We start from the raw sequence: 71,509 nt of genomic DNA on the forward strand, positions 1-71,509 counted from the left end.
TGAATGCATTCAAGAGAGAGCTAGATAGAGCTCTTAAGGATAGCGGAGTCAGGGGGTATGGGGAGAAGGCAGGAACGGGGTACTGATTGAGAATGATCAGCCATGATCACATTGAATGGCGGTGCTGGCTCGAAGGGCCGAATGGCATCCTCCTGCACCTATTGTCTATTGTCTAAAGCATGTGAAAAATAAGATGAAGAGAGAAAGAGCGCTGATTTAAATCAAAGTTGCTTCTGATCCATGAGAAGGAACTTTGAGATCTATTTATCTTTAGCTTGCCTCTCACACACAAACACACAAACACACATTCATATATATATATATATATGAATGTGTGTTTGTGTGAACGGCAAGCTCGAGATAAATATATATATATGTATATATATATATAAGTTAAATTTGTGCAGGGTGCGTGTTTCAGAAATACAAGGAAAACTGCACAAAAGGGGCTGGGGAGGAAGGATGGGAGGGAAATGGGCAGAAACAGTGAGAAAGAATAAAATCAGAGAAATTAAGCTGGGGGGGAAACATTTAAAAATAAATGTGTTGATAGATTAGATATGTTCTGCATTTTAATGGTATCATCACACATACTGTTCCCCCACAACACTGCGAGAGGCATAACGGATGGTGGGTTTTGCTTACTAAAATGGCGGACGTTCCCCTCCTTTGCATACTGCACTTCAGTATACGCGATTTTGACGGAGTTGTCCATCTTGCTCCTCTAGTATCTTTGGTTTGTACTTTCTCCCTGTGACCTGCATGGGCTTTCTCCGAAATCTTCGGTTTCCCCCCCACACAGCAAAGATATACAGGTTTGTAGGTTAATTGCTTTGGTTCAATGGTAAATTGTCCCTAGTGTGTGTGGGATAGTGTTAGTGTGCGTGGACTCTGATGGGCCGAAGGGCCTATTTCTGCGTGTATCTCTGAACTAAACTAAACTCCGCTGGTCAGTCAGCATCTGTGGAGGGGAATAGACAGGTGACGTTTCATAGAAACACAGAAACATAGAAAATAGGTGCAGGAGAAGGCCATTCAGCCCTTCGAACCAGCACCATCATTCAAAATGATCATGGCTGATCATCCAAAATCAGAATCCCATTCCTGCTTTCTCCCCATATCCCTTGATTCTGTTAGTCCTAAGAGCTACATCTAACTCTCTTGAAAACATCCAGTGAAATGGCCTCCACTGCCTTCTGTGGCAGAGAATTCCACAGATTCATAACTCTCTAGGTGGAAAAGTTTTTCCTCATCACAGTCCTAAATGGCCTACCCCTTATTCTTGACCCTCCCAACATCGGGAACATTTTTCCTGCTTCTACCCTGTCCAATCCTCTAGGAATTTTATATGGCGGATATATTGCAGTTTTGGTCTCCAAATTTGAGGAAGGATATTTTTGCTATTGAGGGCGTGCAGCATAGGTTTACTAGGTTAATTCCCGGAATGGCGGGACTATCATATGTTGAAAGACTGGAGTGACTAGGCTTGTATACACTGGAATTTAGAAGGATGAGAGGAGATCTTATCGAAACGTATAAGATTATTAAGGGGTTGGACACGTTAGAGGCAGGAAACATGTTCCCAATGTTGGGGGAGTCCAGAACAAGGGGCCATAGTTTAAGAATAAGGGGTAGGCCATTTAGAACTGAGATGAGGAAAAACTTTTTCAGTCAGAGAGTTGTGAATCTGTGGAATTCTCTGCTTCAGAAGGCAGTGGAGGCCAATTCTCTGAATGCATTCAAGAGAGAGTTGGATAGAGCTCTTAAGGATAGCGGAGTCAGGGGGTACTGATTGAGAATGATCAGCCATGTTCACATTGAATGGCGGTGCTGGCTCGAAGGGCCGAATGGCTCCTCCTGCACCTATTGTCTATTGTCTTCTATAAGATCCCCTCTCATTCTGCATTCCATTCCTGCGAATACTAGCCCAGTCGCCCCATTCTTTCATCATACGTCCGTCCCGCCATCCCGGGATGTTCAGATCTGTTCATGTTTGTTATGTAATTTTAATCTACAGATCGTTTGTACAAAGTGTTGAGAAATATCGAGTCATAGAGTGTGGAAACAGGCCCTTCAGCTCAAGTGGCAAACATGTCCCATCTATACTAGTTCCACCTGCCTGCATTTGGCTCATGCCTCTCTGAACCAGCCCTACCCATGAACCTGTCTAGCAAGATGGCGGCGCTGCCCTAGCAGCTGCGGCTTACCTGCAGTCCATTTGTCTTTGTGTTTTTGTTGTTTTTGTTGTCTTAATTGTAGTTGTGATGTGGTGTTTTTGTGGTTGTGTACTATGTGTGTATGTGGGGGGGAGGGGGGGAACTGTAACATTGTAAATATGTGTCCCTTCCGAACGGAGACCCGACCTTTGTGTTCTGGGCCGTGTCTCCGTTCCTGCTGCGGCCTACCATCGGCCCAACTCCTGGAGCTGGCGGCCTCCAGGGCTCTGGTTCGCTGAGCCCGCGGACCAGACTCACCATCAGCGGAGCTGGCCGTTCTCGGAGGCTGCGGGAGCGGCTGCGACTCGCCTTAGGCTCGGGCCGCGTGGATGCCGACATCGGGAGCTCCGGCAGCGGCAGCGTGTTCGCCCGCCCCGGATCGCGGGGCTTGGGTCGGCCCGCCGCGGATATTTCACCGTCCGGCGCGGCCTGAAATAGGCCACGGAATTTTCTCTGCTCGGCGGGGGCTTCAATGTCGGGAGCCACGACCGCCCCGACTTGCAGCGGGGCTTGGGTCGGCCCGTTGCGGACATTTCACCGTCCGGCGCAGCCTGGAACATGGCAACGACAACAGCCTGACTGCAGGAGAAGACGGCAGGGGAAGAGAAAAGACATTCTGGCCTCCCATCACAGTGAGGAGGGGACTGGAGGAGACTCACTGTGATGGATGTTTCTTTTTGGGGGGTTTTGTGTTGGTTGGGGTTGTGTAATTTGCTTATTTTATTGCTCTTATTGTTGGACTGTGGGTGTCGAAATTTCGTCCAAAAAACTTGTTTTTTGGATGACAAATAAAGATATCTTGAATCTTGAATCTTGTTTCTTAAACGTTGCGACAGTCCCTGCCTCAACTACTTCCTCCGGCAGCTCGTTCCATACACCCACCACCCTTTGTGTGAATACAGACACCCGACAGATAATGAGTGTTCCGCGAAATGAGTCACGGCGATGTAAAAGAGGCCACATCAGGAAAACCTGATGCAATAGATGAGGTTAGAGGAGTTGGTTTGGGAACAGCTCTGCCCAGGACAGGAAGGCTCTGCGGAGAGTAGTGCGTTCGGCTGAACGCACTATGGGAACTACACTCGCCCCCCTGCAGGACCTATACATCAGGAGGTACAGATCCAGAGCCAGCAACATTTTTTTTTCTATTCTGTTTTGTGGTTTAGCACAATCCGCAGGCGTTGCCACTTTCATTTCACTGCACATCTTGTATATGTATGTGACAAATAAACTTGACTTGACCTGTGCACGTGAATCTCTGCCTCAGCTACAGCCTAGAGTCAGAGTCATAGACTCATACAGCGTGCAATCAGGTCCTTTGTCCCAACTTTCCCACACTAGACAACATGTCCCAGCTACACCAGTCCCACCTGCCAGCATTTGGTCCATATCCCTCCAACCCTGTCCTATCCATGTATTCACAAAATGCTGGAGTAACTCAGCAGGTCAGGCAGCATCTCGGGAGAGAAGGAATGGGTGACGTTTCGGGTCGAGACCCTTCTTCAGACTGATGTCAGGGGGACGGGACAAAGGAAGGATATAGGTGGAGACAGGAAGATAGAGGGAGATCTGGGAAGGAGGATGGGAAGGGAGGGACAGAGGAACTATCTAAAGTTGGAGAAGTCGATGTTCATGCCACTGGGCTGCAAACTGCCCAGGCGAAATATGAGGTGCTGTTCCTCCAATTTCCGGTGGGCCTCACTATGGCACTGGAGGAGGCCCATGACAGAAAGGTCAGACTGGGAATGGGAGGGGGAGTTGAAGTGCTCGGCCACCGGGAGATCAGTTTGGTTAATGTGGACCGAGCGGAGGTATCCATGTACCTGTCTGACTGTTTCTTAAACGTTGGGATAGTCCCTGCCTCAACTACCTCCTCTGGCAGCTTGTTCTGTACACCCACCACCCTTTGTGTGAAAAGGTTACCCCTCAGATTCCTATTCAATCTTTTCCCCCTTCACCTTATACCCATGTCCCCTGGTCCTCTCGTTCCCGATTCCCCTGCCCTGGGTGAAAGACTCTGTGCGTTCACCTTGCCCCAGGTATCCAAACCTCGTTCACCCATACTTGGTCTGCCCTGCTGCAGTGACTGAAGGCTGGCCTCAGCTTCCACTGCAGGGTGTTGAGCAACCAGCTGGTGACGCAAGATTGCAGCAGAAGCTCAGGCAGTTCTTGCGCAAGGTCATCGTAGGATGACACTGCATTCCTGTAACTCAGCTGCTGCAAACAGAGGTGTGGACATCTCTGTCCACAGAGGCTGGACAGAGGCAGATTCACAGGGGCTTACCTATATCCACACAAGCGGGTGGGACAAGTGTAGATGGTTCAGGTTGGCCGGTGTGGGCAAGTTGGGCCGAAGGGCCTGTTTCCACGCTGGGAGACTCTACGACCTATCCAGCCATCTGCTTTTTGTATGTAGAAACAGAGAACGGCAGATGCTGGTTAACACACAATACGGGGCGGCACGGTGGCGCTGCGGTAGAGTTGCTGCCTCACAGCGTCAGACACTCGGGTTCGATCCTGACTACGAGTGCTGTCTGTATGGAGTTTGCACACTGACCACGTGGGTTTTCTCCGGGTGCTCCAAAGACGTGCAGGTGTGTAGGTCAATTGGCTTTGGCGAGTTGTAAAACTGTCCCTAGTGCACAGGATAGTGCTAGTGTACGGGGTGATCGCTGGTCGCCGCTGTCTCGGCTTCCGCTCTGTATCTCCAAAGTCTAACGTCACGAAAGTACACAATGTGCTGCAGTAACTCAGCAAGAGAGGCTGAGGAAGAGTCTGAAGAAGGGTCTCGACCCAAAACGTCACCCATTCCTTCTCTCCAGAGATGCTGCCTGACCCGCTGAGTTACTCCAGCATTTTTTGGTGACAGCGGGTGAGGCAGTATCTCTGGAGAACATGGATAGTAGAGTCTCGACCCAAAACGTCACCAATGATGCCTTCCCCTGCTCTGGGCAAAAGACTGTGCGTTCACCCGATCTATTCCTCTCATGACTTTGTACACTTCTGTAAGATCATCCCTCGTCTGCCAACACTCCAAGGAATAAACCCCTAGCCTGCTCAACCTCTCCCGATAGCTCAGGCCCTCGAGTCCTGGTAAATCTGCTCTGAACCCTTTCCAGCTTGACAACATCTTTCCCATAACACAGTGCCCAGAACTGAACACAAGACTCTAAATGTGGCCACACCAACATCTATTCCTCTCATGATTTTGTACACCTCCTCCCTGCTACCTCGGCTCAGCTCATCACATCACATCCCTACTGGTTCCATCGGCCCACATATCTATCTACCTAGGTTTTTATCTTTCTTATCCCCTCCCCATCTGGATCAATCTGCTCATTATCTCTTTATTATCAAGTTCCACCTATTATCTACCTGCCCCCTCCATTCCTACCCTTTCACTTCCCCTTCACAACCTGGCCCCATCTGCCTAAAGTATTCTGTTTTTTATGTTCATCACCTACAATCCTCTGTTTCAACACACTTCAATAACAGTTCAATAATTACTTTATTGTCAAGTCAAGTCAATTTTATTTGTGTAGCATATTTAAAAACAACCCACGTTGACCAAAGTGCTGTACATCAGTTCAGGTATTAAGAAAGAACATACAATGGCACACAAACATAATAGCACATACATAAACAGTTCACAGCACCCCCTCAGAGGGCCTCAAACGCTAGGGAGTAGAAATAGGTTTTGAGCCTGGACTTAAAGGAGTTGATGGAGGGGGCAGTTCTGATGGGGAGAGGGATGCTGTTCCACAGTCTAGGAGCTGCAACCGCAAAAGCGCGGTCACCCCTGAGCTTAAGCCTAGACCGCGGGATAGTCAGTAGCCCCAAGTCAGCCGACCTGAGGGACCTGGAGATAGAGTGGTGGGTTAGAAGATTTTTGATTTAGGGGGGGGGAGGGGGGCAAGCCCGTTTAGGGCTTTGTGTGTGAATAGGAGGAGCTTGAAATTGATTCTGTGAGTTTAGTTTAGTTTAGAGATCCAGCACGGAAACAGGCCCTTCGACCCACCGAGTCCGTGCAGACCAGCGATCCCCGCACATTAGCAATATCCTACACACGAGGGACAATTTGCCATCTTTACTGAAGCCAATTAACCTACAATCCTGTAGATCTTTGGAGTGTGGGAGGAAACCGGAGCATCTGGGGAAAACCCACGCAGGTCACAGGGAGAATGTACAAATTCCGTACAGACAGCCCCTGAAGTCAGGATCGAACCCGGGTCCCCTTATTCTTAAACTGTGGCCCCTTGTTCTGGACATTGGGAACATGTTTCCTGCCTCTAACGTGTCCAACCCCTTAATAATCTTATACGTTTCGATAAGATTTCCTCTCATCCTTCTAAATTCCAGTGTATACAAGCCTAGTCGCTCCAGTCTTTCAACATATGACAGTCCCGCCATTCCGGGAATTAACCTAGTAAACCTACGCTGTCCTAACTGTTTCTCAAACATTGGGATAGTCCCAGTCTCAACTACCTCCTCTGGCAGCTTGTTCTATACACCCACCACCCTTTGTGTGAAAATGACTCTATGAAGGACTCGGGTATGGGGAGAAGGCAGGAACGGGATCCTGATTGAGAACGATCAGCTATGGTCACATTGAATGGCGGTGCTGGCTCAAAGGGCGAATGGCCTACTCCTGCACCTATTGTCTATTGTCTCAAGTGCAGGAGAATGAGGATCTCTGCAACTGGATCCTCAACTTCCTGACCAACAGACCCCAATCAGTGAGGATAGGGGGACAAATAATCCTCTATGATAATCCTCAGCACTGGTGCTCTGCAAGGATGCGTTCTCAGCCCCCTTCTGTACTCCTTGTACACCCACAACTGTGTAGCCAAATACCGATCCAACTCATGTACAAATTTGCAGACGACACCACCGTAGTGGGCCAGATATCAAATAATGACAAGACAGAGTATTGGAAGGAGATTGAGAACCTCGTAACCTGGAGCCAAGATACCAATCTCTCCCTCAATGTCAAAGGAGATTGTGATTGACTTCAGGAATAATCCAGGACCAGTCTCACCCCGGACACTCCTTGCCTCTCCTATTAAGCAAGAGGTACAGGTTTAAAACACATACCTGCAGATTCAGGGACAGCTTCTTCCCTGCTGTTATCAGACAACTGGACCGTCTTTCACCACTATAGTGCGGTCCTGCCCTCTCATCTAACCCATTGGAGACCTTTAGTTGGTCTTTATCAGACTTTATCTTGCACTTAATGTGATATCCTTTATCTGTACACTGTGTAGTCTTTTCGTTGACTGGATAGCGCGTAACAAAAAGCTTTCCGCTGTAGTGCAGGAGGCTGAGGGATTATCTTATAGAGGTGCATAAATTCATGAGGGGAATAGATAGGGTGAAGGCATAGTGTCCATCTTACCAGTGGAGGGCAATGAAGAATCATTAGAGGGCATTAGTTTGAGGAGAGAGTCATAGAGTCAGACAGTGTGGAAACAGGCCCTTCAGCCCAACTTGCCCATGCCAACCAACATGTACCAGCTACAAGAGTCCCACCTGCCTATATTTGGCCAATATTCCTCTAAACCTATCCTATCCATAGACTTGTCTAAATGTTTCTTAAACGTTGTGATAGTACCTGCCTCAACTACCTCCTCTGGCAGCATGTTCCACCCTCTGTGTGAAACAGTTACCCCTCAGCTTCCTATTAAATCTTTCCCACCTCACCTTAAACCCACGTCCTCTGGTCCCCGATTCCCCTACTCTGGGTAAAAGATTCTGTGTATCTACCCGATCTATTCGGGTAAGGGGAAAGATTTAATTCGAGAGATGGGAAAGATTTAATTGGAAACTGAGGGGCAATTTTTTTCACACAGAGGGTGGCGGGAATGAGATGCTGGAGGAAGTGGTTGAAGCAGCAATAACAATATTTAACAAACATTTGAACAAGTGCACAGATAGGAAAGGTTTAGGGAGGAGGCAGGAGAATGGGGTTAGGAGAGATATTTCAGCCATGATTGAATGGCGGAGTAGACTTGATGGACCGAATGGCCTAATTCTACTCCTATCCCTTATGACCTTATAAGGGATAGGAGTTTATTGTGAAATTTTAGCGGAACATGGATCACACACAGGCAAATGGGACTAGCTTAGATGGCGACAGTGGTGCAACGGTAGAGTTGCTGTCTTACAGCTCCAGAGACCCGGGTTTGACCCTGACCAAGGGTGCTGTCTGTACGGAGTTTGCACGTTCGACCTGTGACTGCATGGGTTTTCTCCGGGTGCTCCGGTTTCCTCCCACGCTCCAAAAACGTACAGATTTGCAGGTTAACTGGCCTCTGTAAAGTTGCAAATTGTCCGCAGTGTGTGTAGGATGGTGCTGGTGTGCAAGGTGATCGCTGGTTGGCGTGGACTCGGTGGGCCGAACGGTCTGCTTTCCCTCCTGTATCTCTAACATTTCACAATAAACACCACTTCAAAATGTACTGTATTGTGTAACGTAAATGAGGAATCTTTGTTTCGCTAATTGAATGTTGACATGAGCTATTATTTCTTAATTGCATCAATGTCAAAAAAAATAATTAGGCTCAGTATACCAGATGGGGAGAGGAGGTTTTACAGCTTTCTGAACTACACTCCTCATTGAACATAAAACATAGAACAGTACAGGTGTCCTAACCTCATCTCCTCTGGTGTTTCTTTGTGAACAGTCATTCACCCAGTAAGGTCACATCAGGTACTCAATGATATTTGGATGTGGAGAGGTGTTTCCACTAGTGGGAGAGTCTAGGACCAGAGGTCACAGCCTCACCATTATAACTATATAAGAAGCAGTTGGACAGGTACATGGTCAGGACGGGTTTTGCAGGGATATGGACCAAGTGCAGGCAGGTGGGACGAATGTGGCTGGGACATGTTGGTTGGTGTGGGCAAGTTGGGCTGAAGGGCCGTTTCCACGCTGCATCACTCTATGACTCTATGACGCTGGGCCTGTACTCGCTAGAGTTTAGAAGGATGAGGATGAACCTCATTGCAAATCACCAAACAGTGAAAGGCCTGGATAGAGTGGATGCAGAGAGGATGTTTCCACTAGTGGGAGAATCTACGATCAGAGGCCACAGCCTCAGAATAAAAGAACGTACCTTTAGAAAGGAGATGAGGAGGAATTTCCTTAGTCAGTGGTAGTGAATCTGTAGAATTCATTGCCACAGATGGTTGAGGTGGCCAAGACATTGGGTATTTCTAAGGCGGATATTTGCAAATACTTCGTAAGTTTGTCCGGGGTTACGGGGATAAAATGGTGATGAGCGTTTGACGGCACTGGGCCTGTACTCGCTGGAGTTTTGAAGAATGAGGGGGGACCTCATTGAAACGTACACAATAGTGAAGGGCTTGGATAGAGTGGATGTGGAGAGGATGTTTCCACTAGTGGGAGAGACTAGGACTAGAGGTCATTGCCTCAGAATTAAAGGACGTTCTTTTAGGAAGGAGATGAGGAGGAATTGGTAGTTCTTGATTAGTGCGGGTGTCAGAGGTTTTGGGGAGAAGGCAGGAGAATGGGGTTCGGAGGGGGAGTGAGATGAGCCATGATTGAATGGTGGAGTAGGCTTGATGGGGCGAATGGCCTAATTCTGCTCCTATCAATAATGATAAAATCACCCCTCATCCTCATGCGCTCCAAGGAATAAAGCCCTAGCCTGCTCAAGGGCTGACAGGGGAGAGCCGGTGGATGTGGTGTACCTCGACTTTCAGAAAGCCTTCGACAAGGTCCCACATAGGAGATTGGTGGGCAAAATTAGAGCACATGGTATTGGAGGTAGGGTACTGACTTGGATAGAAAGTTGGTTGACAGATAGAAAGCAAAGAGTGGGGATAAATGGGTCCCTTTCAGAATGGAAGGCAGTGACTAGTGGGGTACCGCAAGACTCGGTGTTGGGACCGCAGCTATTTACAATATACATCAATGACTTGGATGAAGGGATTAAAAGTACCATTAGCAAATTTGCCGATGATAACAGGTATAACAGGTATAACAGAGCTTTATTTGTCGTTCGGTACCGAAGTACCGAACGAAACTACATAGCAGTCATAGAAAAAAAAAAGAACACAAGACACATAACCCCAACACAAACGTCCATCACAGTGACTCCAAACACCCCCTCACTGTGATGGAGGCAACAAAACTTCCACTCTCCTCCCCACGCCCACGGACAGACAGCTCGTCCCCGACCGACCCGCACAGTCCCCGCACCGGGCGCTGAAACGTCCCGCGGCCGAACCGGGCGATGAAAGGCCCGCGACCAAGCCTTGCGCAGCTAAGTCCCGTGGCCGAGCCGCACCGGGCGATGTAAAGTCCGCAGTCGAGCCGCACCAGCGATGAAAAGCCCCGCAGTCGAGCTGCACCGGGCGATGTTAAGCCCCGCAGTCGAGCTGCAGCGGGCGATGTTAAGCCCCGCAGCCGAGCTGCACCGGGCGATGTTAAGCCCCGCAGCCGAGCTGCACCGGGCACTGTTAAGTCCAGCGGCCAAGCCGCACCGGGATGTAAAGTCCAGCGGCCAAGCCGCACCGGGATGTAAAGTCCAGCGGCCAAGCCGCACCGGGATGTAAAGTCCAGCGGCCAAGCCGCACCGGGATGTAAAGTCCAGCGGCCAAGCCGCACCGGGAAGTAAAGTCCAGCGGCCGAGCCGCAGCGGGCGATGTTAGGCCCCGCAGCCGAGCCGCACCCCGCGCCGTGAGGAAGAGAAAAGTTCCCCCCCCCCCCCCACCACCACCCCCTCCCACACATACACAACCAAAAAAATATATATAAAAACCATCCCAACACCGACACACAACAAAAAAAAAGACGGACAGACTGCTAGTCAGCCGCTGCCGTTAGGCGCCGCCACGATACAAAGCTAGGGGGCAGTGTGAACTGTGAGGAAGATGCTATGAGTTTGCAGGGTGACTTGGACAGGTTGTGTGAGTGGGCGGATGCATGGCAGATGCAGTTTAATGTAGATAAGTGTGAGGTTATCCACTTGGTGGTAAGAATAGGAAGGCAGATTATTATTTGAATGGTGTCAAGTTAGGAAAAGGGGACGTACAACGTGATCTGGGTGCATCAGTCACTGAAAGGGAGCATGCAGGTACAGCAGGCAGTGAAGAAAGCCAATGGAATGTTGGCCTTCATAACAAGAGTTGAGTATAGGAGCAAAGAGGTCCTTCTGCAGTTGTACAGGGCCCTAGTGAGACCGCACCTGGAGTACTGTGTGCAGTTTTGGTCTCCAAATGTGAGGAAGGATATTCTTGCTATTGAGGGCGTGCAGCGTAGGTTTACTAGGTTAATTCCAGGAATGGCGGGACTGTCATATGTTGAAAGACTGGAGCGACTAGGTTTGTATACGCTGGAATTTAGAAGGATGAGAGGGGATCCTATCGAAACGTATAAGATTATTAAGGGGTTGGACATGTTAGAGGCAGGAAACATGTTCCCAATGTTGGGGAGTCCAGAACCAGGGGCCACAGTTTAAGAATAAGGGGTAGGCCATTTAGAACAGAGATGAGGAAAAACTTTTTTAGTCAGAGAGTTGTGAATCTGTGGAATTCTCTGCCTCAGAGGGCAGTGGAGGCCAATTCTCTGAATACATTCAAGAGAGAGCTAGATAGAGCTCTTAAGGATAGTGGAGTCAGGGGGTATGGGGAGAAAGCAGGAACGGGGTACTGATTGAGAATGATCAGCCATGATCACATTGAATGGCGGTGCTGGCTCGAAGGGCCAAATGGCCTACTCCTGCACCTATTGTCTATTAACCTAAATGATTCCTTATCATCAATATAGTTGCTACCTCATAGCTCTGATGATGCAGGTTCACTGCTGACCATTGGTGTTGTCTGTGTGGAGTTTGTACATTCTCCAAGTCACCACCAAGGTTTCCCTTGGGTGCTCTGGGTTCCTCCCACATTCCAAAGACGTGAAAATTGGCCAAGAGTCAAGAATCTTTGTCGCATGTGTATCGCTTATCTGTGCACTGTGAATGACTTGATTTTAATCATGCATAGTCTTTTCACAAAACAAAATGCTGGAGTAACTCAGCAGGACAGGCAGCATCTCTGGAGAGAAGGAATGAGTGATGTTTCGGGTCAAGACCCTTCTTCAGACTGACTGGATAGCATACAAACAAAAGCTTTTCTCTGCATCTCCGTATATGTGACAATAATCCGGCAGCCATGGTGGCGCAGCGGTAGAGTTGCTGCCTTACAGTGAATGCAGCACCAGCAACGGACTGTTCCAGCTGCTAAGGTCAGGCAAACGCCTCCGCTGTCATGCTGTGAAAACGGAGAGGATGAGACGGAGTTTCTTCCCACAGGCCATCAGGACTGTTAACTATTATAACTCCAGGGACTAAATTTTCTTTTCTGTATTAATTTTAATTTATATGCTAACTTTTTTTGTAACTATATTGTAACTTTTTTTTGCACAATCCGTAGGCATTGCCACTGCACATCGTGTATGTTGTGTATGTGACAAATAAACCTGACATAACCTGACATAACTTGACGTGACTTGAGCGTTGCTTCAAATCAAAGTTGCTTCTGATCCATGAGAAGGAACTTTGAGATCTATTTACCTCTATCCTGCCTCTCACACACAAATGCACATTCATCTATATGTATGTATATATATATATAATACGTTAAATTTGTGCAGAGTGTGTGTTTGAGCAATGCAAGGCAGGGAAACTGCACAAAAGAGGGGGCTGGGGAGGAAGGATGGGAGGGGAAATGGCAGAAATAATAAAAATCAGAGAAAATAAACGGGGAATGTGAGTTGATGGATGAGACATGTTCTGCATGTTAATGGTCCCATCACAAATACTGTTCCCCCCACAATACTGATTGCACTGCGAGAGGCATAACGGTCGGCGGGTATTGCTTACTAAAATGGCGGCCGTTGCGCACTACACTTCGAAGTAGTGGTTCGTTTGCTCCTTTGGTGTTAACAGGGAAGCGGGGAGGGAAGAGGGAGGGAAAGAAGAGGGAGGGAGGGAGGGAAAGAAGAGGGAGGGGGGGAAGAGGGAAGGAAGAAAGGGGGAAGGAAGAAAGAGGGAAGGAAGAAAGAGGGAAGGAAGAAAGAGGGAAGGAAGAAAGAGGGAAGGAAGAAAGAGGGAAGGAAGAAAGAGGGAAGGAAGGAAGAGGGAAGGAAGGAAGAAAGAGGGAAGGAAGGAAGAAAGAGGGAAGGAAGGAAGAAAGAGGGAAGGAAGGAAGAAAGAGGGAAGGAAGGAAGAAAGGGGGAAGGAAGAAAGGGGGAAGGAAGAAAGGGGGAAGGAAGAAAGGGGGAAGGAAGAAAGGGGGAAGGAAGAAAGGGGGAAGGAAGAAAGGGGGAAGGAAGGAAGAGGGAAGGAAGAAAGAGGGAAGGAAGAAAGAGGGAAGGAAGAAAGAGGGAAGGAAGAAAGAGGGAAGGAAGAAAGAGGGAAGGAAGAAAGAGGGAAGGAAGGAAGAAAGAGGGAAGGAAGGAAGAAAGAGGGAAGGAAGGAAGAAAGAGGGAAGGAAGGAAGAAAGAGGGAAGGAAGAAAGGGGGAAGGAAGAAAGGGGGAAGGAAGAAAGGGGGAAGGAAGAAAGAGGGAAGGAAGAAAGGGAGAAGGAAGAAAGGGGGAAGGAAGAAAGGGGGAAGGAAGAAAGGGGGAAGGAAGAAAGAGGGAAGGAAGAAAGGGAGAAGGAAGAAAGGGGGAAGGAAGAAAGGGGGAAGGAAGAAAGGGGGAAGGAAGAAAGAGGGAAGGAAGAAAGAGGGAAGGAAGAAAGAGGGAAGGAAGAAAGGGGGAAGGAAGAAAGGGGGAAGGAAGAAAGGGGGAAGGAAGAAAGAGGGAAGGAAGAAAGAGGGAAGGAAGGAAGAAAGAGGGAAGGAAGGAAGAAAGAGGGAAGGAAGGAAGAAAGAGGGAAGGAAGGAAGAAAGAGGGAAGGAAGAAAGGGGGAAGGAAGAAAGGGGGAAGGAAGAAAGAGGGAAGGAAGAAAGAGGGAAGGAAGAAAGAGGGAAGGAAGAAAGAGGGAAGGAAGAAAGAGGGAAGGAAGGAAGAAAGAGGGAAGGAAGGAAGAAAGAGGGAAGGAAGGAAGAAAGAGGGAAGGAAGGAAGAAAGAGGGAAGGAAGAAAGGGCGAAGGAAGAAAGGGGGAAGGAAGAAAGGGGGAAGGAAGAAAGGGGGAAGGAAGAAAGGGGGAAGGAAGAAAGAGGGAAGGAAGAAAGGGGGAAGGAAGAAAGGGGGAAGGAAGAAAGGGGGAAGGAAGAAAGAGGGAAGGAAGAAAGAGGGAAGGAAGAAAGAGGGAAGGAAGAAAGGGGGAAGGAAGAAAGGGGGAAGGAAGAAAGGGGGAAGGAAGAAAGGGGGAAGGAAGAAAGAGGGAATGAAGAAAGGGGGAAGGAAGAAAGGGGGAAGGAAGAAAGAGGGAAGGAAGAAAGGGGGAAGGAAGAAAGGGGGAAGGAAGAAAGGGGAAGGAAGAAAGGGGAAGGAAGAAAGGGGGAAGGAAGAAAGAGGGAAGGAAGAAAGAGGGAAGGAAGAAAGAGGGAAGGAAGAAAGAGGGAAGGAAGAAAGAGGGAAGGAAGAAAGAGGGAAGGAAGAAAGAGGGAAGGAAGAAAGGGGGAAGGAAGAAAGGGGGAAGGAAGAAAGGGGGAAGGAAGAAAGGGGGAAGGAAGAAAGAGGGAAGGAAGAAAGAGGGAAGGAAGAAAGAGGGAAGGAAGAAAGAGGGAAGGAAGAAAGAGGGAAGGAAGAAAGAGGGAAGGAAGAAAGAGGGAGGGAAGAAAGAGGGAGGGAAGAAAGAGGGAGGGAAGAACGAGGGAGGGAAGAACGAGGGAGGGAAGAACGAGGGAGGGAAGGGGAAGAGGGAGGGAAGGGGAAGAGGGAGGGAAGGGGAAGAGGGAGGGAAGGGGAAGAAAGAGGGAAGGGGAAGAAACAGAAAATAGGTGGAGTAGGCCATTCGGCCTTTCGAGCCTGCACCGCCATTCAATATAATCATGGCTGATCATCCAACTCAGTATCCCGTACCTGCCTTCTCTCCATACACCCTGATCCCTTTAGCCACAACGGCCACATCTAACTCCCTCTTAAATATATCCAATGAACTGGCCTCAACTACCTTCTGTGGCAGAGAATTCCACAGGGGAGAAAGAGGGAGGGGAGAAAGAGGGAGGGGAGAAAGAGGGAGGGGAGAAAGAGGGAGGGGAGAAAGAGGGAGGGGAGAAAGAGGGAGGGGAGAAAGAGGGAGGGAAGAAAGAGGGAGGGGAGAAAGAGGGAGGGGAGAAAGAGGGAGGGAAGAAAGAGGGAGGGGAGAAAGAGGGAGGGGAGAAAGAGGGAGGGGAGAAAGAGGGAGGGGAGAAAGAGGGAGGGGAGAAAGAGGGAGGGGAGAAAGAGGGAGGGGAGAAAGAGGGAGGGGAGAAAGAGGGAGGGAAGAAAGAGGGAGGGAAGAAAGAGGGAGGGAAGAAAGAGGGAGGGAAGAAAGAGGGAGGGAAGAAAGAGGGAGGGAAGAAAGAGGGAGGGAAGAAAGAGGGAGGGAAGAAAGAGGGAGGGAAGAAAGAGGGAGGGAAGAAAGAGGGAGGGAAGAAAGAGGGAGGGAAGAAAGAGGGAGGGAAGAAAGAGGGAAGAAATGGGGGGGGGAGAAGGGGGGGAAGAGGGAAGGGACTATTCATTGCCTCGAGCGTCGCCTACTTTCAATGACTGGTGCACCATGACACCCAGGTCTCGTTGCATCTTCCCTTCTCCTAATCGGTCACCATTCAGGTAATAGTCTGCTTTCCTGTTCTTGCCACCAAAGTGGATAACCTCACATTGGCTAGAAAGAGGGAAGGGGAAGAAAGAGGGAAGGGGAAGATTGAGGGAAGGGGAAGATTGAGGGAAGGGGAAGATTGAGGGAAGGGGAAGATTGAGGGAAGGGGAAGATTGAGGGAAGGGGAAGATTGAGGGAAGGGGAAGATTGAGGGAAGGGGAAGATTGAGGGAAGGGGAAGATTGAGGGAAGGGGAAGATTGAGGGAAGGGGAAGAAAGAGGGAAGGGGAAGATTGAGGGAAGGGGAAGATTGAGGGAAGGGGAAGATTGAGGGAAGGGGAAGAAAGAGGGAAGGGGAAGAAAGAGGGAAGGGGAAGATTGAGGGAAGGGGAAGATTGAGGGAAGGGGAAGATTGAGGGAAGGGGAAGATTGAGGGAAGGGGAAGAAAGAGGGAAGGGGAAGATTGAGGGAAGGGGAAGATTGAGGGAAGGGGAAGATTGAGGGAAGGGGAAGAAAGAGGGAAGGGGAAGATTGAGGGAAGGGGAAGAAAGAGGGAAGGGGAAGATTGAGGGAAGGGGAAGAAAGAGGGAAGGGGAAGATTGAGGGAAGGGGAAGATTGAGGGAAGGGGAAGATTGAGGGAAGGGGAAGAAAGAGGGAAGGGGAAGATTGAGGGAAGGGGAAGATTGAGGGAAGGGGAAGATTGAGGGAAGGGGAAGATTGAGGGAAGGGGAAGAAAGAGGGAAGGGGAAGATTGAGGGAAGGGGAAGATTGAGGGAAGGGGAAGATTGAGGGAAGGGGAAGATTGAGGGAAGGGGAAGATTGAGGGAAGGGGAAGATTGAGGGAAGGGGAAGATTGAGGGAAGGGGAAGATTGAGGGAAGGGGAAGATTGAGGGAAGGGGAAGATTGAGGGAAGGGGAAGAAAGAGGGAAGGGGAAGATTGAGGGAAGGGGAAGATTGAGGGAAGGGGAAGAAAGAGGGAAGGGGAAGATTGAGGGAAGGGGAAGATTGAGGGAAGGGGAAGATTGAGGGAAGGGGAAGATTGAGGGAAGGGGAAGATTGAGGGAAGGGGAAGATTGAGGGAAGGGGAAGATTGAGGGAAGGGGAAGATTGAGGGAAGGGGAAGATTGAGGGAAGGGGAAGATTGAGGGAAGGGGAAGATTGAGGGAAGGGGAAGATTGAGGGAAGGGGAAGATTGAGGGAAGGGGAAGATTGAGGGAAGGGGAAGATTGAGGGAAGGGGAAGAAAGAGGGAAGGGGAAGATTGAGGGAAGGGGAAGATTGAGGGAAGGGGAAGATTGAGGGAAGGGGAAGATTGAGGGAAGGGGAAGATTGAGGGAAGGGGAAGATTGAGGGAAGGGAAGGGACTATCCATTGCCTCGAGCGTCGACAGCAACGTCCACGCCGGATGCTCGTCGCGAGGCGCAACGGTCGGCGGGGTTTGCTTACTAAAATGGCGGCCGTGCCGCTACGTTGCGCACTACACTTCGACGGAGAGGGTCGTTTGCTCCTTTGGTGTGAAGGGGGAAGGGGAGGGGAAGAGGGAGGGAGGGGAAGAGGGAGGGGGGAGGGAAGAGGGAGGGAAGAGGGAGGGAGGGAAGAGGGAAGAGGGAGGGGCTGAGATCCATTGCCTCGAGCGTCGACAGCAACGTTCACGCTGGAGGCTCGTCGCGAGGCGCAACGGTCGGCGGGGTTTGCTTACTAAAATGGCGGCCGTGCCGCTACGTTGCGCACTACACTTCGACGGAGAGGGTCGTTTGCTCCTTTGGTGTGAAGGGGGAAGGGGAGGGGAAGAGGGAGGGAGGGGAAGAGGGAGGGGGGAGGGAAGAGGGAGGGAAGAGGGAGGGAAGAGGGAGGGGGGAGGGAAGAGGGAGGGGCTGAGATCCATTGCCTCGAGCGTCGACAGCAACGTTCACGCTGGAGGCTCGTCGCCCAAACTGCAAGTTTTCCCTCTGCATAGATAAGTTGGACCAGAGACAGTCCCCTGAAGTGGCTGCGACCAGCTACCGTGCAGAGTGAGACTGAGAGGGCTGGGGTCGGTGTCTGTTTGCGACCGGGCATTCATTACTGCATGTGTGAGTAACGCTCACAACCAAATATGGGACGGTATTTCAGCAGCGCCCACTGTGTGTGAGCTTAGAAATAGTCATAGAGTCTTACAGCGTGGAAACAGGCCCTTCAGCCCACACCGATCAACACGTCCCATCCACACTAGTCCCCCCCCACATACACTAGTCCCCCCCCACATACACTAGTCCCCCACATACACTAGTCCCCCCCCACATACACTAGTCCCCCCCCACATACACTAGTCCCCCCCCACATACACTAGTCCCCCCCCCACATACACTAGTCCCCCCCCACATACACTAGTCCCCCACATACACTAGTCCCCCCCCACATACACTAGTCCCCCCCCACATACACTAGTCCCCCCCCCACATACACTAGTCCCCCACATACACTAGTCCCCCCCCACATACACTAGTCCCCCCCCACATACACTAGTCCCCCCCCACATACACTAGTCCCCCCCCACATACACTAGTCCCCCCCCACATACACTAGTCCCCCCCCACATACACTAGTCCCCCCCCCACATACACTAGTCCCCCCCCACATACACTAGTCCCCCCCCACATACACTAGTCCCCCCCCACATACACTAGTCCCCCCCCACATACACTAGTCCCCCCCCACATACACTAGTCCCCCCCACATACACTAGTCCCCCCCCACATACACTAGTCCCCCCCACATACACTAGTCCCCCCCACATACACTAGTCCCCCCCCACATACACTAGTCCCCCACATACACTAGTCCCCCACATACACTAGTCCCCCCCCACATACACTAGTCCCCCACATACACTAGTCCCCCCCCCACATACACTAGTCCCACCTGCCTGCCTCTTTGGCCCATATCGTTCTAAACCTGCGCTGTCCATGTACCTGTTTCTTAATGCACATTCCCGCGCACGCGTACGTTCACATTACCGCGCACTTCAATTAGCTTATCGTTTCAGTCGATCTGTGTAAGTGGCAGCTTGGGAGCTAATTTGATAGACGAGAAGCTGGTCGCTATACCTCAGTAAACGTGACAATAAACTAAACTGTAAACTGCTCCCCTTTCTTTTCCCTGCCCCGACCAGAGGATGAGTGATCGGGCTTATCTTTTGGTCCCCGCACTCAGCGAGACGCAGGGCGTTCCACAACGATGTGCAGACACCATCAGGGAGCATTTCAACGTCACCACCATGGAAGAATTCCTGAAGAACAAGGAACAGCTTGAAAATAAAGTCAAGGTTATTTTCGTGTGGGAATTGTGGCCCATCGTAGATGAGAAGCTTCTCCGGTCGCTACCTGCCCTGAAGGTTATCGTGAACTTTGGCGTTGGTGTGGACCATTTAGACCTGCCTTTGATCTTCAGTTTTGGGGTGAAGGTGGCTAACACTCCTTTTGTGGTGGATGCTGCCACTGCGGACATGGGCATGGCTCTGCTGTTGGCATCCGCCAGGAATGTATTGGAAGGTAGGTTGGCGATCCACTGTGTTTCTGGCGAATGTGCAATAACCTGGTGGGCGGCACGATGGCGCAGCGGTGGAGTTGCTGTCTCACAGCGCCAGTTACCCGGGTTCGATCCCGACTATGGGAGCTGTCTGTACGGAGTTTGTACGTTCATCCCGTGACTTGCCTGGGTTTTCTCCGGGTGCTCTGGTTTCCCCCCCAGGTTTATAGGTTTGTACGTTATTTGGCTTAGTTTTAATGTAAACTGTCCCTAGTGTGTGTAGGATAGTGTAAGTGTGTGGGGATCACTGGTCAGCGTGGACTCTGTGGGCCGAAGGGCCTGTGTCCGCGCTGTACCTCTAAAGTCTACACTAAACCTATTTTGGGAATGTCTAACTTTCTGGTATTGTATCAAGGAGAACTCAAGGGAAGATATAACATAGATGTTTCGTTTAGTTTAGAGACACATCAGGAGAATGGGGTTGAGAGGGAAAGATAGATCAGTCATGATTGAATGGCAGAGTAAACTTGATGGACCTAGAACTTATGAAATAAAGCCATAAGGATCATAAGTGATCGGAGTTGAATTAGGCCATCCGGCCCATCAAGTCTACTCTGCCATTCAATCATGGCTGATCTATCTCTCCCTCCTAACCCCATTCTCCTGCCTTCTCCCCATAACCGATGACGCCTGTACTAATCAAGAATCTATCTATCTCTACCTTAAAAATATCCACTGACTTGGCCTCCACAGCCTTCTCCACATCCACTATATCCAAGCCTTTCATTATTCTGTAAGTTTCAATGAGGTCCCTCTTCATTCTTCTGAACACCAACGAGTAAAGGCCCAGTGCCGACAAACGCTCATCATAGGTTAACCTACTCATTCCTGGGATCATTCTTGTAAACCTCCTCTCCAGATCCAGCACATCCTTCCTCAGATCGGGTGCCCAGAATTCCTCACAATATTCCAAATGTGGCCTTACCAGCGCTTTATAGAGCCTTAGGATTATATTCCTGCTTTTGTATACAAGCCCTCTTGAAATAAATGCTAGCATTGAGTTTGCTTTAGAAATAGATTGTATTTGTGTATGGTATATCTGTTGTGTTTGGAAAAGATGAAGAACAAAGCTTTTCACTGTACCTCACTGACAATAATAACCCTAAATAATAACCGAAGAACCTGTTTCCGCGCTGTATCTTTACACTAAACGAGACTTCTATGTTATACCACCCATTGAGTTCTCCTTGATAAATAAAGTTTAGAAAGTTGTACATTCCCAAAATAGGTTTAGAGTTTAGAGATACAGCGCGGAAACAGGCCTTTCGGCCTACCAAGTCCGCACCAACCAGTGATCCCCGCACATTAACACTATCACACACACACACACACACACACACACACACACACACACACACACACACACACACACAGCAGGCAAGTGGGACTGGTGTAGATGGGACACATTGGTTGGTGTGGGCAAGTTGGGCTGAAGGGCCAGCCTCCACGCTCTATGACTCTTTGAACATGGAGCCCAAAACTGGACACAGTATTCATTATCCCACTTTCGAAATTTCGAAGAGAACAAAATCAAGACTTTTGTCCTTTGAATTCACCAGATGCTCTACGACAGGATTCAACTTTCCCCATAGAGTCATTGAGTGTGGAAACAGGCCATTTGGCCTAACTTGCCCACACATGTCCCAACTGCACTAGTCCCACCTACCAGCGTTTGGTCCATTATCCCTCCAAATCTGTCCTATCCATGTACCTGTCTAATTGCTTCTTAAATGTTGGGATAGTCCCTGCCTCAACTACCTCCTCTGGCTGCTTGTTCCATACACCCACCACCCTTTGTGTGAAAAGGTTACCCCTCAGATTCCTATTAAATCTTTCCCCCTTCACCGTGATGTTTTTTTAAAACTGTTAGGTCACAAGATTGCAACGTTACCAAATATTACAGTCTTTCCCATGAACTGGAATGGAGTGGAAGTGACCGGAGCGACTCTTGGCATCATTGGAATGGGGAGGATCGGTTACAAAGTTGCTCAGAGAGCCAGAGGATTCGATATGAAAATCCTGTACCACAACAGGAATAGGAGGTAGGATTACTGAGTGGTATTGTCCCTAAACCCCCTCCCTCGACTCTATCCAGGGACCCCAACAGTCCTTTCAGGTTGGGCAGAGGTTCACTTGCTGTAATGTAACCCATCAGGAAGGCTGGCTCCGTCCTGGGGATGGAGTTGGATTCATGGGAGGTGGTCTTGGAGGGGAGGATGCTCCTCAAACTGCGGAGCATCCTGGACAATGCATCTCACCCCCTCCATGACACACTGGTCAACCTAAGGAGCACCTTCAGCAACAGACTGGTTCCACCAAGATGCAGCACAGAACGCCACAGGAGATCCTTCATCCCTGTGGCTATCAAACTGTGCAACTCCTCCCCCTTCTGTGGTGGGGTAGACTGAGACTGACATCCCCCCCCCCCCCCCCCCCTAATCTTTGCACATCCCCAATCCTTTCCACTCGTCACTTTAATTTCATGTTTCATGTATTTTGCATTTTATGACTGTTGGCAGATCAATTTCCCTCCTGGGATAAATAAAGTTCTATCGTATCATATCATATATATCATATTGTAGTGGCCTGGCGGAGGCCAGAGAAAAGGCAAGACGCCAGGCAGTGTTTAGTAAGATTCTTTTATTAGGCTGTGAGCTCCTGCCCACAGCGTAGTTCTCCTAGGGATGAGGAACGCCTTCCCTTGGTCTGGCTTTTAACCCCTTTCGCCTGTCCGTCACGTAACGAGGGGGCTGACCCAAGGAGTGGTCTGATCCGCCACAGGACCCCCCCCAAGAACCGGAGGTACAAAACGGACAGGAGGGCGCACGAGGCGACCAGCCCGGGTGCGCACCATGACCGGCGCAGGGACTGGCGACTGACCGACAGGTGGAGGGGTCGTAGCAGACACTGGAGGGGGTAGCTTGGACGGGGGGCGACCGCGCGGGCGGGGCTGCGCAACCGGCACCGGCCGATCAACCGCTTCAGCCGTGCGACCGAAACAGTCTCTCTGCGACCCCCCATGTCCAGAACGAATGTGGCCGAGCCGTGTTGCAGGACCCGGAAGGGGCCCTCGTACGGCCGCTGGAGAAGTGATCGGTGTGCGTCCCTGCGCAGGAACACAAACTGGCAGTCCTCCAGAGCGGCAGGGACGTGTGGCTGGAATGTCCCATGACGTGACGTGGGCACAGGTGCCAGCCTGCCCACCGTCTGCCGAAGACGTTGCAGGGCGTCAGAAGGCTGCTCCACTCGACCCTGCGCTGGTGGGATGAACTCCCCGGGAACCGTCAAGGGGGCCCCGTACACCAACTCGGCGGAGGAGGAGGCCAAGTCCTCCTTGGGTGCGGTGCGGATCCCCAGCAAAACCCACGGCAGGGCGTCCACCCAGTCTGGGCCCGTGAGCCGAGTCTTCAGGGCAGCTTTCAGCTGGCGGTGAAAGCGTTCCACCAACCCGTTCGACTGTGGATGGTACGCCGTAGTGTGGTGTAGGCTGACACCCAAGAGTCTTGCCATGGCCGACCACAGTTCCGAAGTGAACTGTGGCCCCCGGTCGGATGTAATGTCCAGTGGCACCCCGAACCGGGCGATCCAGTGCGCCGCCAAGGCCCGCGCGCAGGTGGCCGTCGAGGTGTCTGCCAGCGGAATTGCCTCCGGCCACCGCGTGAAGCGATCTACCACAGTGAAGAGGTGGGTCATGCCCCGGGACGGCGGCAGCGGCCCTACGATGTCCACATGAATGTGGTCGAAGCGCTGCCGAGGGACACGAAACTCTTGCAGAGGCGCACGCACGTGTCGCTGCATTTTTGAAGTTTGGCACGGGATGCAGGTGCGTGCCCAGTGTGCGACCTGCTTACGCAGCCCGTGCCACATGAAACGGGAGGATACAAGGACCACCGTCGCCCGAATGGAGGGGTGAGACAGCCCGTGGAGCACCTCGAATACCCTGCGACGCCAGACGACAGGGACGATGGGCCGCGGCAGGCCAGTGGAGGTGTCGCACAACAGTGTTGTATCCCCGGGGCCACAGACAATGTCCTCCAGCTGCAGGCCGGACACGGCTGTACGATAGGCGGCCATCTCCTCGTCCCCCAGCTGTGCGGCTGCTAGGGCGGAATAGTCGATCCCCCCGGCCATTTGTAGGACGGCGTGGATCGCGGGTCTAGACAGGGCGTCGGCCGCCCTGTTGTTTTTTCCCTCCACGAACCGAATTGAGGTGGTGTATTCCGACACATAAGCCAATTGTCTCTGTTGCCGCGCAGACCACGGATCCGAAACCTTGGCGAACGCAAAGGTGAGTGGCTTGTGGTCTGTGAACGCGGTGAAGGGTCTCCCCTCTAGGAAGTACCGAAAGTGGCGTACCGCGAGGTAGAGGGCGAGGAGCTCCCGGTCGAACGCGCTGTAATGCCGTTGGGCCCTGCTGAGGTGCCTGCTAAAGAAGGCGAGTGGCCGCCAACACCCGTCGATGTGCTGCTCTAGCACCGCACCGACCGCCACCTCAGAAGCGTCCACGGTCAGGGCGGTTGGGGCATCCTCCTTAGGATGGACGAGCATCGTGGCCCTGGCTAGGGCCTCCTTAGCCTGCTCAAAGGCCGCTCCTGCTTCGTCGTCCCACTCGACCTCCTTGCGGCGACCAGCCATGAGGTGGAAGAGTGGGCGCATAGTTCTGGCCACCGACGGCAGGAAGCGGTGATAGAACGAGACCATCCCAGCGAATTCCTGCAGGCCCTTGACAGTGGTCGGTCGGGGGAAACGGCGGACAGCTTCGACCCTGTCCGGAAGAGGTACCACCCCTTGTGGGGTCACCCGATGGCCGAGGAAATCGATGGCCGTCACCCCAAAACGGCACTTGGAAGTATTGATTGACAACCCGTACTCGCTGAGGCGTTTATACAGCTGGCGGAGGTGGGTGCAGTGCTCCTGCTTCGAGCGGCTGGCCACGAGTACGTCGTCCAAGTACACAAAGACGAATTCCAGGCCACGGCACACACAGTCCATAAGCCGTTGGAAGGCCTGTGCGGCGTTCTTCAACCCGAACGGCATCCGTAGGAACTCGAATAGGCCGAACGGGGTGATGATGGCAGTCTTGGGGATGTCATCGGGGTGGACCGGGATTTGATTATATCCACGCACAAGGTCCACCTTGGAGAACACGGATGCTCCGGCCAGGTGGGCATTAAAGTCCTGGATGTGCGGAACCGGGTACCTGTCGGGAACGGTCGCGTCATTTAAGCGCCGATAGTCCCCGCACGGTCGCCAACCCCCGTCCGCCTTGGGGACCAAGTGGAGTGGTGACGCCCACGGGCTATCGGAAGGGCGCACGATGCCCATTGACTCCATCTGACGAAACTCCTCTCGAGCTAGACGGAGCTTGTCTGGAGCGAGAAGCCGCGCTCGGGCGTGCACGGGTGGCCCGGTGGTGGGGATGTGATGTTGCACCCCGTGCTTGGGAGCGGAGGAGGAGAAGTGGGTTTCCACAATGTCCGGGAAGTCCGCCAGGATGCGCGCGTACGTCGCATCCACGGACGACAGGTGTCCGACGTTGGGGGAGACCAGCCTCAGCGTGCTGGAGTGCACCAGGCGCTGCCGCCTGACATCCACGAGCATGGAATGCGCCCGCAGGAAGTCGGCGCCCAGCAGCGGCTGGGAAACATCGGCAATGATGAACCGCCACGTGAACCAGCTGTCGCCGAAGTTAAGGGCGAGCTGGCAGACCCCGTAAGTGTTGATGGGGCTACCGTTCGCCGCAGTGAGGAGGGGGCCGCGTTTGCCCGTATGGATATCGGCGGTGGAAGGAGGTAGGACGCTCACCTCTGCTCCAGTGTCGACGAGGAACCGACCCCCGGTGCGGCGATCCCGGGCGAACACACGATGGATCTGGCCGGCCGCCGAAGGGATCACTGACGGCCGGCCCTCGCGTTTCCCGGAAAGGCACAGGGTAGGCGACATTGCTTGGCGTTCGGTCCCCAACGACGGTGATAATAGCACCAGCCGCCTTTGCTGGTGTCCGGTGGTGGTGCAGACTGGGATGCCCACCAGCGACCTCCGGTGGTCTCCAGCGGTATTGGAGGTGGTGCTGCTTGGGCCGACCACCAGCGACCTCTGGTGGCGTCTGGCTGAATTGTCGGCGGGCCGTGCGAGAAGGGCGTGCCGGCACCGGGGTGCCCGATGGCGGCCGGATTTCGCCGCGGGGGTCGCCCTGAAACGGGGTCGACGGCGGCCCCAGCTTGCTGTTGGCCTTCCGACGCCGCGGAAAAGACGGCTAGGGCTTCCAGGTCCTCCCGACGGGACATCCAGATTTGATCAGCGCGCTCGCCCAGCCGCTGCGTGTCGGTGAAGGGGTCCTCAGCGAGCTGAGAACGGAGGTCGACCGGGAGCTGCCGCAGGTAGGCCTGCTTGAATAAGAAACAGGGCGGGTGGTTGCCCATAAGGGCGAGCATGTCCTCCAGAAGGGCCGACGGCCGTCGGTCCCCGAGCCCCCCCTGGCTCATAACGCGAGTTGCCCTCTCGGCGTCGCTGAGGCCGAACCTCCTGATAAGGAGTTCTTTAAGGCCCTTATATTTGTCATCCGCGGGGGGGTCATTAAGGTAAGGCTTTACTCGCCTTGCTGTCGCCTGGTCCAGGGCGCCGACGACATAAAAGTACTTCGTCAAGTCGACGGTTACCCCTCGCACAGCAAACTGTGCCTCTGTCTGCTGAAACCAGACCTCAGGCTCTTCGGTCCACAGTGTCGGGAGTTTGAGGGAGACGGCCTCGAGGTCGGCAGGACCGAGGGCGGCAGGACCGGGTTGCACGAGGTCGGCAGGACCGGGTTGCACATTATCGTTTGACATCACTATGTGTGATGTCCGTCGAGGTCACCAATGTAGTGGCCTGGCGGAGGCCAGAGAAAAGGCAAGACGCCAGGCAGTGTTTAGTAAGATTCTTTTATTAGGCTGTGAGCTCCTGCCCACAGCGTAGTTCTCCTAGGGATGAGGAACGCCTTCCCTTGGTCTGGCTTTTAACCTCTTTCGCCTGTCCGTCACGTAACGAGGGGGCTGACCCAAGGAGTGGTCTGATCCGCCACAATATCATATATATACAGCCGGAAACAGGCCTTTTCGGCCCACCAAGTCCGTGCCGCCCAGCGATCCCCGTACACTAACACTATCCTACACCCACTAGGGACAATTTTTACATTTACCCAGCCAATTAACCTACATACCTGTACGTCTTTGGAGTGTGGGAGGAAACCGAAGATCTCGGAGAAAACCCACGCAGGTCACGGGGAGAACGTACAAACTCCTTACAGTGCAGCACCCGTAGTCAGGATCGAACCTGAGTCTCCGGCGCTGCATTCGCTGTAAAGCAGCAACTCTACCGCTGCGCTACCGTATCGTAAAGGTTAAACAGACTATGTGTCTTAGAACAATTACCTCTGTCATATGTCCCGCCCCCAGTACCAGCTTAGTTGGGTCCCCTGCTAAGTGCGAAGAATTCGCTAAATTTTTCACCAACAAAGTTGAGAACATTAGAATGAACATTTCCCCTCCCACCCGTGACCTAGCTGTCTCACTAGTCTGTTCATCTAAATTGGACTGCTTCCAACCCGTCACTCTATCCTCCCTAGCAAAGCTTGTCTTCGCTATGAAACCTGCAACCTGCCCCCTTGATCCTGCCCCCACTGCCCTTCTGAAGGATGTCATTGCAATAGCCGGTCCCAGCATCCTCTCTATTATCAACAGTTCTCTGGCCACTGGCACTGTTCCAACCAGTTTCAAGCACGCGGTGGTCCAGCCCCTACTGAAAAAACCTAACCTAGACCCCACCTTGCCTAGCAACTACAGACCCATTTCCAAACTGCCATTCCTGTCAAAAGTCCTTGAAAAGGCAATTCTAAACCAATTAGTGCTCTACCTGCACCAATACACCATCCTGGAAAGTTTCCAGTCAGGTTTCAGAGCCCACCACAGCACAGAGTCTGCCTTGTTGAAGGTACACAACGACCTGCTTCTCGCCATCGACACCGGCGACTGTGCAATCCTGCTCCTTCTCGACCTCAGCGCAGCGTTCGATACAGTGGACCACACCATCCTTATTGACCGTCTCCGGTACGCGGTTGGCATTGATGGCACTGCCCTGAGCTGATTCGCTTCGTACCTCAAAGACAGGAGTTTCGCCATCAACATAGGCAGTTATTCCTCTGCTCCAGCTAGCCTCTCCTGCGGAGTTCCACAAGGCTCCATCCTAGGCCCCATTCTCTTCTCTCTATACATGCTCCCCCTTGGCCAAATCATTCAAAGGCACGACATTTCTTTCCACTGCTATGCCGATGACACTCAGCTTTACCTCCCCCTGAAACCCAACAACCAGTCAAATTTAAACAGCCTCTTACACTGCCTTGAGGACATAAAATGTTGGATGGCACAGAACTTCCTCCAATTAAATGAGAGCAAGTCTGAGGTCATCCTATTCGGCCCCCCCGACTCCATCAAATCGATAACAGGCAGTCTTGGAAGTCTATCCTGCCTAGTCAAACCGCATGTCAAAAACCTCGGCATGATATTTGACTCTGCATTAAAATTTGATAAGCAAGTCAACGCTGTGGTAAAAGCCAGCTTCTTCCAACTTCGAACCATAGCTAAAATCAAACCTTTCCTCCAATTCGACGACACAGAAAAAATCATTCACGATTTCATTTCCTCCCGCCTAGACTACTGCAACTCCCTATACACTGGGATCAGCCAATCTTCCCTGTCCCGCCTGCAACTGGTCCAAAACGCCGCAGCGAGACTCCTGACGGGTACCCGTAAAAGGGACCACATCACCCCGATTCTGGCCTCTCTCCACTGGCTCCCTGTACGGTACAGAATCAACTTCAAGCTCCTCCTATTCACGTATAAAGCCCTAAATGGACATTCCCCCCCCCCCCCCCCCCCCACATCAAAAATCTTCTAACCCCCCTCTCTAACTCCAGGTCCCTCAGGTCGGCCGACTTGGGGCTACTCACTATCCCGCGGTCTAGGCTTAAGCTCAGGGGTGACCGAGCTTTTGCGGTTGCAGCTCCTAGACTGTGGAACAGCATCCCTCTGCCCATCAGAACTACCCCCTCCATCGACTCCTTTAAGTCCAGGCTCAAAACCTATTTCTACTCCCTAGCGTTTGAGGCTCATTGAGGAGGTGCTGTGAACTGTTTGCGTGCTACTGTATGTTTCATTTTTTTCCCTTAGTACCTAATCAGATGTACAGCACTTTGGTCAACGTGGGTTGTTTTTAAATGTGCTATACAAATAAAATTGACTTGACTTGACTAAAATGTAGTTGTCAGCTAAATTAGCAGCATTGAACCTCGAACCCTGTTTAGGAAAACAAGTAGATGTTTTGGAACAATGCTCGGGCTAATTCCAAGGGACCAGTGGATCGTGAGGTCACCTGCGAGGTCACTGAGATCAGCTTTGCTTCCCAGAGACATCCCAGACTGCCTCGGTCTCTGATAGGACACATAACTCACGCCATTATGGTACCAAGGAGAATGGCTAGCTTGACACATAATCACCTGTTGTTCTTGGTAATAAAAATCATATAACCTCATGCTTCTACCATGAGGGAGAGAGAGATCAAAAACACATAGGGGGGTGGCACCTGCTATTTTGTATTGTTACATTGAACGCTGATAGTTTTGCAGTCTGTACCTCTTCACCATGTGCTTCCTCCATTCATTGATCTCAATCCTGCATATATTTCGTTACACTATCACCTCATCCAACCTTATCTACTGTATCTGTTGTTCAAGATGTGGACTCTCACACATCGGCGACATCAAACGTACACTGGGAGATCGTTTGGATGAAAAAACACCTCTGCTCAGTCCACCTGGACCTATCTGATCTCCCGGTTGCCAAACATTTTAATTCCCCTTTCCATTCCCACACTGACCTTTCTGTCCTAGGCCTCCTCCATTGTCAGAGTGAGGCTAAATACAAATTGGAGGAACAGCATCTCATATTTTGCTTGGGCAGCTTACAGCCCAGTGATATGAATAATGATTTCTCTAACTTCAAGTAACCCCTGCATTCCCTCTCTCTCCACCCCTCCCCCACCCAAGTCGCACCAACTTTCCATTCTCACCTAGCTCACAGCTAACAATGTCCTGTTTCCTTTATCATCGTAACTTTTTTGCATTACTTTCATTCATTTATTCTATATCTCTCTGCATCACTGTCTAAATCTCTCGTTTCCCTTCCTTGTGACTTTCAGTCTGAAGAAGGGTCTCGACCCGAAACATCACCGATTCCATCTCTCCAGAGATGCTGCCTGTCCCACTGAGTTACTCCAGCATATTGTGTCCATCTAACATTATTTCATCAGTGTATTTAGATACACATAGACATCTCGAATGGCCTACTCCTGCACCTATTGTCTATTGTGGTCAGAACATACTGGAGAACACTATTTATATTATCCTCATTCTTCAGCTTATTTATGTCGGGCAGCAGTGAAGTAGATCTCCCCTAACATACCATGAACGTTTGGCGGCACTGGGTCTGTACTCGTGGAATTTAGACGGATGAGGGGGACCTCATTGAAACTTACCAAATAGTAATGCTTACATGTGTCCCAAGAACTTGTAGTCATACAGCGTGGAAACAGGCCGTTCGGCCTAACTTGCCCATGCCAACCAACATGTCCCATCTACAGTGTGCTACTCCAGCACTTTGTGCCTTTTTTACACTCTTTGTTTGGGTACTCTGTGTAACTGATACACTTAGGAAAGAGAAAACAGGTGCAGGAGCACCGCCATTCAATATGATCATGGCTGATCATCTAAAATCAGTACCCCGTTCCTGCTTTCTCCCCATACCCCTTGATTCTTTTAGCCCTAAGAGCTGTACCTAACTCTCTCTTGAATACATCCGGTGAATTGGCCTCCACTGCCTTCTGTGGCAGAGAATTCCACAAATTCACAACTCTGGGTGAAAAGGTTTTTCCACATCTGTCCTAAATGGCCTGCCCCTTATTCTTAAACTGTGCCCCTGGTTCTGGACCCCCCCCCCAACATCGGGAAATTTTTTGCTGCATCTAGCCTGTCCAATCCTTTAAGAATTGTATATGTTTCTATCAGATCCCCTCTCATCCTTCTAAATTCCAGTGAATTTATCTGTATTTAGACCAGAGGAGGAGGAGAAGTTGTTTGGTGCACGCTACTGTGTAAAGATTGGCGATCTTCTCCAGGAGTCTGACTTCGTGATGGTGGTGGTGAATCTCACTCCTCAAACCCGCAAACTCATCGGGGCAAAAGAACTTTGCCAAATGAAGCCCACCGCAACTCTGATTAATATTTCACGAGGTAGGTGAGACATGATGGTGTAGAATACAAAAACAGCCATGAAATGATGAGGCTCCATAAGGTGCAGGTCAGGCCGCATTTGGAATATTATGAGCAATTTTGGGCCCCATATCTGAAATAGGATGTGCTGATGTTGGAGAGGGTCCAGAGGAGGTTGATGAGAACTATCCCAGGAAATGAGCAAGTTAACCTATGATGAGCATTTGTCAGTACTGGTGCCATCGCCAATCAACGACTCTGACACCTTCCATTCATTTTCCAGACACACTTTATTTTCTTGTGCACTAGGAGAGCAGCACAGTCGCAGTCACTGCACTACTCTGAAATTCCACTCAGAACGGTCAGCCTTTTGTACAGATTTTGACCCTTGAAATTGTGCGCACTTTCTAATTTCTCATCAATAACAATACGTTGTTGTGGCTCCCAAGGGTCGGAAATAAACCCACATGGCCACAGGGAGAACGTACAAACTCCGTACAGACAGCACTCGTCGGGATCGGACACGGGTCTCTGGCGCTGTGAGGCTGCAGCTCTGAAATAAAATGAGAAAATGATGGAAATAATTAGTAGAAACAAGGAACTGCAGATGCTGGGTTTTAAAAAAGGACACGAAGTGATGGAGTAACTTGGCAGGTCAGGCAGCATCTCTGGAGAACATGAATGGGTGACATTTCGGGTCTGGACCTTCAGACAAATAATTAGTAGGCAGCATCTGTGGAATGAAAAACAATTCTGATACGGGATCTTACAATATAATTGCAAAAGAGAAAAAGGGAGGCCCTGTGAGGTTCAGAGACCCGGGTTCGATCCTGACTACAGGTGCTGTCTGTACGGAGTTTGTACGTTCTCCAGGTGCTCCGGTTTCCTCCCACACTCCAGAGACGTACAGGTTTGTTGGTTAATTTGCTTCAGTAAAATTGTAAATCCTCCGTAGTGTGTAGCATAGTGCTAGTGTACAGGGGTCGCTGGTCAGCGCGGACTCGGTGGGCCGAAGGGTTTGTTTCCGCGCTGTATCTCTAAAGTCTAAAGGAAGTAAATCAAGTTAGTTTTCACTGGGAGAGAAGGAATGTGGAAGGAATAATTAGATACAGAGACTATCTCTGATAGTTTATTTTATTTTACTGTCACGTGTACTGAGGTACAGTGAAAAACTTTTGTTGTTGCATGCTATCCAGTTAGTGGAAAGACTAATCATGATTGCAACCAAGCCGTCCACAATGCACATAACGTTTAATGCAAGGTAAAGCCCGATGAAAGATAGTCCAAGGGTCTCCAATGAGGTAAATGGTAGGTTAGGACTGCTCTCTAGTTGGTGATAGGATGGTTCAGTTGCCTAATAACAGATGGGAAGAAACTGTGACTTCACATGGTCACACATGTGACCAGCCATATTTGACCTCTGACCCTAAACAAACGTCAGCATAACATAAAAATTTCACTTGATAAACTTTGACATATATAAGTCACATATACAGTACAAAACTATACTGTACAATACTGTACTATACAAATACAAAACTGTACAAAACAACTTTCAGAATTAGAAGAGATGTATTCCACAATTTTCACATTTTTGGTCACACATGTAACTTAGAATGGCCCTGGAGAGGTGCCGGAAGACTGGAGGATAGCAAATGTGCGTTATTTCAAGAAGGACTGCAGTGTAAATGCTGGTAACTATACACCGGTGAGCTTAACATCTGTAGTTGGTAAGTTACTGGAGAGTATTCTGAGGGATAGGTTATACCGGCATTTGGATGGGCAAGGGCTGATTAGGGACAGTCAGCATGGTTTTGTACATGGGAGGTCGTGTCTCACAAATCTGAGTGATTTTTTTACTGAAGACGTGACCAAAAAGGTCGATGAGGGCAGAGCTGTAGATATTGTGTACATGGACTTCAGTAAGGCATTCGACAAGGTTCCACATGCTAGGCTGCTCCGGAAGATTAGATTGCATGGGATCCAAGGAGAGATAGCTGAATGGATAGGAAATTGGCTCCATGGAAGGAAGCAGAGGGTGATGGTGGAAGGTTGCTTCTTGGACTGGAGGCCTGTGACTAATGGTGTGCCTCAGGGTTCGGTGCTGGGCCCATTACTGTTTGTCATCTACATTAATGATTTGGATGAGAACGCACAGGGCAAGATTAGCAGGTTTGCTGTTGATATAAAAGTGAGTGGTTTTGCAGATAGTGAAGATGGTTGTGAAAGATTGCAGCAGGATCTGGATCGATTGGCCAGGTGGGTGGAGGAATGGTTGATGGAATTTAATACAGAAAAGTGTGAGGTGTTGCATTTTGGGACATCGAACATGGGCAGGAACTACATAGTAAATGGTAGGCCACTGTGTAGTGTTGTAGAACAAGGGGATCTAGGAGTACAGGTGCATGGTTCGTTGAAGGTTGAGTCGCAGGTAGATAAGGTGGTCAAAAAGGGTTTTGGCACTTTGGCCTTCATAGTCAGAATATTGAGTATAGTGGTTGGGAGGTCATGTTGCAGTTGTATAAGACCGCATATACATGCTGGTGAGCCCTCATTTAGAATATTGTGTTCAGTTCTGCGCACCATTTTTATAGGAAAGACATTGTTAAGCTTGAAAGGATTCAGAAAAGATGTACAAGGATGTTGCCAGGACTATGGGGAGAGGTTGAGTAGGCTGGGTCTCTATTCCTTGGAGTGCAGGAGAATGAGTGGAGATCCTATAGAGGTGTACAAAATCATGAGAGGAATAGATCGGGTAGATGCACAGAGTCTTTTGCCCAGAGTAGGGGAATGGAGGGCCAGATGACAAAGGTTCAAGGTGAAGGGAAAAAGATTTAATAGGAATCCGAGGGGTAACTTTTTCACTCAAAGGGTGGTGGGAGTAAAGAACAAGCTGCCAGAGAAGGTAGTTGAAGCTGGGACTATCCCATTGTTTAAGAAACAGACATGTACATGGATAGGACAGATTAGGAGGGATGTGGACCAGGCGCAGGCAAGTGGGACTAGTGTAGCTGGGATATTGTTGGCCGGTGTGGGCGAGTTGGGCCGAGGGGCCTGTTTCCACACTGTATCACTCTATGACTCTAAATGGTTTTGATAACTGTCCCTGTTAATCATCCACCAACGATCATGAACAAGATGCAGCAGGGCACAGACCTTTGAGCTCATTAAAGTGACTGCAGGAAAAATGTTCCCAGTGTTGGGGGAGTCCAGAACCAGGGGCCACAGTCCAAGAATAAAGGGGAGGCCATTTAGAACTGAGAACCTTTTCACCCAGAGAGTTGTGAATTTGTGGAATTCTCTGCCGCAGAAGGCAGTGGAGGCCAATTCACTGGATGAATTTAAAAGAGAGTTAGATAGAGCTCCAGGGGCTAATGGAATCAAGGGATATGGGGAGAAGGCAGGCACGGGTTACTGATTGTGGATGATCAGCCATGATCACAATGAATGGCGGTGCTGGCTCGAAGGACCGAATGGCCTCCTCCTGCACCTATTTTCTATGTTTCTATAATTTAGACTATGGCATGCTGTGTTTGATCTTTAAAGGGCACTGTAAGTGTTGGTTGCAGGTTCACTATGCCAGCACATCCATGAAGAAGGGTCCCAACCTGAAACATCACCTGTACTTTTTCTCCAGAGATACTGCCTGACACTTTCTTTTCTCTCCAGAAATAAACTTTTGAGTTTAGAAGGATGGGGGGGGGGGGGGGACCTTTCATTGAAACTTACCGAATAGTGAAAGGCTTGGATAGAGTGGATGTTTCCACATGTGGAAGAGTCTAGGACCAGAGGCCATAGCCTCAGAATTAAAGGATGTTCCTTTAGTTTAGTCTGGAAATACAGCGCGGAAACGGGCCCACCGAGTCCGCACCGACCAGCGATTCCCACAGACTAGCACTATCCTACACACATAAAGGACAATTTTACTTTTACACCAAGCCAATTAACCTACAAACTTGTACGTCTTTGGAGTGCGGTGGGGGAACTGAAGATCTTGGAGAAAATCCACGCAGGTCATGGGGAGAACGTACAAACTCCGTACAGACAAGTGGCCGTAGTCGGGATTGAACCAGGGCCTCTGGCGCTGCAAGGCAGTAGCTCTACCCCTGCGCAACCGTGCTGCCCTTGGTCAATGAACAAAGTGCTGCCATTCTGTACATGGATATAACATACCATATGAAATGCAGGTCTTTTAATATCCATCAGAAGACATCAATCTCGGGTGCGTCCATTAGATCACAAACCTCTAATGTGTGTCTGTAGCGCAAAAGGTAAATGCTAGCCGCAGTTCGCATTTGCACCTAAACTGAAGGGGGACCAACATCCTAGCGGGAAGGATTGCTAATGCTACACGGGAGGGTTTAAACTAGATCGACGGGGGGGGGGGGGGGGGATGGGATCTCGTGCAGGACAAAGGCACCTGAGAGGCTAGAATTTGGTATGGAGGATGATGTGGGAAAGGTTAGTGGACAGAATAGGCAGGTGAAAGGTGGAGAGTTAGAAAGGAGGGTTGGTTTAAACTGCGCGTATTTTAATGCAAAGGGCCTGACGGGTAAGGCAGATGATCTCAGGGCATGGATAGGTACGAGCGACTGGGACGTTGTAGCCATGACTGAAACCTGGTTAAGGGAGGGGCAGGACTGGCAGCTCAATGTTCCGGTGTACAGGACAATCCCAAAAGATTTTATAAATACATAAGGGGGAAAGGGGTAACTAGAGAGAGAGTGGGGCCTCTCAGGAATCAAAACGGTCTCCTCTGTGTGGAGCCACATGAGATGGGCAAGGTACCAAATGAGTATTTCTCCTCTGTATTTACCGTGGAGAAAGACAGTAGGATGGAGGAACTTGGGGCAGTCACTGGAAGTGCCTTGAGAGCAGTCTGGGTTACCATCGAAGAAGTATTGAAGGTACTGTCGTGTTTGAAGGTAGACAAATCTCCAGGGCCTGATCAGATATATCCAAGGACATTGCGGGAAACTAGAGTGGAAATTGCGGGAGCCCTGGTTGAAATTTACGAGTCGTCTTTAAATACAGGAGAGGTTCCGGAAGACTGGACGGTGGCAAATGTTGTACCTCTTTTCAAGAGGGCTGCAGGGAAAATGCTAGAAACTATAGGCTGGTGAGCTTAACATCTGTAGTTGGTAAGTTACTGGAGAGTATTCTGAGGGATAGGTTATACCGGCATTTGGATGGGCAAGGGCTGATTAGGAATAGTCAGTATGGTTTTGTACGTGGGAGGTCGTGTCTCACAAATTTGATTGATTTTTTTGAAGACATGGGCAAAAGGTTGATGAGGGCAGAACTTTGTTGATAAAGTTTAAACGCGTTTAAAACTGGGGTTCCTTCTTGATTTGGACATGCGGTGAAAGCTAATCGAAGATAGATACAAAATGCTGGAGTAACTGCCCCGGCAGGCAGCATCTCTGGAGAGAAGGAAGAGGTGACGTTTCCCATTTGCTTCTCTCCAGAGATGCTGCCTGCCTCACTGAGTTACTCCAGCATTTTGTGTCTATCTTCAGTTTAAACCAGCATCGGCAGTTCCTTCCACCACGTGAAAGCTAATAGAAACTGTTCTGTTGATGTTGCAAGGTGCGGTGGTTGATCAGGATGCTCTGGTACAAATACTGCAGAAGAGGAGAATTCGTGCAGCAGCTTTAGACGTCACTGATCCTGAACCACTTCCCAGGTAGTATATTGTTTCTATCATTACTCTGCCATTGATAGTTCAATAGTTCTTTTTTATCACATGTACCGAGCTACAGTGAAATTCTTATTTGCACATAGTTCAGTAAATTATTACCATGCATCAGAACAATCCCACATTAAATACAAAGTGTATACTGTATATGGTGTATATGGTGGTGCAGCGGTAGAGTTGCTGCCTTACAGCGCCAGAGACCCGGGTTCGATCCCGGCTACGTGTGCTGTCTGTACGGAGTTTGTATGTTCTCCCCGTGACCTGCGTGAGTTTTCTCAGAGATCTTCGGTCTCCTCCCACACTACAACGACGTACAGGTTTGTAGGTTAATTAGCCCGGCGGAATTGTAGATTGTCCCTGGTTTGTGTGTAGGATAGTGTTAATGTGCGGAGATCGGTGCGGACTAGGTGGGCCAAAGGGCCTGTTTCCGCGTTGTATCTCTAAACGAAACTAAACTAAAATGGCCCACTGAGACCATATACGAGAGGTGTTGGCGCCATTTTACATGTCCCAGCTGCTTTTGGCCATAGAGGCCCGTTGCAGCTGTCGCCTCTGTCTGGATCGTCCCGCCAACCGTCGTCCCTCTCATCGCCCGGACACCTTCAGCCTTCGGTCTTCAAGCCCCCCCCCCCCCCCCCCCCGGTTCTTCTCACCAATCCTTTGTTCCTGAGTCCACCGTCGCCGACTCCCTCCAGCATCCTCTCCGGTTCTCAGGGACGGGCTTGGCGGCTCCCGGTTCCACGATGGGCGAGTCAGGCCTGTGATAGATACAAAATGCTGAAGTAACTCAGCAAGACAGGTAGCATCACTGGAGAGACGGAATGGGTGATGTTTCGGGTCGGGTCCCTTCTTCAAGACCGAGAGTCAGGGGAAAGGGAAACGAGAGATATAGACGATGATGTAGGGAGATGAAGAACAATGATTGAAAGACATGCAAAATAGCAACGATGATAAAGGAAATAGGCCATTGTTAGCTGTTTGTTGGGTGAAAACTTGAAGCTGGTGTGACTTGGGTGGGGGAGGGATGGAGAGGGAGGGAATGCCATGGTTACTTAAAGTTAGAGAAATCAATATTCATACCTCTGGGCTGTAAGCTGCCCAAGTGAAATATGAGATGCTGTTCCTCCAGGACAGAAAGGTCAGTGTGGGAATGGGAAGGAGTTTAGCAACCGGGATATCAGGACTGCAGCGACCCGACAGTCAACAACCTAACTATAGTCAATAGTGAAAAGCCTGGATGGAATGGATGTGGAGAGGATGTTTCCACCAGTGGGAGAGTCTAGGACCAGAGGCCAGAGCCTCAAAATTAAAGAATGTTCCTGTAGGAAGGAGATGAGGAGCAATTTCTTTAGTCAGAGGGTGGTGAATCTGCGGAATTCTTTGCCACAGACGGCTGTGGAGGCCAATAAATTGATATTTAAAGCAGGGACAGACAGATTCTTGATTCGTACGGGTGTCAGTGGTTCTGGGGAGAAGGCAAGAAAATGGGATTAGGAGGCAGAGATCAGCCATGATTGAATGGCGGAGTAGACTCGATGGACCGAATGGTCTAATTCTACTCCTATAACTTGTGAAGTTGAGGGGAGACATGATAGAAGCGTATCAAATTGAGAGGCATAGATCGTGTAGACAGTTGGGACCTTTTTGGAATCTTATAGAGACATATAAAATTATAAAAGGACTGGACAAGTAGATACAGGAAAAATGTTCCCAATGTTGGGGGAGTCCAGAACCAGTGGCCACAGTCTTAAAATAAAGAGGAGGCCATTTAAAACTGAGGTGAGAAGGAACTTTTTCACCCAGAGATGTGAATTTGTGGAATTCTCTGCCACAGAAGGCAATGGAGGCCAAATCACTGGATGGATTTAAGAGAGAGTTAGATAGAGCTCTGGGGGCTAGTGGAATCAAGGGATATGGGCACAGGTTACTGATTGTGGATGATCAGCCATGATCACAATGAATGGCGGTGCTGGCTCGAAGGGCCGAATGGCCTCCTCCTGCACCTATTGTCTATGTTTTTCCTGGATGGAATTACCAGACACTAGAGGCCGTAGCTTTAAGGTGAGAGGGAAAACATTTGAAGGAGAAGTGCGGGGCAAGTTTTTATTTTACAGTGTGTGGTGGCAGGGGTGGCGATGGAGGAAGATACGAGTAGCATTTTAAGAAGCTTTCGGATAAGCACAGGGATATGCAGGGAATGGGGGGGGGTAGGTATATGGATCATGTACAGGCAGATAAGTGTTGGTCTTAGCATCATGTTCAGCACAGACATTGTGGGCTGAAAGGGCTTTCCTGTGCTGTGCTGTTCTAACTTTTAGTTTAGTTTAGAGATACAGCACAGAAACAAGCTCTTCGGCCCACCGAGCCCGAACTGACCAGCGGTCCACACACACTAGCACTACCCTACACACACTAGGGACAATTTTTACATTTACACCAAGCCAATTAACCTAGAAACCTGTACGTCTTTGGAGTTTGGGAGGGAACCGAAATTCTTGTAGAAAATCCATGCAGGTCACGGGGAGAACGTACAAACTCTGTACAGACTTGCACCCATAGTCGGGATCGAACCCGAATCTCCGACGCTGTAAGGCAACTGTAAGGCAGCTGTAAGGCAGCAGCTCTACCACTCCGACACCGTGCTGTCAGTAATAACTCTAACATAATTTTCTCTTGTTTTTCCTTCATTAAAAGGGATCATCCTTTGCTGCACCTGCCAAATGTCACTCTGACTCCACATATTGGTACTTCCACTGACCAGACCGTTCTTAAAATACTGGATAGAATGATTGAAAACGCTTTGGCCGCCGTTCACGGGCTTCCAGTTCCCAATGAAGTGCTGTTATCATGATGGAATCAAGTTAATGATCATCCTCATCAAAAGCTTATACAAAATAAAACCATCAGCTTTGATATTATAGAAATGTATCGTGCAGAAGGAAACCACTTGGTCTACAGAGAGCACACAAATCTTGCAATATTTCGGCTGTTCTTAATCTTCACCCCCAACATTTGATCCACATCATTGCCTTACACCACAGATTTAGTTTAGTTTTGTTTACTGTCACGTGTACCGAGGTACAGCGAATAGCTTTTTTGTTGCGTGCTATCCAGTCAGCAGAAAGACATTACATGATCAGTCTGAAGAAGGGTCTCGGCCTGAAACATCACCCATTCCTTCTCTCCAGAGACGTTGCCCATCCGGCTGAGTTACTCCGGCATTTTGTGTCTACATGATTACAATCGCCATTTACAGTGTACAGATGCACGATAAGGGAATAACGTTTAGTGCAAGGGAAAACCAGTAAAGTCCGATCAAGGATAGTCCGAGGATCACCGATCAGATAGATAGTAGTTCAGCTTGTAATTCAGTCGTTCAGATGTTACACTATAGGACGTACCTTTAGAAAAGAGATGAGGAGGAATTTCTTTAGTTAGAGGGTGGTGAATCTGTGGAATTCATTGCCACGTTCGGCTGAGTTACTCCAGCTTTTTGTGTCTATTTTACATATCTCATCCCTCTGCTCAGAACGGTTGGCTAAACTCTGGATCTAACTTGACCCGTTCCATAGAAGTGTTAAACCTAACTGAATTATCACCACCTCCAAAATGCTCTTCCACAACTGTCCTGCACACCAGTCCACATTTACACCTGTAACCAGGTCAGAGTTGCTCCCTGCATTAAAAATAACAAACTTGAAATTTGAAATTGCTTGAAATTTGATGAAGGACCCCGGACTTGAAGCGTTGACTCTGCTCCAGTCTCCAAGGACGCTGCCTGGCCTGCTGAGTCTTTCAATGTGGACACTTTCTGTGTCCACATTGTGTATTTTTGGGTTTTCCATGTACTGTTGACCAATATTTTCTTGCAAATGTTAAGAATTTTGAACACCATCTTTTATGGCATGTTCGTAGAATGGTTGAAATGGTCTGTTTAGATGCAAGGCAGCAAAATCCAAATAAATGTTTATTTCCCTTCTTTCCTTAATGGGATTTCATATTATGAAGGGTCTGTTTTGGGAATTCCTTCTCTCTTCCCATATAGGTATTTAGCTTCCCTTCCAGGCAAGTAAGAATTCCTTGCACGGAGATAATTATAATTTTTATTTTAGTTTATTGTCACGTGTACCGAGGTACAGTGCAAACCTTTTGCAATGTGCTGTCCAGTCAGCAGAAAAATCAATACATGATTACAATCAAGCCATCCACAGTGTACAGATACATGATAAAGTGGGAAATGTTGCTGCAGGAGTAGAGATTTAAGAGTGTGGAGCGATTGTAATATGTGATTGTAGAGATGCCTCTGTGGCTAACACACAAATAGTCCCCTGCGTTAGGCGCCATCTTGGAAGCTATTAGGTTAGGTTTAGGTTTATTGCAACTTGTACTGAGGTACAGTGAAAAGCTTTGTCTTGCATGCTATCCAAACAGATCAGATATTAGCACACATAGATCCAATCAGTTCACACTCAAACAATAACTAGAGCAAAGGGATAGATGCAGAGTGTGGAATATAGTTCATGAGATCATAAGTGATAGGATCAGAATTAGGCCATTCGGCCCATCAAGTCTATTCCACCATTCAATCATGGCTGATCTATTTCTCCCTCCTAACCCCAATCTCCTGCCTACGCTATTTGTTCGCCGCTTCTCCGTCAGAACAGTTTGTTTTTATGTCTTGACTGTTTTTGTAAAGCGTCTTTGAGCACTTGGAAAAGCGCTATAAAAAATAAATGTTTATTATTATTATTATATTATTATTACTCCCCGTAACCTCTGACACCAGTACAGTTCTCAGAATTGTTGGACAATTGTCAGTTCCTTGGACAAAGTCCAATGTTATAACCAGTGTTACACCTCATATTGCCTCGGCAAGGCCAGCAGCATAATCAAGGACGAGTCGCACCCTGGCCACTCCCTTTTCTCCACCTCTCCCATCGGGCAAAAGGTATAGAAGTGTGAAAATGCACACCTCCAGATTCAGGGACAGTTTCTTCACAGCTGTTATCAGGCAAGTAAACCATCCTATCAACAACCAGAGAGCAGTCCTGAACTACTATCTACCTCATTGGAGACCCTCGGAATATCTTTAAACTTTTCTGGACATTATCTTACACTAAATGCTATTCCCTTTATCATTTATCTGTACACTGTTGAGGGCTCGATTGTAATCATCTTTAGTCTTTTCACTGACCGGATAGCACACAACAGACACTTTTCACTGTACCTTGGTATACGTGACAATAAACTGTAAATGAGGAAGAGGTGAATCAAACAGCATTCATGCTGATGGAAGGAATTCTGTTCAGAAGCTTGATAACAGAGGAGAAGAAGCTGTTTATGAAGAAAAAATGAGAAAATGGTGCAACATTAGCTATTTGAGAGAGGAGATAGATTTAACAGGAACCCAAGGGGCACCTTTTTCACACAAATGGTGGGTGTATGGAACAAGCTACCAGAGGAGATAGGTGAGACAGGTACTGCACTTGGACTGGGGTACATGGATAGGAAAGGCTTAAGGATTTGGGCTAAATGCGGGCAAATGGGACCAGCTTAGATGGGGCATCTTGGTTGGCATGTACGAGATGGGTCAAAGGGCCTGTTTCTGTGTTGAATGAGAATGGGCGGCACGGTGGCGCAGCGGTAGAGTTGCTGCCTAACAGCACTTGCTGTGCCGGAGACCTCGGTTCGATCCCGACTATGGGTGATGTCTGTACGGAGTTTGTACGTTCTCCCCGTGACCGCGTTGGTTTTCTCCGAGATATTTGGTTTCCTCCCACACTCCAAAGACCTACAGGTTTGAAGGTTAATTGGCTTGGGTTTGTATACTTGGTATAAGTGTAAATTATCCCAAGTGTGTGTAGGCTTGTGTTAATGTGCAGGGGTCAGTGCAGACTCGGTGGGCCGAAGGGCCTTGTTTCTGCACTGCATCTCTAAGCTAAACTAAACTAAAATAGAATGCTGATACTGGAGTCTTGAGAAAACACAAAATACTGGAGGATCTCAGTGTGTCAGGCAGAATCTGTGGAGGGGAAATGGACAAATGATATTGTGAGGGAAGGAGCTACAGATGCTGGTCTCTACGGAAGATGGACACAAAATGCTGGGATAACTCTGGATCAGCAGCTCTGGAGAGAAAGAATAGATGACATTTCGGGTTTCTGAAGAAGGGTTCTGACCTGAAACGTCGCCGATTCCTTTTGAATATTTGATTGTGTTTGTAATCAGTTAAATCGATGAACTAAAGGCATCCGCACACTACCAGACGCTACTATTGTGAAATGATAAGGCTGAATCCACTGATTAAATTAATTGCTTCAGTTTTGTCCATAATCCCACTTTCAATTAATAGAGGCAAAATTAATTGCTGTAATGCAGATATTATGTGAAGGAAACTATAACTCTATGTCTATAAGTGCATTGCAGGCCTGAATTAACAAGTAATCTCAAATAAGGGGGGTTGAGGGGGAAGGAGGGGAGGGGGAGGAGATGGAGGGGGAAGGGGATCTCAAATAATGTTGAACTAAATCTGTTATTAATAAATTGAATAAAAATTAACTTGTGAATGGATTGTGATGCCTGCTTTTTAATTTCAAATAATTATAGAATAGATAGGTAACATTAAATTGTAGATTTTTATTACATTAACCAGACCAAGTGGACCCATTGGGCCCAAACCTCTCCTGCATTGGTGCAACACCCTCTCTCCCCCCCTCCCCTCCCCCCTCCATCTCCTCCCCCTCCCCCTCCATCTCCTCCCCCTCCCTCCCCTCCCCTGCATCCAGCCTGTCCAATCCTTTAAGAATTTTATATGTTTGTATAAGATCTCCTCTCATCCTTCAAAATTCCAGTGACAACAAGCCCAGTCGACCCATTCGTTCACAAATGTCAGTCCCGCCATCCTGGGAATTAACCTACGCTGCACTTCCTCAATAGCAATAATATCCTTCCTCAAATTAGGAGACAAAATTGCACACAACACTCCAGGTGTGGTCTCACCAGGGCCCTGTACAACCCAAGGTTTCAAGGTAAGTTAATTGAAAAGACATTTAACTTTATACTTAGAGCCAAGAAAATTTGAATTGGTGAATTGATTAGTTAAAAACCTTTGACAGCCACTAAAATGACCAATGCTGCCTGACGTGGGACAGAAGCATGAATCCAATTCAAATAGACACAGTGGTGGAGTAAATCACCGGGTCAGGCGGCATCTCTGGCGAAAAAGGATGGGTGATGTTTCAGGTTGGGACCCTTCTTCAGACAAGGAGGGGAGGGTGAAGAGCTGGTATAAATCAGGACCTGATCTTTTCATTGGTTAGCTGATATGCGAAACAGTGCAACCCTGTATATCACGCACACAAAATGATGTAAATCTTACCATGAATGACAGAAATAAAAAGTGTTATCCTTGTTTGTGAAGTTCATCCTTGAATGGTGTAAAATTGAAGGGGCAAATGTAATTGTTTGCAAAAATAATTGTTTGAAGACATTTTATATGCAAAATCGCAGAGTTGTGAACGCTGCCCGTCTAGCACACAGAATCTGCCTACTAAAATTACCCATGTCCTACTACTGTTTTTAGAGTCGAGTAGTCTAGCTTGCTCAAAGATAATAGAGCAGAGCAAGATAGACCACTCGACCCTAAAAACCGTATTATGTCATAGCGCCATTTCAGTAGGCAGAAACTTGCAGAAACATTAAAAAATAAAAATAACAAAAATCTGTGAATTGATAGATGAGATATATTCTGCATTTTAATGGTATCATCACACATACTGTTCCCCCACAACACTGAAGGTATCACAAAATGCTGGAGTAACTCAGCATCTATGCTGCCTGACCTGCTGAGTTACTCCAGCATATTGTGATACCTTCGATTTGTGCCAGCATCTGCCGTTATTTTCCCCCACAACACTGATTACACTGCGATAGGCAGAGCGAACGGCGGGTTTTGCTTACTAAAATGCTGGACGTCCCACTCCTTTGCATACTATGCTTCAGTATAGGCGATTTCAACGGAGTGGTTCATCTTGCTCCTCTAGTATCTTTGATCTTGCTTCTCTGGTAGTGTAGGGAAATAACTGCAGATGCCGGTACAAATTGAAGGTATCACAAAATGCTGGAGTAACTCAGCAGGTCAGGCAGCATCTCTGGAGAGAAGGAATGGATGAAGTTTTGGGTTGAGACCCTTCACTGATGTCACGGGGTTGGAAAACGGGATCCCACTACTTCCCATCTCCTCCCCTTTCTGCGTTCCGCAGATACTGTTCCCTCCGTAACTCCCTGGTCCACTCGTCCCTTCCTACCCAAGCCACCCCTTCCCCAGGCACTTTCCCCTGCAACCACAAGAGATGCAACACCTGTCCCTTTACCTCCCCCCTCACCTCCATCCAAGGACCTAAACAGTCTTTCCAGGTGAGACAGAGGTCTGTCTCCAACCTCCTCTATTGTATCTGCTGTCCCAGATGTCAACTTCTCTGCATCGGCGAGACCAAACGCAGGCTCGGCGATCGTTTCGCTCAACACCTTCGCTCAGTCCGCCTTAACCAACCTGGTCTCCCGGTGGCTGAGCACTTCAACTCCCCCTCCCACTCTCAGTCTGACCTTTCTGTCATGGGCCTCCTCCAGTGCCACAGTGAGGCCCACCGTAAATTGGAGGAACAGCACCTCATATTTCGCTTGGGCAGCTTGCAGCCCAGCGGTATAGAAACATAGAAACATAGAAAATAGGTGCAGGAGTAGGCCATTCGGCCCTTCGAGCCTGCACCGCCATTCAATATGATCATGGCTGATCATTCAGCTCAGTAGCCTGTACCTGCCTTCTCTCCATACCCCCTGATCCCTTTAGCAAAAAGGGCCACATCTAACTCCCTCTTAAATATAGCCAATGAACTGGCCTCAACTACCTTCTGTGGCAGAGAATTCCACAGACTCACCACTCTGTGTGAAGAAATGTTTTCTCATCTCGGTCCTAAAAGACTTCCCCCTTATCCTTAAGCTGTGACCCCTGGTTCTGGACTCCCCCAACATCGGGAACAATCTTCCCGCATCTAGCCTCTCCAACCCCTTAAGAATTTTATATGTTTCTATAAGATCCCCCCTCAGTCTTCTAAATTCCAGCGAGTACAAGCCCAGTCTATCTAGTCTTTCCTCATATGTAAGTCCCGCCATCCCAGGGATCAATCTGGTGAACCTTCTCTGTACTCCCTCTAAGGCAAGAACGTCTTTCCTCAGATTAGGAGACCAAAACTGCACACAATACTCCAGGTGCGGTCTCACCAAGGCCCTGTACAACTGCAGCAGAACCTCCCTGCTCCTAAACTCAAATCCTCTTGCTATGAATGCCAACATACCATTCGCTTTCTTCACCGCCTGCTGCACCTGCATGCTTGCTTTCAATGACTGGTGCACCATGACACCCAGGTCACGTTGCATCTCCCCTTCTCCCAATCGGTCACCATTCAGGTAATACTCTGCTTTCCTGTTCTTGCCGCCAAAGTGGATAACCTCACATTTATTCACATTATATTGCATCTGCCATGCATTTGCCCACTCGCCTAATCTATCCAAGTCACTCTGCAGCCTCCTAGCATCCTCCTCGCAGCTAACACTGCCACCCAGCTTCGTGTCATCCGCAAACTTAGAGATGTTGCATTCAATTCCCTCGTCCAAATCATTAATATACACTGTAAATAACTGGGGTCCCAGCACTGAGCCTTGCGGTACCCCACTAGTCACTGCCTGCCATTCCGAAAACGACCCATTTATTCCTACTCTTTGCTTCCTGTCCGCCAACCAATTTTCTATCCACCTCAACACTGAACCTTCAATACCGTGTGCTTTAAGTTTGTACACCAATCTCCTATGTGGGACCTTGTCGAAGGCCTTCTGAAAGTCCAGATATAACACATCGACTGGTTCTCCCTTATCCACTCTACATGAACAGTGACTTCTCTAACTTTAGATAGCTCCTCTGTCCCTCTCCCCCCCCCTTCCCAGTTCTCCCTCTATCTTCCTGTCTCCACCTATATCCTTTCTTTGTCTCGCCCCCCCCCCCCGACATCAGTCTGAAGGAGGGTCTCGACCCGAAACGTCACCCATTCCCTCTCTCCAAGATGCTGCCTGACCCGCTGAGTTACTCCAGCATTCTGTGATACCTTGCTTCTCTAGTATCTTTATAGGAAACATCACAATCTGGTTTAGGAACAGCTCTGCCCAGGACAGGAAGGCTCTGCGGAGAGTAGTGCGTTCGGCAGAACGCACCATGGGAACTACACTCGTCCCCCTGCAGGACCTATACATCAGGAGGTGCGGATCCAGAGCCAGCAACATTATGGGGGACCCCTACCACCCCAGCAACGGACTGTTCCAGCTGCTACAGTCAGGCAAACGCCTCCGCTGTCCCACTGAAAATGGAGAGGATGAGACGGAGTTTCTTCCCACAGGCCATCAGGACTGTTAACTCTCATATCACCATCAGAACTGCCCCCTCCATCGACTCTTTAAGTCCAGGCTCAAAACCTATTTCTACTCCCTAGCGTTTGAGGCCCTCTGAGGGGGCGCTGTGAACTGTTTATGTATGTGCTGTTATGTTTGTGTGCCATTGTATAAGAAAATAACTGCAGATGCTGGTACAAATCGAAGGTATTTATTCACAAAATGACAGAGTAACTCCGCAGGTCAGGCAGCATCTCGGGAGATACATTAGGTGCCATTGTATGTTCGTTTCTTAGTACCTGAACTGATGTACAGCACTTTGGTCAACGTGGGTTGTTTTTAAATGTGCTATACAAATAAAATTGACTTGACTTGATCACAATAGACAATAGACAATAGACAATAGGTGCAGGAGTAGGCCATTCAGCCCTTCGAGCCAGCACCGCCATTCAATGCGATCATGGCTGATCACTCAATCAGTACCCCGTTCCTGCCTTCTCCCCATACCCCCTCACTCCGCTATCCTCAAGAGCTCTATCCAGCTCTCTCTTGAAAGCATCCAACGAACTGGCCTCCACTGCCTTCTGAGGCAGAGAATTCCACACCTTCACCACCCTCTGACTGAAAAAGTTCTTCCTCATCTCCGTTCTAAATGGCCTACCCCTTATTCTCAAACTGTGGCCCCTTGTTCTGGACTCCCCTAACATTGGGAACATGTTATCTGCCTCTAATGTGTCCAATCCCCTAATTATCTTATATGTTTCAATAAGATCCCCCCTCATCCTTCTAAATTCCAGTGTATACAAGCCCAATCGCTCCAGCCTTTCAATTAGTCACCAGGGACTAATTTAACTTACTGTATTAATTTATTTTTTGTGTTAAAATTTTATTTTTCTATTCTGTTTTGTAGTTTTTGCACAATCCGCAGGCGTTGCCAGCGTTTCATTTCACTGCACATCTTGTATATATATATATGTGTGACAAATAAACTTGACTTGTGCGTGAGTGTTTGCAGAGCGCGCCTCCTGGCGAGCCCAGTGCAGGTGACGCTCGTGGGCGCTCGCTCCCGGGAAGGGAGCGCGCACGTCAAGGGGAGCGGGAGCGCGCACGTCTCCGATGCGCAGGGACGAGTGCGCGCTGGGCGGAGCGGGACGGGGGTTTGTTGTCGAGTCCACACCGGCGGCCGCGCCTCACCCCAAGGCCCGGGGCACCCACCGCGCCTCACCCCAAGGCCCGGGGCACCCACCGCGCCTCACCCCAAGGCCCGGGGCACCCACCGCGCCTCACCCCAAGGCCCGGGGCACCCACCGCATCCACGGATCAACTCAACCCACCCCATCCCCCCCCCCGGTCGCCTCATGACGCCAACTACTACAGCAACGGTGGCGGCATCCACAGTCCTCGGGGGCGCGCTGCGCCGCTGGGCTGCGGCCACGGCTAGACCCATGCTCGTGCCCGAGGCGCGCGTGCACACCTCCGCCCCCGCACTCGTCCACAGACGAAACCCACTCAAGAAATTCCTCGCCAAGACAAAGTAAGGCCTCCCTTACACACACACTCACACGCGCGTGCACACACACACACACACCGGTGCACACCTGCAGGTGCGTGCATACAGGTACACACACACCGGTGCACACCTGCAGGTGCGTGCATACAGGTACCCATGCACACATGCAGGTGCGTGCATACAGGTACACACACACCCATGCACACATGCAGGTGCACACACGCGCGTGCACACACACACACACCGGTGCACACCTGCAGGTGCGTGCATATTACAGGTACACACACACCCATGCACACATGCAGATGCACACACACGCGTGAATACACACACCCGTGCACACCTGCACACATACATATGTGTACACACGCACATGCACACACACGTGCATACACGCACCACATACGTGCATATGCGCTCGCACACACATGCATACACACGCAGGTGCACACATGTACACACAGACATACATATGTTCACACAGCCACCCATGCACACACGCAGGTACACACGCATACGTGCACACACACATGTGCACTTGTCCACACATATATGTATAAATATAGAGGAGCTGCAGGTGCTGGAGTGCAAACTAAAACACAAAGTGCTGGAGGATCTCGGGGACGAGCAGCATCTATGGGGAGGTTAAATGGACAGGGAATGGATCACCTCCCGTCTGGACTACTGCAACAGCCTCCTCTATGGCGCACCCTCAAAAATCATCAGTAAACTTCAATACATTCAAAACTCCGCTGCCCGTCTACTCACCCACACCCCGATCCGTGACCATATCACCCCCGTCCTTTACAAACTCCACTGGCTCCCCATCCCCCAGAGAATCCAGTACAAAATCCTCCTCATGACCTACAAAGCCCTCCATAACCTGGCCCCATCCTACCTGACCGACCTCCTCCACAGGCACACTCCCACCTGCACCCTCCGCTCTGCTGCTGCCAATCTCCTATCCCCCCACATCCGGACCAAACTCAGATCCTGGGGGGACAGGGCTTTCTCCATCGCTGCTCCCACCCTATGGAACTCACTACCCCAAACCGTCAGAGACTCCTCCACACTCACCACATTCAAAACATCACTGAAGTCTCACCTGTTCAGTACTGCCTTCAACCACTGAAGGTCACCTCACCTTCTGTCTCCTTTCTCTGTTCGTTTACTTATTTATCTATTTATTCACTTCCCTATGTTCTCTAAATCCCTGTAAAGCGTCTTTGAGTATATGAAAAGCGCTATATAAATGTAATGCATTATTATTATTATTATTATAAGATCATACGAGATAGAAACAGAATTAGGCCATTCAGTACATCAAGTGTACTCTGCCATTCAATCATGGCTGATCTATTAATCTCCACTTTAAAAATACCCAATGATTTGGCCTCCACAGCTATCTAGAAAAATGAATCGCACAGATTCACCACCATCTGGATAAATAACTTCCTTCCCATCTCCCTTCTAAAGGAATTTATGGGAATATGGAAGTAGGATTAAGTGTAAGTGGGTGTTTGATGGGTTGGCATAGACCCACAGTGCTAAAAGGGCCCATTTCTGTGCTCTGTGACTATTCACACTTTGAGAGTTGCCCACTGTGGGAGATGTGCAACTGTGTGAACGATTTCAATGACAGGGTTGTGCTTGGTAATGGAGAAGGTGAGGAACAGGGGAGGGCTGTCGGTAAATTTGCTTGTGCTAATTGTTATTGATAAGTCATAGTCATGGATTAGTGTAACCACAACCTAAAACTGTACTTCATCAAAAATTAAACAACCGACGATTGTTTTGTGTTTCCGCACAGGAAGAAGTTTTGGTATGACAGTCCAACATTGGGATCACAACTGGTAAGAACAGATTTAAGAAATAGCTGATGTTTTTTCTTGCCAATGTAAATAGTCTTTGCTAATTTATGCAAGAAACTTGTTAATGGATTAAATGGGTTCTACATGGTTTCTGTAGCAGTGAATAATCTCCTTGATACTTGTCAAATTTTAAATCGTTGTTTAGTTTAATTCAGAGAGACAGTACTGAAACAGGCTATTCGGCCCACCGAGTTCTCGCCGACCAGCGATCCCCGCACATTAACACTATCCTACACATACTGGGGACAATTTACATTTTTTCCAAGCCAATAGACAATAGGTGCAGGAAGAGGCCATTCGGCCCTTCGAGCCAGCACCGCCATTCAATGTGATCATGGCTGATCATTCTCAATCAGTACCCCGTTCCTGCCTTCTCCCCATACCCCCTGACTCCGCTATCCTTAAGATATCCAATTATCCTACAAACCCTGTGTGTCTTTGGAGTGTGGGTGGAAGCCGAAGATCTCGGAGAAAATCCACGCAGGTCACGGGGAGAGCGTACAAACTCCGTACAGACAGCGCCTGTAGTCAGGATCAAAACTGGGTCTCTGGCGCAATAAGGCAGCAACTCTACCGCTGCGCCACCATGGAGCCTCAGCATTACATCCCTGTTTTTGTATAGAAGCCCTCTTGAAATAAATGCTAGCATTGCGTTTGCTGTCTGTACAGAGTTCATACGTTCTCCCCATGACCTGCGTGGGTTTTTTTCTGAGATCTTCGGTTTCCACCCACGCTCCAAAGATGTACATATTTGTAGGTTATTTGATTTGGTATAAAATGTAAAATCTTCCCTAGTGTGTGTAGGATAGTGTTAGTGTGCGGGGATCGTTGGTCGGTGCGGACTCGGTGGGCTGAAGGGCCTGTTTCCGCACTGTATCTCTAAACTAAAAATTAAAAAAAAAACAATTTTTGGTCCTGACACGTAACTTGGATATTGTAGCCAGGAGATATAAAAAATCAAAATAACTGCAAAGTTACATTTCAAACCAAGAGCAATAATGCATCACAGAAAGTCTGCCTTGATCATTTGCAGATCTGCAAAGGATCTTGGATCTACGGCCCCCTGATTCAGAAGATTCAGAACATTCCCCACCGTCCAAGGTGTAACATTAGAGCATGGATGAAATGAAACCTACTACTAGATTTAAGCCCAATTGGAAATACAGGCCCACCACCGATTTTCTGGCAACTGGTGGTTCGGAAACACCTTTAATCCAGACAAAATTAAGAGACGCACTTGAAATTGTGCGCACCCAGCAAATGCTTTTCACTGTACCTCGGTACGCGAGACCATAAACTAAACTGAAACTACATTTGCTCTGTACTGTTTGCTGTTTTCGTGCAGCTTTACAAGCCCTCGAGTTTGGAGAATGTATTGAAACCTCAACGCAAGGCAAAAAAGGAAGACACATTCCGAATGAGGGTACTCAACCAAGTTCTTTATAAAGCAATCACAGATCTGCTGAACACCAGTGAAGTCAGCCCGGAGGTTTTTGACGAGAAAGTGGAGATATCCAAAGTAAGGGCATCTTTATTTATCTTTGTTCTATCCAGGGGTATGATGAAAGGAAAGGAAAGGATTCAGATTATTTTAATACCAGTGATTTGTAATCTACTGTGCACTACTTGATAATGAAAATATATTGAAGATAGACAATAGGTGCAGGAGGAGGCCATTCGGCCCTTCGAGCTAGCACCGCCATTCAATGTGATCATGGCTGATCATTCTCAATCAATACCCCGTTCCTGCCTTCTCCCCATACCCCTGACTCCGCTATCCTTAAGAGCTCTATCTAGCTCTCTCTTGAATGCATTCAGAGAATTGGCCTCCACTGCCTTCTGAGGCAGAGAATTCCACAGATTCACAACTCTCTGACTGAAAAAGTTTTTCCTCATCTCAGTTCTAAATGGCCTACCCCTTATTCTTAAACTGTGGCCCCTTGTTCTGGACTCCCCCAACATTGGAAACATGTTTCCTGCCTCTAACGTGTCCAACCCCTTAATAATCTTATACGTTTCGATAAGATCTCCTCTCACCCTTCTAAATTCCAGTGTGTACAAGCCTAGTCGCTCCAGTCTTTCAACATATGATAGTCCAGCCATTCCGGGAATTAACCTAGTAAACCTACGCTGCACGCCCTCAATAGCAAGAATATCCTTCCTCAAATTTGGAGACCAAAACTGCACACAGTACTCCACACAGACACAAAATGCTGGAGTAACTCAACAGGATAGGCAGCGTCTCTGGAGAGAAGGAATGGATGACGTTTCGGGTCGCGACCCTTCTTCAGACTGATGTCAGCGGAGAGGAAGATACATAGACAATGAAGTGCAAGGTGTGAAAACAGGACAAAGGGCATGAAGTTCAAGGAAAATGTAGAATAGATCGTTGTTAGCTGGGAGAAGGTAACAACAAAGCAACCAGAGATAAAATGTAGTCGGAGACAGTCAGAGTGGTCGGAGAACTGGGAAGGGGGAGGGATGGAGAGAGGGGGAAAGCAAGAGTTACTTGAAGTTGGAGAAGTCAATGTTCAAATTGCTGGGGTGTAAGCCCAATTAATATGTAATGTGCTGTCATGCATTGATCAAATGTAATTTTTGTTAGTAGTAATGTTGTTCAAAAGGGCATTAATACTTTATGCTAAATAGAATAAGTGATCCACTTAGTTATTCTCCAAACTCCTATCCATTTGTTTATAATATATGACTGTAGAAATAAAAGCTAATAGGTATTCATACAGTCTGTTTCTAAGTGGCGCAACGCTAGAGTTGTTGCCTTACATCGCCAGAGGCCAGGGTTCGATCCTGACTACGGGTGCTGCCTGTACGGAGTTTGAACGTTCTCTCCGTGACCTGTGTGGGTTTTTCCCGGGTGCTCCAATTTCCTCCCATACTCCAAAGACGTATAGGTTTGTAGGTTAATTGGCTTGGTAAAATTGTAAATTGTCCCTCGAGTGTACGATAGTATTAGTGTACGGGGATTGCGGGTCGGTGTAGACTCGGTGGGCCCAATGGCCTGTTTCTCTAAACTAAATTAAACTATAGTCTGTCATTCAGGTTGTTTCTAATCGGGATTAAGTCTGTCTGTTTTTAAGTCTGAATTTAAGACACAAAATGCTGGAGTAACTCAGCGGGACAGGCAGCATCTCTGGAGAGAAGGAATAGATGACGCTTCGGGTCGAGACCCTTCAGACTGGTAGTCAGAAGAGAGGGAGACTTAGAGATATAGAAGGGTAAGGTATGAAAACAGATCAAATCAGATGATAATGAAAGTCTGTCTGTTTATAAGTCTTTGATTCAGTCTGTTTCTAATAGGGATTAATTCAATCTGTTTTTATTTTAAAACCTACTGTTAATATCCATTCCATTATTTCCCAACCACTTCCATCGTATAGCATTCTATTCCAAAGTATCATTAGCTTCTGTTTCCTCTTGTTTTCACGCTCATTTTTTAAATTGTCCAAAGAAGGGCTTTCATAAATCCATAGAAACATAGAAACATAGAAAATAGGTGAAGGAGTAGGCCATTCGGCCCTTCGAGCCTGCACCGCCATTCAATATGATCATGGCTGATCATCCAGCTCAGTAACCTGTACCTGCCTTCTCTCCATACCCCCTGATCCCGTTAGCCACAAGGGCCACATCTAACTCCCTCTTAAATATAGCCAATGAACTGGCCTCAACTACCTTCTGTGGCAGAGAATTCCACAAACTCACCACTCTCTGTGTGAAGAAATGTTTTCTCATCTCGGTCCTAAAAGACTTCCCCCTTATCCTTAAGCTGTGACCCCTGGTTCTGGACTCCCCCAACATCGGGAACAATCTTCCCGCATCTAGCCTCTCCAACCCCTTAAGAATTTTATATGTTTCAATAAGATCCCCCCTCAGTCTTCTAAATTCCAGCGAGTACATGCCTAGTCTATCCAGTCTTTCTTCATATGAAAGTCCTGCCATCCCAGGGATCAATCTGGTGAACCTTCTCTGTACCCTCTAAGGCAAGAACGTCTTTCCTCAGATTAGGAGACCAAAACTGCATACAATACTCCAGGTGCGGTCTCACCAATGCCCTGTACAACTGCAGTAGAACCTCCCTGCTCCTAAACTCAAATCCTTTTGCTATGAATGCCAACATACCATTCGCTTTCCTGCCTCTAGCGTGTCCAACCCCTTAATAATCTTATATGTTTCAATAAGATCCCCTCTCATCCTTCTAAATTCCAGCGCATACAAGCCTAGTCGCTCCATTCTTCGGTTTCCTTCCACACTCCAAAGACGTACAAGCTTAAGATTTAACTGGCGTGGTATAAGATGTAAAATTGTCCCTAGAGTGTGTCGGGTAGTGATAATGTGGGGGGATTGCTGGTTGGTGTGGACTCGGTGGGCCGAAGGTCCTGTTTCCGTGCAGTATCTCTAAACTAAACTAAATAAACAGGAGTGTAGCAGGACTGTAGAGTCATTCAATAACATCACAGCCAATCTGATCTTGGCTTCAACTCCACTTTCTGTTCTGTTCCGCAAATTTCTTGACTCCCAACAGATGCATGTTTAACCTATCTCAGCCTTGAATATATTCAATTATTTCAGCTTCCGCTGCTGTCTGTGAAAGTGAGTTCTGTAGAGAGCAAAATTTCTCCCTTTGTTAGGTTTTAAAGCAAATCTTTTTCTTTAGGGGACGGGAGAGATAGAATGAATAAATGTTTTCATTTAAAGAGTGGACTTTTAACAGTCATAGAGTGATACAGGGTGGAAACAGGCCCTCTGGCCCAACTTGCAAACATGTCCCATCTACAATAGTCACACCTGCCCGCATGTGAATTTTCCGCGGATTTCCGCGTTTTTAAAATCCATTTTCTGCACTTTTTCAATGGTTTCCGCGTTTTTCACTTTGCCAAATAAACAGAGAAATCAGATCGAAAAAAGAAAGAAAAAAAACGATGTACAGACTTGTAATGAACACTAGGGTTCCACTAGAGGTCACTAGGGGTTCCACTAGAAATCCCCCCCGTGCGCCATGGAAATGTGGCACCTAGGCTGGGCAAGGCAGCCAATCTCAACCTCATTGGGACTTCCATGGCCAATTTGTCAATTCAGCCGCCAGAGGTTCCGCGAGAAATCCTCCCCCGCGCGCCCTGGATGTCTCCCCGGAAATCTGGCACCCAGGCTGGGCAAGGCAGCCAATCTCGACCTCATCGGGACTTCCACGGCTGATCAGTGGGTTGAATTTGCAACCTGCGGCCGGGGCTCTGGAACTCCAGCCCAGCTGGAGTCAGCAAATCTATCCCCATAGTCGACTTCCCTGGCCTGCTGGATAAACCAGCAAAGCTTTGGAACCAAGAGTACCAGAAAATCAGTGGTGGAACTGTAATGAGTAAATATTAAATTTAGGTGCTAGATTATATAACTAATTGAAGACAGGGTTAAAATATAAAACATAGCAGAAAAGCCAATTACCAACCTTTTGAGCTGATTATCAATTAATGTGCGAATTTACTTCAAAATGTTATTAGTGTACAGTGACATATTCAGATTATTTTGTAACTCTGTTTTTACTTTGAAATGCACTAAAAGAGGTTTGAAACTGATAATTTTGTGTGTAAATTTTCAATTTTTTTAACCTCACTCACATGCCTGATCTATGTACCTGTCTAAAAGTCTGAATAATGGCAATAATATCAATAATTTTGATGAAGCATAGCACAATTACATGATAGTTTTGAGTCGGTAAGTGCCAGCTAACTATTGGCAATTTAATGAACTAGATTGAATCCCATTGAGTGCACATCTTGGCAATAAGATATGGATGTGCCACTGTTGCAGGTTCAGATGACGGTGGATTTTTCAGCGTGCCGTGCCTACTGGGTACCAAGTGGTTTGCTGGAAAAAGATAATCGCATTCAAAAAGTCTTAGAAAAATATTCTCCCCGTGTAAGGTAAGCATGATCAATATCTTTCGTAGGCATACCACAGAAACAGGCCCTTTGTCTCAACTCATCCAAGGTGCTCCACCTAACCTAGTCCCATCTGCCCGTGTTTAGTCCATATCCCTCTAAACCTTTCCTATCCATGTACCTGTTGAAGTGTGTTTTAAATGCTGTTATAGTACCTGCCTCTACTACCTCTGGCAGCTGGTTCCATCTACCCACCGACCTTAGTTAAATAGATTTAGATTTTTTTTTAGATTTAGAGATACAGCGCAGAAACAGGCCCTTCGGCCCACCGGGTCCGCGCCGCCCAGCGATCCCTGCATATCCTACACCCACTAGGGACAATTTTTACATTTGCCCAGCCAATTAACCTACAAACCTGTACGTCTTTGGAGTGTGGGAGGAAACCGAAGATCTCGGAGAAAACCCACGGGGAGAACGTACAAACTCCGTACAGACAGCACCCGTAGTCAGGATCGAACTTGAGTCTCCGGCGCTGCATTCGCTGTAAGGCAACAACTCTACCTCTGCGCCACCGTGCACTCATAGAGAGTCCTGATCGTATCTCCGGCAATTAGACTAACTAAATTGATAAGAGTCATACAGTGTGGAAACAGGACCTTCGGCCCAACTTGGCCTCACCGACCAACATGTCCCATCTACACTAGTCTCTCTTTAGTCTATCCGTAACTCCTGAACTCAACATTCTTGGTACACTCCTGCTCCTGTTCAATAACAACATAAACAGGAGTGGGAGTGTGGCGAGACCGTAGAGCCATTCAATAACAGCATGGCGGATCTGAGTTTGGATCTCTCTCTCTCTCCCCCTCTCGTCCTTTCCCCCCTCCTCCCTACCTCTCCCCCCTCTCTTCCTTTCCCCCCTCTCTTCCTTTCCCCCCGCTCTTCCCTCCCTCTCTTCCCTCTCCCCATCCTCCATCCCTCCCTCTCCCCATCCTCTCCATCCCTCTCCCCATCCTCCCTTCCACTTCCCCCTCCTCCCTCACTCTCCCCCTCTCCTTCCTCCCTCCCTTCCTTCCTCCCTTTCTCCCTCCCACCCTCTGTATGTATAATTGTCAAACTAGTGCACACAAATTGTTCATGAAAATGCACAGTTGGCACTTATTGCTTTGAAGGTTGATAATTTTGAATCTGATCAAATTCTGTTGGTTTTATGAATTTCTAGGCACCTCCTCATTACCCATCAAGTCATGGGTTGTGTCCCACCCGTGGTCTTTGTTCGAGACCGAGAACAAGCAGCAATTGCTGAGGTGGGTAGTGATCACATTTCTCTGGTGAACACATGCGCGAATGGAAAGTTTCAAGCCAACTAATGCTTTGCGTGCCGGAAAATCTTTCATAATTGGTCCTGCAGAGATCGGCAGGTCTACAAGTAACTCCTCGAGAATGTGGCCCTATTTCTCCCCTTCCTCCACCTACATTAGACAATAGACAATAGGTGCAGGAGGAGGCCATTCGGCCCTTCGAGCCAGCACCGCCATTCAATGTGATCATTGCTGATCATTCTCAATCAGTACCCCGTTCCTGACTTCTCCCCATACCCCCTGATTCCGCTATCCTTAAGAGCTCTATCCAGCTCTCTCTTGAATGCATTCAGAGAATTGGCCTCCACTGCCTTCTGAGGCAGAGAATTCCACAGATTCACAACTCTGACTGAAAAAGTTTTTCCTCATCTCAGTTCTAAATGGCCTACCCCTTATTCTTAAACTGTGGCCCCTTGTTCTGGAGCTTCCTGCAGCTTCACCATTTGTGACGCATCAATCCTGATGTCTCACACCTTGAGCCTTTGCTCCAACTGTCTGCCTATCAAACCCCCCGATTCATCTCGATTGTAATCATGTATTGTCTTTCTGCTGACTGGTGAGCACGCAGCAAAAGCTTTTCACTGCACCTCGGTACACGTGGCAATAAACTAAAATTGAAACTGAAACTAAAACTCAAACTGAAACTTTCATCAGTGTCCACCTATGACCAGCCACAGACAGACACGAATAGCTGGAGTAACTCAGCGGGCCAGGCAGCATCTCTCGAGAAAAAGGACATTTCGGGTCGGAACCCTTCTTCAGACTTTTTCCCCAAAGATGCTGCCTGACCCACTGAGTTACCCCAACACTCTGTGAAACGTCACCTATCCATGTTCTCCAGAGATGCTGCCTGACCCACTGAGTTACTCCAGCACTCTGTAAAACCGCGCCTATCCATGTTCTCCAGAGATGCTGCCTGACCCGCTGAGTTACTCCAGCACTTTGTGTCCTCCAGTGGAACCCCTCACCTGCAGTTCCTTGCTTCTCCTCCTCGAGAATGTGATTTATTTATCATGATCAGGAAAAACAATTCATGTATATTATTGCCCAATACATTTTTAAAATATACATTAAAACAAATAATGCTTCCTTTCACAGGTAGAGAGGTTGTTAGAAATTGCTGATTATGGCCCTGAAGAGACTTCTGATATATCACAAGATTTGGACTCCATCCATGGGTAACTACTATTTTTCATATAATTTAAATTTGTTTTGACTTGGCAGATTGGCTGTATGAACTCAAATAAAGACATCATGGACAAAGATACATTTAAAGTTATGTGTTTCGTTTATTTAGTTTAGTTTAGAGAAGTTTGCAACTTGAATCAGTAATAAGGAAGGTGAATGCAATGTTATCGTTTAGTTTAGTTTAGAGATACAGCACGGAAACAGGCCATTTGGCCCACTGAGTCCACTCCTACCAGCGATGCCCGCAAACTAGAACTATCCGACGCACTAAGGTCAATTCACAATTATATCAGCCAATTAGCCTACAAACCTGTACGTCTTTGAAGTGTGGGAAGAAACCAGAGAAAAGTCACGGGGAGAACGTACAACCTCTGTACAGACAAGCACACGTAGTCAGAATCGAACCCGGGTCTCTGGAGCTGTGAGGCTGCGCCACCGTGCCGACCCGAAACGGGAATTTTGACAAATTGAGCAGATGCGTTGAAAGTAAGACTGGCTTGTTTTTCTGATGACAAGATTTGCAAGAATTAACCTTTTTAACAGGTCAACTTTAGCAGTAAGAACAACTAACCATGTTAAAGGTTGGAGATAGTTGCAGTGCAGTATTTTATGCTGGAGGGAGGGGTGGGTGGGGAAGATACAACGAGAGGGTGATGGTGTATGGAACGAGCTGCCAGAGAAGGTAGTCGAGGCAGATACTACAACTACATTTAAAAGACATTAGAGCGGGTACATGGGCAGGAAAGGTCTCGAGGGGTATGGGCCAAATGCAGGCAGGTGGGACTAGTGTAGATGGGGCAGCTTGAGTGCCATGGGCAAGTTGGGCCGAATGGCCTGTTTCCACGTTGTATGACTCTGTGACATAGCTTTCCTAAATGTTCATTCTTAAATATACGCAAGTAAATGGGACCACCATTGGGCATTAGGAGGTAGTTGAGGCAGGGACTATTGAAACGTTTAAGAAACGATTAGACACGTACATGGATAGGACAGGTTTGGAGGGATATGGACCAAGCGCAGGCAGGTGGGATGACAAAATGAACTTCTGGAACTTTGACCTTTCCACCTGGCATTTGCTGTGACCAAGAGCAAATCATTATCAAAAGTTAATTTTCTCTGGATTACTTAATGTATTTTTTAATTCCAGGCAATTCCCCGTAGACGCTGCCTTGAAGCCGACCCACACAGGACCGATTCCAGTCTCATCCCAGCGGCCATCACCCGAACCTGACCATTTCGGTATTAACCATGACTCGCTAAACAAACAAATACTGGAATATAAAAAGAAAAATACTCAACGGTTATTGGAAGCAAATAACTTAACATTGTCACAGCAACACCTAGAACAAATAGCTCAGCTGAAAAAATTACGACTAAAGAAGAAGAAAGTTAATTGCAGTTTTGACGACATTACACCGGAGATGTACTTGTTAGAAAAATACAGCACAAACTCCTCAGACACATTGTCAGAGAGAGAAGAGGAACTGAAGGAATTAGGCGAAGACATAAAAGAGCTAGAATTAGAGGAAGATGATCCAGAAGATCCAGCGAAAATACCTAAAGATTTAAAATAAACTTGATTTTTTTTTTTTTAACCGACCTGTCTCTAAATTTCTACAATTTCTAATTTAAAAATTGCTTTTTTGGTGTAGAGCTTTGATTAAAAGTTTGGACTATGACCGTTTAGGAAGCAACTGCTGGTTTACACCGAAGATGGACACAAAATGCAGGAATATCTCAGAAGGACAGGCAGCATCTCTGGAGAGAACGAATGGGTGATTTTTCTGAAGAAGGGTCTCAACCCGAAACATCACCCATTCCTTCTCTCCAGAGATGCTGTCTGTCCTGCTGAGTTACTCCAGCATTTTGTGTCTATCTTTGGATTGTAACTGTTCATAATTTTAGATCTGAAAAAATGAATGCCAAGACTACAACAGTGATACAGTAGTGATACTGTAGTGATACTGTAGTCATTACTGTGTTAAGTTGTATACTGAAGATAGACACAAAATGCTGGAGTAAATCAGCGGAGCAGGCGGCCTTGTACTCCTTTCAAGTACTGCTTCCAAAACCTGGAACACCGTCCTACTTTTACAGTTGTGGATGTTGCCCAAATCATTGCACACAAACCAACCTCCCTTCCATTGACTCCATCTACACTTCACACTACCTCGGCAAGGCCAGCAGCATAATCACGACCAGTCTCACCCCGGCCACTCCCTCTTCTCCCCTCTCCCGTCAGGCAAAAGGTACAGAAGTGTGAAACTTAAATTCCATAAACAGGTAAACTTAATTGTTTGCAGACAGGTACACAAAACCAAAACAGGTAGTTAAATCAAAACTGTAGCTTGCTGCCTTCTTACAAAATATAACTCAAACACTGCTTCTCTCCCTGTCTGCTCCAGTCGTTATTCAGGATCAGTTCCTGTGGATTGGAGGATAGCAAATGTTATCCCACTTTTTAAGAAAGGAGGGAGAGAGAAAACGGGTAATTATAGACCAGTTAGTCTGACATCAGTGGTGGGGAAGATGCTGGAGTCAATTATAAAAGACGAAATTGCTGAGCATTTGGATAGCAGTAACAGGATCATTCCGAGTCAGCATGGATTTACGAAGGGGAAATCATGCTTGACAAATCTACTGGAATTTTTTTGAGGATGTAACTAGGAAAATTGACAGGGGAGAGTCAGTGGATGTGGTGTACCTCGACTTTCAGAAAGCCTTCGACAAGGTCCCACATAGGAGATTAGTGGGCAAAATTAGAGCACATGGTATTGGGGGTAGGGTACTGACATGGATAGAAAATTGGTTGACAGACAGAAAGCAAAGAGTGGGGATAAATGGGTCCCTTTCGGAATGGCAGGCAGTGACCAGTGGGGTACCGCAAGGTTCGGTGCTGGGACCCCAGCTATTTACGATATACATTAATGACTTAGATGAAGGGATTAAAAGTACCATTAGCAAATTTGCAGATGATACTAAGCTGGGGGGTAGTGTGAATTGTGTGGAAGATGCAATAAGGCTGCAGGGTGACTTGGACAGGTTGTGTGAGTGGGCGGATACATGGCAGATGCAGTTTAATGTAGATAAGTGTGAGGTTATTCACTTTGGAAGTAAGAATAGAAAGGCAGATTATTATCTGAATGGTGTCAAGTTAGGAAGAGGGGATGTTCAACGAGATCTGGGTATCCTAGTGCATCAGTCACTGAAAGGAAGCATGCAGGTACAGCAGGCAGTGAAGAAAGCCAATGGAATGTTGGCCTTCATAACAAGAGGAGTTGAGTATAGGAGCAAAGAGGTCCTTCTACAGTTGTACCGGGCCCTGGTGAGACCGCACCTGGAGTACTGTGTGCAGTTTTGGTCTCCAAATTTGAGGAAGGATATTCTTGCTATTGAGGGCGTGCAGCGTAGGTTCACTAGGTTAATTCCCGGAATGGCGGGACTGTTGTATGTTGAAAGGCTGGAGCAATTAGGCTTGTATACACTGGAATTTAGAAGGATGAGGGGGGGAACTTATTGAAACATATAAGATAATTAGGGGATTGGACACATTAGAGGCAGGAAACATGTTCCCAATGTTTGGGGAGTCCAGAACAAGGGGCCACAGTTTAAGAATAAGGGGTAGGCCATTTAGAACGGAGATGAGGAAAAACCTTTTCAGTCAGAGAGTGGTGAAGGTGTGGAATTCTCTGCCTCAGAAGGCAGTGGAGGCCAGTTCGTTGGATGCTTTCAAGAGAGAGCTGGATAGAGCTCTTAAGGATAACGGAGTGAGGGGGTATGGGGAGAAGGCAGGAACGGGGTACTGATTGAGAGTGATCAGCCATGATCGTATTCAATGGCGGTGCTGGCTCGAAGGGCTGAATGGCCTCCTCCTGCACCTATTGTCTATTGTCTATTGTTATATCTCTTTTTAAATACACTGCTTCCCTTCCCTTTTAGCTCTCTCACTGAGGCAATCAGCTCATCTGGTTCAGCTGGGCAGCAATCCGTCAGCAGCAATCTGTCAGCAGCAATCAGTGTCAGCAGCAATCAGTGTCAGCAGCAATCAGTGTCAGCAGCAATCAGTCAGCCCTGCTGACTATGGGTTTTGTTGTCTTTTGCTGGCAGCCATGATGGTTTGTAGTCCTTGTTGCATCCACCGGGAGGAAATGTATCACCCCTCTATGACTCTACCTCTCATGATATCACATTTCCCCCTCCCCTGACTTGAGGCCTCCGGACTGGGGAAGGAGGCCCACAGGACGTCTCTTCGGGAAAGGGCATCTGCATTCCCATGTTTCCGCCCTGCCCTGTGGACAACCGAGAAGTTAAAAGCCAGGAGGCTGAGAAACCATCTTGTTACTCGACTGTTCGTTTCCCTATTTCTTGACATCCACTGCAAAGGAGCATGGTCTGTGAGTAGATGAATCTGCGCCCAATAAGGTAATAGCGAAGGGTTTCAAGGGCCCACTTAATTGCCAGACATTCTTTCTCCGGTGTAGAGTATCTTTTCTCATGGGCCAAAAGCTTTCTGCTACTGTAGAGGATTGGGTGCTCCTCACCCTTCTGTATCTGAGAGAGTACCGCCCCAAGACCCACCTCTGAGGCATCTACCTGCACAACAAACTCCTTGTTGAAGTCTGGGACGGCCAGAACTGGGTGGGAACACAAGGCCTTCTTCAGGCTGGTGAAAGCATCCTCTGCTTCCTGTGACCATTTCACCATTCGGGACTGTCTTTTAGTTGTCAGATCTGTTAGGGGGGCAATTAGATCAGAGAAGTTGGGAACAAAGCGTCTATAGTAGTTTGCAAGGCCTATAAAGGATTTTACTTGTCTCTTTGATACAGGTCGTGGCCAATCTTGGATGGCCCTTAGTTTAGCATCTTGAGGTTTAACAAGGCCACGCCCTATTGTGTAACCAAGGTACTCTGTTTCACTATAGGCTAGCCTGCACTTGCGGGGATTGGCTGTGAGACCTGCTACACGAAGAGCATCCAGTACCTTCTGTACTCGGGGCAAATGACTTTCCCAATCTGTGCTATGTATCACTATGTCATCTAAATAGGCTGCAGCATATTCTTTGTGGGGCCGCAGGACCCGGTCCATCAGCCGCTGGAAGGTAGCAGGCGCTCCGTGTAGACCAAATGGTAACTTGGTGTACTGGAAAAGCCCTTCATAGAAACATAGAAACATAGAAAGTAGGTGCAGGAGTAGGCCATTCGGCCCTTCGAGTCTGCACCGCCATTCAATATGATCATGGCTGATCATCCAACTCAGTAGCCTGTACCTGCCTTCTCTCCATACCCCCTGATCCCTTTAGCAAAAAGGGCCACATCTAACTCCCTCTTAAATATAGCCAATGAACTGGCCTCAACTACCTTGTTGCAAAGGCTGTTTTCTCTCGGGATTCTAGAGAAAGCGGAACTTGCCAGTACCCCTTTGTGAGGTCAAGGGTTGTGATGAAGCGAGCCATTCCCAGACGGTCTATTAGTTCATCTACCAGGGGCATGGGGTAAGCGTCGAACTCGGACACTTCATTTAGTTTTCTAAAGTCATTGCAGAATCGAGTCGACGTATCAGGTTTGGGGACCAGTACAATTGGGCTTGCCCAGGCACTATGGGATTCTTCAATAACTCCTAGTTCAAGCATCTTTTTAACTTCCTCTCTAATTGTTTCCTTCTGGGCTTCTGGAACACTATAGGGCCGCTGATGGACTACCTTTCCAGGCTTAGTGCGAATTTCATGTACCGCGAGATGTGTAGTGCCCGGCTTGGCCGAGAACACATCTTGGTTACGGTCAACCAGCTCCATGCACTCTTGACGTTGCTGGGGTGACAGCTCTGGGCCCACCTTTATGTCATCTCTTGGTGGTGCTCCTGACTCTTTTGGGGGTAAACAACTTAATAGAACCTCTGCCGGGTGCCATTTTTTCAACAGGTTCACGTGGTAAGTCTGTTCTGGTTTTCTCCTTCACGGTTGCTTTACCTTGTAGTTTACCTCTCAGACCTTTTCGATGATTTCGTATGGCCCCTGCCAAGTGGCTAAAAATTTACACTCAACAGTGGGCACCAGAACCAGAACCCAGTCGCCTGGCTGGAACTCTCAGGGCTGTGCAGGGCAGTTGTAGGATGCTTGCTGTTCCCTTTGAGCTTTTTCCATATGTTCTCTGACAATAGGATAGATAGTAGCCACCCTGTCTTTCATGGCCTCCACATGCTCAATAACAGTGCGGTGAGGACAAGGTTGTTTCTCCCATGATTCTTTACCTAGGTCAAGAAGCCCCCTGGGTTTGTGACAGTATAGGAGCTCAAAGGGTGAGAAGCCTGTAGAAGCTTGGGGCACCTCCCTAACTGCAAACATCAGGTATGGAAGGAGCTGGTCCCAGTTGCGCCCATCTCTTTCAATTGACTTCCTTAGCATGGCTTTAAGTGTCTTGTTGAACCTCTCTACCAGACCGTCAGGTTGAGGGTGGTATACTGATGTTCTGAGGTGCTTGATCCTTAGGAGGGAGCACAGCCCCTTGGTGACACGAGACATGAAAGGGGTCCCCTGGTCTGTTAATATTTCTTTTGGAATCCCTACTCTACTGCACAGGAGGAACAGTTCCTTTGAGATATGCTGGGCTGTAGCCTTTCTGAGGGGTACAGCCTCGGGATAACGGGTAGCATAGTCTACCAGGACCAGAATATACTGATGCCCCCGAGCACTTTTGGGTAGGGGGCCCACAATATCTAACCCAATCCTTTCAAAGGGGACTTCAATGATTGGTAGTGGGATAAGGGGATTCCTAAATGAGGGCCGGGGGGCAGTGAGCTGGCATTCTGGACAACTATGGCCATCATTTTCAACTTCTTTGTGGATGCCTGGCCAAAAGAACCTCCACAGAATTCTGTCTTTTGTTTTTTCCACTCCTAGATGTGCCCCGAGCAAGTGTGTATGGGCCAGTTGTAACATTGTGAGACCAAAAGCTTTTGGCACTAACAACTGCTCTGTTACCTCATCTTGCCCTTTTTTCATCTGGTACAGAAGCCCATTCTTTATAGCAAAATGAGGGTAAGTTAAACCACTTCCCAGCCCCTGGTCCACACCCTCTAGTACTCTAACATTTTTTAAAGCATTTATCAATGTAGGATCTTTGAGCTGAGCAGTACCATACTGGCCTGAAAGCAGGGGTGGTCTGTCTGCTACCCGGTTGGAATCCTTACTTGATGATGGCCAATTGTTTCCTTGCGGCCCCTCCCCTTCAGAAGCCGGCCCCGTATCACTGGATGATGCTACTGCGCCCAGGAGAGCATTTACTGGAGGAGAAGTAGGTGTTAAACTAGCACTGGACCTATTCTTAGGACTGCTTCTCTTATGCTTGTTCTTACCTCTGGGCAGTGATGTCTCCCTAGATCATCTCTCTTGTATTTCCCTCCAGAGTCTGTGGAACAGGGGGCAGTCTCGTCCTATTAAGAGTGGGACTGGCAGGGCATCCAAAACTCCTGCGTTGACTTCACACATGCCTTGGGTTGTGACTAGCTTCAAACTACTAGTAGGATACTCACGAGTATCACCATGGACGCAGGAGACGGCTCGGGTCAGACCCTGCAGCAAGTCTGTTTCATCTATTAAAGATTTGTGAACTAGTGTGAAATTACTCGCTGAGTCCAACAAAGCTTCCACATCTTGGTTATTTAGCTTCACAGGGCACATAAAAGCTGGGTGTTCAGCACCCTCCATCAAGGCAGCATAAAGGTTTGTGGGTTGGCTGCCAGAGGAGTCTGCAGTGGGCATCAATTCATCCACTTTGTCACATTGCCATGAAATATGACCCATTTCCCCACATCTGTAGCATCTTCTGGTGTCCCTGTCCAGGATTTTTCTCCTTTGTTCAGCCTGATATAATCCCTGTACATTAACCTGTCTGGTTGGGTTGCCCTGTATGGGTTTTTGGGGCTGTGGCCGAGGATTTGCTTGACGTCCTTGAACGACAGGTTGCTCTTTTTTCCCCATACGGAGCATTTCATTAGTAGCCTGAAACTGTTCAATTGCATCCACTAAGGCACTAGCTGCAACAGGAGCACTGTGGCCGATAACCCTTTTTGCCTCATAGGGTAGAGCACATAAATATCGATCCACAACAATGGCTTCCACAATGGCTACTGCAAAGTTTTTATCAGGATCAAGCCACTTCTTTGTAATACGAATAAGTTCATGCATCCGAGTCCGGGGGAGGTTGGTCATTCCTAAAACCCCAATTATGGAAACGCTGAGCCATTCCAAACTTTGTAAGTCCTATTCTGCTCAATAGTTCCTGCTTCAAGATGTCATAGTTATTCACTATTGTACTGTCCAAGTCTTGAAAAGCTTTCTGTGATTCCCCGGATAGGAACGGGGCTAGGATACCAACCCACTGGTCTTTAGGCCACTTTTCTCCGGTTGCAGTAATCTCGAATGCATGGAGATAGGCCTCTGGATCATCGGTGGGTCCCATTTTAGGAATAAAATCACTGGCACGGACCCTCGGGTTGGTGGTTGATGGCCCCGCTCCTTGAGACTGGATCCTCTGTAACCTGAGTCCCTCTTCTTTCAACATATTGGCTTTCCTTTGTTCCTCCAAAAGAGCCCGGCTCATCTCTATTTGGATCTGGTTACTCTGAGCCAGCATCTTCAACATTTCCTCCATGTCGTTCTCACTGGTTCTCAATTGTGCCAAGCGGATAGTCAAATCACTGATGGACATTCGTACTCACCCATCCCTCCTTATTTGGCATTCTCCACCATTGTGATGTTTTGAGAGGTCGGGAGCTTTTCTCTTGAAGGTTGGGAGGTGTGGGTGCCAGAAATGAAGACAGAAAAGTTCTTGTTTTCAAACTTAAATTCCATATATTTAGTCTTTTCCAAAAACAGGTAAACTTAATTGTTTGCAGACAGGTGCACAAAACCAAAACAGGTAGTTAAATCAAAACTGTAGCTTGCTGCCTTCTTACAAAATATAACTCAAACACTGCTGCTCTCCCTGTCTGTCTGCTCCAGTCGTTGTCTCTCTCTTTAAATACACCGCTTCCCTTCCCTTTTAGCTCTCTCACTGAGGCAATCAGCTCATCTGGTTCAGCTGGGCAGCAATCAGTGTCAGCAGCAATCAGTGTCAGCAGCAATCGGTGTCAGCAGCAATCAGTGTCAGCAGCAATCAGTGTCAGCAGCAATCAGTGTCAGCAGGGCAGGCAGCCCTGCTGACTATGGGTTTTGTAGTCTTTTGCTGGCAGCCATGATGGTTTGTAGTCCTTGTTGCATCCACCGGGAGGAAATGTATCTCCCCTCTATGACTCTCACCTCTCATGATATCACAGCATCTACTCGATCTATTAATCTCATGATCTTATAGACTTCTATACGATCACCCAGGGGTGCAGTGCTGTTGGAGCTCACTGGAGCGCCGCTCCGACACCTCTGCAAACAAAAGCCAAAATAAAAGCGGGGAAATTTAACGAGCGGAGAATTTTAACAGCGGCCGCTCCGTCACCAGTGACAGCTCCAGCACCTAAAAAATTTAGCATTACAGCACTGAGATCACCCCTCACCTCTCCTGCGCTACAAAGGAATAGAGTCCCAGCCTGCTCAACCTCTGCATAGTTCTATGTTATCCCACTTTCTTGCCCACTCCCTACACACGAGGAGCAATTTTTTTCGAGGACCAGTTAACCTACAAACTCAGCAGGACTTTGGGATGTGGGAGGAAACTGGAAAACCCACGTGGTGACAGAGAGAACATGCAAACTCCACACAGACAGAACCATAGGTCAGACACAAACTGAGCTGGCGCTGTGAGGCAGCAGCTCTACCATCTGCTGCACTGGTAGATCTGTCGGAGCCCAACTTTATATGGTCACATAACACAGTTCGTCAACCATGTAATGCCCTCATCACCAGCGATCAAGAGGAAAACAACATCAATGATTCTTGAACACAGTGCCTAGCTAGGTTGCAGGCTTTCCCTCGGCATTGAACATTTTCCTCGGGTAGTCTTTCATTTACTGCCATCTATTGGGAAGCAGCTCACACTGCAAATGATTTTCAAGGATAATCCACTTTCACTGAGGAAGGATGTGCCCTGTGTTGCCGTTTGACAGTCTCAAAACATCCATTACAGCACTTGTTTAGTTTTTTAATTAGTCCAATTTTGTTTATCTCTATAAGGTGATCAACCATGTGTATTGATCATGCTCAAGATTTCCTAGTGATGTTAAAATTGGTTTTAACTGATTTGGCATGTCCTCTGCAATTTAATGAGAAAATAGCTTTGAGGAAATAGCCTATTTCCCTCTGAAACAGCTTGCATTGGATTTTGTGTCTAAATATATAAATCTGGAGCTAGATAGACATTATATAGATATCATTTTTGTCAAATCTGGAGCCACACAGACATTATATATAGACATATAACATTTTTTCTCTCTCTCTCTCTAGACATGTCTCTCTCTCTCTATACATATATATATATATATATATATATATATAAACATAGAAAAATGCAGGAGTAGTCCATTCGACCCTTCGAGCCAGCACCGCCATTCAATATGATCATGGCTGATCATCCAAAATTAGTACCCCGTTCCAGCTTTATCCCCATACCCCTTTATTCCTTTAGCCCAAAGAGCTAAATCTAACTCTTGAAAACATAGAAACATAGAAAATAGGTGCAGGAGTAGGCCATTCAGCCCTTCGAGCCTGCACCGCCATTCAATATGTCATGGCTGATCATCCAACTCAGTATCCCGTACCTGCCTTCTCTCCATACCCCCTGATCCCTTTAGCCACAAGGGCCACATCTAACTCCCTCTTAAATATAGCCAATGAACTGGCCTCAACTACCTTCTGTGGCAGAGAATTCCACAGATTCACCACTCTCTGTGTGAAAAAAAACGTTCTCATCTCGGTCCTAAAAGACTTCCCCCTTATCCTTAAACTGTGACCCCTTGTTCTGGACTTCCCCAACATCGGGAACAATCTTCCTGCATCTAGCCTGTCCAACCCCTTAACAATTTTGTAAGTTTTTATAAGATCCCCCCTCAATCCAGTGAATCAGCCTCCACTGCCTTCTGTAGCAGAGATTTCAGACAAAAATGTTATATGTCTCGTATACAATATCTGTTTAGCTCCAGATGTTATGTATAGATATTTATATATTCTGGTGCTAGACATATATATATATATATATAATATATGTATTGAAACTCTCGTTTGTTTGTTTGTTTGTTCCTGAACTACAGCCAAAACGGTACATGATAGCGCGACAATTTTAGGCCCACCTTACACACCGTCGTCCCTTTGGTGTAATGGAAGCAATTTCATTCAAATCGGTGTTATTCACATTTTAACGTTTAAATCTACCTCCTAGGGAGGGAGGGAGGAAGGAGGGGGGGAAGGAGGGAGGGGAGGGGAAGGAGGGAGGGAGGGGGAGGAGGGAGGATGAGGAGGGAGGATGAGGGGGGTTGAGGGGGATGGAGTGGGGGGAGGGGAGGGGAGGGGAAAGAGGGGGAGGGGGAAGGGGAGAGGAAGGAGGGAGAGAGGGGGAGGAGGGAGGATAAGGGGGGTTGAGGAGGATGGAGTGGCGGGAGGGGAAGGGGAGAGGGGAAAGGGAGGGAAGGGGGAGGGGAGGTGGTGGGGGGAGGAGAGGGTGCTGCACCAATGCAGGAGAGGTTTGGGCCCAACGGGTCCACTTGGTCTAGTGTACAATATCTGCCTAATTCCAGATTTTATAGATATATAGTCAAAGTCAAAGTCAAAGTCAACTTTATTGTCAATTTCCAGTTAGTTTACACAGACAGAAAATCGAAATACCGTTTCCCACAATCCCGAGGAATAAAGTGCATTAAATTAAGTTAAAATTAAAAAGGCACAGCAAACAACAATCAATATAAAATATAGTCACTTCAATGAAAAAAAGATGAAGATGAATATATTACAATAAAAAATAATGAACAGTAGTGCAAAGCCTGTCCATAGCAGCGTTAAAATTTTTTAAAATAAATAAATAAAAAGTGTCTGGTGCTGGATGTGCGTGTGTGTGGGGTGTTAAAGTCCAGGTCCAATGGGGGCAGGGGAGAGAGGAGGGAGGGAGGGAGGGGAGAGAGTTCAGCATCCTGACAGCCTGGTGGAAAAAACTGTTCTTTAGTTAGGTGGTGCTCGACCTCAGGCTGCGAAACCTTCTCCCTGAAGGCAGGAGGGTGAAGAGGCTGTTGGAAGGGTGGGAGGGGTTACCCACAATGCTCAATGCTTTGCGGGTGAGGCGGGTGGTGTAAAGGACCAGGAGTGTTGGGAGTGAGGCGCCAGTGATCCTCTCAGCAGTGTTCACGATGCGCTGCAGGGTCTTACGGCTGGAGGCTGTGCAGCTTCCGAACCACACAGTGATGCAGCTGCTGAGGATGCTCTCAATGGCGCCTCGGTAAAAAGTGTACATGATGGGTGTGGGGGCTCCCGTTCTCTTCAGTGTGCGGAGGAAGTAGAGGCGCTGCTGGGCTTTCTTGGCGATGGACGTGGTGTTGTTGCTCCAGGAGAGATCCTCGGTGATGTTCACCCCCAGGAATTTGGTGCTGCTCACCTGCTCCACAGCAGCACCATTGATGGTCAGTGGGTGGGGGTGTTGGGTATTTACATATTCTGGAGCTATATCTATCTATCCATCCATCCATCCATCCATCCATCCATCCATCCATCCATCCATCCATCCATCACATCCATCCATCCATCCATCCATCCATCCATCCATCCATCCATCCATCCATCCATCCATCCATCCATCCATCCATCCAT

General features: G+C 48.2%; 2 protein-coding genes across 3 annotated transcripts; both read left to right on the plus strand.

Annotated features, from left to right (window-relative positions):
• The first annotated feature begins 17,575 nt into the window (after positions 1-17,575).
• On the plus strand, positions 17,576-43,129 carry LOC144602000 (putative 2-ketogluconate reductase). 2 transcript variants are annotated; one of them, XM_078414688.1, is made up of 6 exons: positions 17,576-17,683; positions 19,070-19,448; positions 21,356-21,527; positions 30,627-30,805; positions 36,374-36,470; positions 39,177-43,129. In XM_078414688.1, the coding sequence occupies exons 2-6, from the start codon at positions 19,073-19,075 to the stop codon at positions 39,331-39,333; spliced, it is 981 nt and encodes a 326-aa protein (XP_078270814.1). In that variant the 5' UTR covers positions 17,576-17,683; positions 19,070-19,072; the 3' UTR covers positions 39,334-43,129. The 2 variants fall into 2 exon arrangements, with proteins under 2 accessions (XP_078270814.1, XP_078270820.1); XM_078414694.1 differs by lacking the exon at positions 17,576-17,683 and adding an exon at positions 17,802-17,930.
• Positions 43,130-48,023: 4,894 nt separating this feature from the next.
• On the plus strand, positions 48,024-60,324 carry rbfa (ribosome binding factor A). The gene is made up of 7 exons (XM_078426980.1): positions 48,024-48,453; positions 50,240-50,282; positions 51,646-51,819; positions 56,118-56,230; positions 57,408-57,492; positions 58,645-58,724; positions 59,882-60,324. The coding sequence occupies exons 1-7, from the start codon at positions 48,278-48,280 to the stop codon at positions 60,306-60,308; spliced, it is 1,098 nt and encodes a 365-aa protein (XP_078283106.1). The 5' UTR covers positions 48,024-48,277; the 3' UTR covers positions 60,309-60,324.
• The last annotated feature ends 11,185 nt before the right edge of the window (positions 60,325-71,509 follow it).

The sequence above is a fragment of the Rhinoraja longicauda genome, chromosome 2 (genome assembly GCF_053455715.1).
Source record: "Rhinoraja longicauda isolate Sanriku21f chromosome 2, sRhiLon1.1, whole genome shotgun sequence".
Taxonomy (NCBI): domain Eukaryota; kingdom Metazoa; phylum Chordata; class Chondrichthyes; order Rajiformes; family Arhynchobatidae; genus Rhinoraja; species Rhinoraja longicauda.

Excerpts from the sequence above, each read along its gene's own strand:
- LOC144602000 (XM_078414688.1), top strand. The coding sequence starts at position 19,073 with ATGAGTGATCGGGCTTATCTTTTGGTCCCCGCACTCAGCGAGACGCAG. Across the intron at positions 19,449-21,355 it reads CGCCAGGAATGTATTGGAAG|GTCACAAGATTGCAACGTTA; the intron begins GTAGGTTGGCGA and ends TAAAACTGTTAG. Across the intron at positions 30,806-36,373 it reads TCTGATTAATATTTCACGAG|GTGCGGTGGTTGATCAGGAT; the intron begins GTAGGTGAGACA and ends TGATGTTGCAAG.
- rbfa (XM_078426980.1), top strand. The coding sequence starts at position 48,278 with ATGACGCCAACTACTACAGCAACGGTGGCGGCATCCACAGTCCTCGGG. Across the intron at positions 48,454-50,239 it reads AAATTCCTCGCCAAGACAAA|GAAGAAGTTTTGGTATGACA; the intron begins GTAAGGCCTCCC and ends GTTTCCGCACAG. Across the intron at positions 56,231-57,407 it reads AAATATTCTCCCCGTGTAAG|GCACCTCCTCATTACCCATC; the intron begins GTAAGCATGATC and ends ATGAATTTCTAG.